The sequence below is a fragment of the Metopolophium dirhodum genome, chromosome 1 (assembly GCF_019925205.1).
Source record: "Metopolophium dirhodum isolate CAU chromosome 1, ASM1992520v1, whole genome shotgun sequence".
NCBI lineage: Eukaryota > Metazoa > Arthropoda > Insecta > Hemiptera > Aphididae > Metopolophium > Metopolophium dirhodum.
The window spans coordinates 8,382,055-8,454,143 of NC_083560.1; the positions used below are offsets into that span (position 1 = coordinate 8,382,055).

At 29.4% G+C, this 72,089-nt stretch overlaps 6 protein-coding genes across 6 annotated transcripts in view; 2 read left to right on the forward strand and 4 right to left on the reverse strand.

Annotated features, from left to right (window-relative positions):
- The window catches only part of LOC132936623 (uncharacterized protein K02A2.6-like), a 4,086-nt gene extending 1,343 nt beyond the window's left edge, over positions 1-2,743 (reverse strand). Inside the window, exon 1 of the mRNA XM_061003378.1 lies at positions 1-2,743. This exon is cut by the window's left edge and continues 1,343 nt beyond it. Coding sequence (XP_060859361.1) covers positions 1-2,609 — 2,609 coding nt within the window. The 5' untranslated portion in view covers positions 2,610-2,743.
- Positions 2,744-5,510: 2,767 nt separating this feature from the next.
- LOC132945514 (KRAB-A domain-containing protein 2-like) lies at positions 5,511-5,967 on the forward strand. The gene is made up of 2 exons (XM_061015318.1): positions 5,511-5,730; positions 5,801-5,967. The coding sequence occupies exons 1-2, from the start codon at positions 5,511-5,513 to the stop codon at positions 5,965-5,967; spliced, it is 387 nt and encodes a 128-aa protein (XP_060871301.1).
- Positions 5,968-11,614: 5,647 nt separating this feature from the next.
- On the reverse strand, positions 11,615-12,803 carry LOC132937505 (uncharacterized). The gene has a single exon (XM_061004326.1). It carries the CDS (start codon positions 12,738-12,740, stop codon positions 12,000-12,002), a length of 741 nt encoding a protein of 246 aa, XP_060860309.1. The 5' UTR covers positions 12,741-12,803; the 3' UTR covers positions 11,615-11,999.
- A 3,883-nt stretch (positions 12,804-16,686) lies between these two features.
- On the reverse strand, positions 16,687-18,870 carry LOC132945586 (uncharacterized). The gene is made up of 2 exons (XM_061015382.1): positions 16,948-18,870; positions 16,687-16,860 (listed from the first exon to the last, which is right to left on the reverse strand). The coding sequence occupies exons 1-2, from the start codon at positions 18,868-18,870 to the stop codon at positions 16,687-16,689; spliced, it is 2,097 nt and encodes a 698-aa protein (XP_060871365.1).
- LOC132936935 (uncharacterized) lies at positions 18,753-22,380 on the reverse strand. Its single transcript, XM_061003749.1, has 2 exons — positions 22,245-22,380; positions 18,753-20,234 (listed from the first exon to the last, which is right to left on the reverse strand). Exon 2 carries the CDS (start codon positions 20,225-20,227, stop codon positions 18,902-18,904), a length of 1,326 nt encoding a protein of 441 aa, XP_060859732.1. The 5' UTR covers positions 20,228-20,234; positions 22,245-22,380; the 3' UTR covers positions 18,753-18,901.
- Positions 22,273-23,686, forward strand: LOC132945668 (uncharacterized). Its single transcript, XM_061015454.1, has 3 exons — positions 22,273-23,060; positions 23,291-23,410; positions 23,507-23,686. The coding sequence occupies exons 1-3, from the start codon at positions 23,022-23,024 to the stop codon at positions 23,684-23,686; spliced, it is 339 nt and encodes a 112-aa protein (XP_060871437.1). The 5' UTR covers positions 22,273-23,021.
- The last annotated feature ends 48,403 nt before the right edge of the window (positions 23,687-72,089 follow it).

Sequence of the window (72,089 nt, forward strand, 5' to 3'; positions counted from 1 at the left end):
GTTACTAAAATAAATTTGCGTGCAAACAAGTATTTATGGAATTTTTTTACTGCGAAGATTATTGCTAACCCTTCACGCTCAATTTGTGCATAATTTTTTTCTGCCGCTGATAAGGTGCTAGACGCGAATAAAATTGGCTTCTCCTCCCCATCTATCAAATGACTAAGAACTGCACCGACACCATAGCTAGAACTGTCACACGTAACTACTAGAGGTAAATCTGGATTATACGTGACTAATAATTGACTTTTTATTAATACCTGTTTTATATTTTCAAACGCTGATCGACATTCGTCAGACCAATTCCAAGGTATTTTATTTTTTGTTAAATTGTACAAGGGAGCTAATATAGATGACGACATTGGAATAAAACGTTGATAATAGTTTATGAGACCGAGAAATGATTTTAATTGTACTACATCATTAGGGCACGGTGCGTTTCTTATCGCATCCATTTTATTTCCATCGGGATGTACGCCTTGACAATCTATTTTATGACCTAGAAATTGTACACTTGAACAATAAAACTGACATTTCTCAAAATTTACTTTAACTCTATACTCATTTAAACGTTCTAACACCGCATTAACATTTTCTTCACACTCTGACCTTGACGAGCCGCAGATTATTATGTCATCTAAATATACTTGTACTTTAGAAACACCTCGTAAAATATTTTCCATGACTGACTGAAATATACTTGGCGCTGACGCTACCCCATAACATAAACGATTAAAACAGTACAACCCTTTATGAGTATTAATTGTAAGAAACTTACGACTTTCAGGTGCAACCTGTAATTGTAAATACGCTTCTGCTAAATCCAAAACAGTGAATACACTTCCCCCGGATAACTCATTAAACACATCATCGACTCTTGGTAATGGGTGTTGTTCAATTTGTAATTTTGGATTTAAGGTAGTTTTTAAATCTACACATATTCTAATTTTATTATTTTTTTTTGGTACTACTACAATAGGCGATGCCCAGTCACTAATTGAAACCTTACTTATAACTCCTTCAACTTCTAATCTATTTAACTCAATTTCTACAGCAGACTTTAGTGCATATGGTACTTGATATGCTCTATGGAAAACTGGTACGCTATTTTCTTTTAAAGATAAATTGACCTCATGGTCTTTTATATAATCAGCTGGTTTATCATTTAATTTAACCACCCCGGGAAACTTGAGTTTAATATTGTTAATTACATCTATTTCACTTAAAACGCAATTATTATTTACAGAATTCATAATATTTTTCCCGATTTTGCAATCTACATTACTACTTATACAATTTAGACACATATTCGATCTCCAGTTTGAATATAACTTATCTAACCAAGATCGACCTACTAAAACTTTTTTTACAGAGTTTTCCGTTATAATTAAATATAGTTTAATATTTTTTTGATTTGACATCTCGACATTTACAAGTGTTTGACCTAAAACCTTGACTGGTTCACAATTTACAGAACTTAATTGAATATGTTTTTTTTCTAATTTACATGAATTATTAAAATACATATTAAAATATTTAATCGGCATAACTGAAACCGACGCTCCACTATCTACTTCAAACGGAATAAGCTTATTATTAACTTTGATTTTAATCACAAGTGGATTTCCCCCACTATTCTGAGACACATTATTTACTAAATCAATAGACTCTAAATTATTTTTAATTTTTGTCTTACACATTTTCGACGTATGACCTTTTAATTTACATGAAAAACATTCCCACTCTCTGGCTGGACACGTACGGACATCGTGCTTCCTTCCACATCTATAGCATTGACCAAACTTAAGACTTCGTGAACTTTGACTGCCGTGCTGAATTGACTGACCATTTTTTTGACCAGGTTTTGACGACTTCCCAGACCACGGTTTTCCACCAGAATTTCCGTTCCACTTGAGTTCCGACTTCGATGACGAATGTGTTTGACGAGACACATTTTTCCCATTAATGATAAAATTTACTTGTGATTTATTGTTCATTTGTTGTGTTTGATTACAAACCAACTCCGAATCCAAAGCAATTTTACATGCTTCTTCAAACGTTAGGGACTCTATACCAAGTAATTTTCGTTGACACGATTCATCACTTATCCCTACAATAAGCCGATCTCGCAGTGCATCGTTTAAAAACGAACCAAATACACAAAAACTTGATAATTTTTTTAATGCTGTTATGTACTCCCGAGTTGACTCACCCTGGTTCTGTGTACGTTGGTTAAAAATAAATCTTTCACTCACTACAAGACGACGTGGTGAATATATTTCTTCCAATTTGGACACTAACTCGTCGTATGACTTTAATTGTGGTTCCTCCGGCAAACAAGCATCTTTTAATTGACTATATGCTTCCGAACCAATGTATGCGATTAAATAGGACTTTTTATCAGCCTCTTTAACTTTTAAAACGGTCAACTGCGCGTTTAATCGATCTAAATAATTACTGAATGATTCCGAACCCGGTATGTATTGCGAAATATTCGACATTATAATCACAACAAGAAAATTAAATAATATTTTCACCGAATTTTCATCTTCGTCGCCAAATGTTACGTATTTTATATATAAGATAGGCGAAGGTACACACACGAGCATTGACAAAGTACGACTGCTTTATTTATCATTACGCACGACGGCGGACACACATAATAATCACATAATGTTGTATATATATATATTTATCGTTACAGATAACATATCGGAGTATCGGACACACCGTACAATGTACATACATAACAGTCATATATGGAAATTAAGCTATTACCTTCCTCCAGGTGTTCGGAGGGCTCTCGAGATCGTGTATTCGAGATCAAATACACCGTACAATGTAATTTTATGTAAAAAGCACATATTGTGTATTAACGCAATAAATATAAAATATTATATTAAATGCCTTACCTGATTCGCAGTTGTTCGTAGACAATATTGTAGGAGTTTTAGGTTTTAGATAAAATAAAGTACTACTTCAAATACACAAATTGAATTAACGAACGCACTGATTATTGATTGCATAAGAAGTCCAGTTGTCGCTCGTTGAAATCGGTTTTTTTGGTACTAGAGAGGTTGTTACTTTGGTGGTTGGTGCTCATGCACTGGTTCAAGGGACGACACGGATATGCCGACCAGAGAGAGGTAGGCGGTTTTTATCAAAGGTTTTTTGTACTCTCTCTGAAAAGAAGAAATCCTGACTGACTAGATTAGGTATTAAAAAAAAAATATCATAAAAATATAATTTATTTACAGTGTAATCAGTATTATGACTAATCACATTCTTGTTTTAACGTACCTATGTAGTGAAGTCAGAATTTCGAGGTCAGCCTTAGTTTTAAAGTTTTAGCTAATTGCAATATATAGTATTTTCATACACACCTGACAGTATATAGTTTTTTTAAAATTATTGAATTATAAAATGTATGAAAATGAAATATATACTTACAATCCCAACAATACCTATTTATGTCGGTTAGTAAAATGTATATACTAATTGATAAAAATAAATAGTATTAATACTTAAATTTAAAATAGATTAAAAAAAATTATTTTTTGAGGAATATTTTAAATACAATTTTTAAACAGTTTATTATATACCAGATATACTGTATAATAATAGGTTCTCAAATACTTTTTAATAATAATAATAATAAAATAATAGTGATAATAAAAGGGCGTTGGCCGCAGAAAGTAAACAATACAAGGTTTTAAGAACGAGAATATAAAACTATCTGAGGCAACAGGCCAAGGACAGATAATTTATATGACAAAAACACAAACAGAATAAATATAAAAAATACAATATGCATATCAGATCTGCTACTGGAAACGACAAGTGTGGTGATGGTGGGTCGTGTGGCACAAACGGGATTAGTGCTCACTGTGACACCCATGGATAATATTATAATACATTTCATTTTAATACATTTTATAATTCAATCATTTTTACAAATAATATAGATACTATAATATTTTATTCAACAGATTAACAGTCGGTGTGAGAATGTAATGTTACTGTTTAACTGCAGTAAAGACCAACATATTATTGTATAATTATAATATATATATATATGTTACGGGCAAAGTGGACTTTCGGGCAATGTTTACATTGCCCGGTCTATGTATACTTTGGCCGATGTTTTTGGGCAATGCATTAAATTACTATTTTGGCCGGGAAGGGTTACACTTCGATCGGTCCAAGTACACTTTGCCTATAGTAAATTGGACATGGTAACTTGAGCTTTTATTTTAATCTTTGCTAAGTGAATTTTTTTTTTTTCAGAAAGTAAACAATACAAGGTTTTAAGATCCATAATATGGAACTATCTGAGGCAACAGGCAGACCAGTGCTCGAAATGAAAAATTTTACGAACCGGAACGCTCAAAAAATTAATATGCGGATTATAATATTATTTTAATAATTTTAATTCGTGTTTACTTTACAATACAATAGATTTAGTAAAATAGATACAAATAATATGAGTAATTTCAAGATTAAAAAATGTGTGTAAGTGAATGTCGCTCTGCTGTACAGTAGGTTAATGTATGAGAAAAATGATTCTAAAAGAAAACTTTGAGTCAGTTTATGACATTAGTATATTACCAAGTATATTTAATGATATTATTACTTATCGGTTAATCGGTATAACCTTTTTGGTATTCTACAATAATTATTTTCTTAATCATTGAATCGTACAAAATGTGGGTTTTTAATACTATTTAGTATAGCGCAGTGGATAGTCGTGTCGTGTTGTAGTGTTAGTAGGTATAGTGTTCGGCGTTCGCTAAATTAATGTATGGTATTTAAATTAAATTTATTAAAATGGAAGAGCAATATTTAAAAAATCTAGAAAATGCATAAAAAAAAAAATGTTAATAGTACATATTAAACTAAAATTAAATATTATGAATTAATATCTGAGGTAAAACAACTTAAACTGAAATCAAGAGGCCATACACTTTTGAAAAAATATGACGTAATAACAGTATCTAATGTGGAAAAATTAATTGTTCCAGTGAGTGAAGGTAATGATTTTAAGTACGATGTTTTTAATGAAGAATTATTTAATATTATTAATGATACTCATTTAACTATCGGTCATGGTGGACGAAACCGTATGGAATATGAACTTAATAAAAAACATAATAATATTACGAGAGAATCGATTATGTTATATTTAAATGTATGTATTTCTTGTCAAAAGAAAGGCAGTACTGCAAAGAAAGGTCTAGTTGTAAAGCCAATAATCTAAAATGAATTTGAATTCTAGTTGTCAATTTGATCTTATAGATATGCAGGCACAACCTGACGGAAACTATAAATTTATTTTAGTGTATCAGGAGCATCTGACAAAATGTGTTTTGCTTCGCCCGTTAATGCATAAGCGTGCCGAAGAAGTAGCTTATGTACTTCTTGATATTTTTACAACATTTGGCGCACCAACGATTCTACAAAGCGACAATGTCCGAGAATTCGTGAATAAAATAATAAATAAATTATGTAATATGCGGGAAGATTTAAAAATTTTACACGAAAAACCGAGACATTCGCAAAGTCAAGGGTCCGTCAAAAGGGCCAATCAAGATGTGGAAAATATACTTGCCACTTGGTTACAAGACAACAAAACAAAAAAATGGAGTGAAGGAATAAAATTTGTTCAATTCATAAAAAATCGATCCTTACATCATGGAATAAAATGCAGCCAATATGAAGCAATGTTTGGATGTAGTGTAAAATTGGATTAAAATCATCGCTACTTCCAATATCAATAATTATAAATTGAAAACCGAAGAAGATTTAGAGGCAGCTATTACGTCAATGAATACTGGAGATCATAGTGAATTTGATGAAGCATTGATTGAAGAAATTAATGAAGAAAAAAAAATAGATAATAGAATAAATAAAATAACTACTGTAAGAACAGAGTGGGTTGAAACTTCAAAATTCAAGCGAATCGAATGAAAGAATAATCCGAAAAAAGATTTTGTGAAAGAAAAGTGGGTGAAACCGTCAAAATCAAAATACCTGATGTAGACAGAGCTCACAGCGACCTTCGTTGTATTCTTGGAGTTATCCTATCAGGTAAAACACGAATTTTACTATAAATTTAAGTATAATAAATATAATTTTAATATTTATATTTATTATTATAGTCCATGACGATAACTATAAGATAGGAACCACCGAAGGAAAGTTAAATGCAATGATAGATGTAATTGGCCTCAACAATATTTAAACAAAAAATGTAAATGTAAGGCATCAGGGGAAAAATGCAATTCAAAATGTCATTCTAATAATACTTGTGAAAATAAATAATTTAAGTCATGATATTTATGTATTGTTCAGTGTAATTGTGATCAAAAAGTAATAGTATTTAAAAAAATTAATATTAAGTCCGGGCAATGTAAACATTACCCTAAAGTCTACTTTGCCCGTAACATATATACTTATAATATACCAGTGGTTCTCATACTTTTAATATTCGCTTACCCACCTACACAGTATGAAAATTTTCATGTACCACTTGAACAAAGAACGTTTTTTTTTGCTTCTCAAAACGGTATACGTTATTTTATATGTATGAAATTTTATTGTATTAGCTTATGAGAATATTATAAGCATTTAATGCGTAAAAATAAAATTATTTAGGCACAATTATTATTATCAAATAAACCAAAAAATTTAATATTTAGAATATAAATGCTATACAACTTTTAAAAAATAAAAAGACAATGAGTATGAAATATGATGAACTTAATAATACATAGTGAAACAGTAATAATTATAACAGATAATAATAAAAATGCATTTCATCTTTTTTATGAAGGCGATTTTCTTAGTGTTCCACCAATGATCCTTCCGCGTTATGATGAAAAATTATATTACAATATAGTTAATTATATTAAAATGTATTAAAATGAAATAAAATTATATATAGGTAATAATATATTTTTCTGCCGTGTAGAATTGATTTTTTTTTTATTGTTCTGAAGCCTGAAGTCTGTATACCAAAGTTTACTCCGATGGAATAACAAATAAAAATGTGGTTTTCAGGGTTAAAGCACACACGAATAAATTATTGTTGTTTTATTAGTTTAAAAACACTCACCTTAAAGGCTTAAACTAAAAAATATTTGTAGCAAGAGTACTCTACCTATGAACCACACAATATGTTTTCAACAGCGTTTCGCTCGATTGGTCGACATTTTTTTTCAACGGTTCCGCTCGACTAGTCGACGCTTTTTCCACCGTCTTCACGGAACCACGCTCCACCGTCAACACGTTCTTGATAGAACAAGACATTTCCGTGTGCGTCACAAACACAACGCTTCACCGATCCGGCGTTTTGACATTTCACCGTTGTGGTTGAGGAACATTTTTGGACACCCACGTCACTCCACCATGATGAGCTAAGTCCACCCACGAGGGTCCGAAGGACGGGAAATGCTGATGCTGGCCGACGTCGGTCAACTACACTCATCTGTCGTAATATGATTAAATGCACGATCTTGTTAGGCGTCGCAAGACGGGGGACCACATATAATTTTTTTGTTCCCCTCAACTCGTGGTTCTGGCTGTAACAAGCCCGCACACCCAATCATCCCGGTAACCCTGTGAGGTCACACCATGAGTAATATGGTGTGTAGCCTCCAGTGGGCCGGGAAAAATGTACCCAAAATCTGTTTAATTTTTAAAACCTATTTTGCGTAAAAATTCCCGTTTTCCTTAATTTTTATGTTGTTTATCCTGTCATTTTTGAAAACTATTGAGGATTTTGAATTTTGATCTCCTCAATGCACCAACAATATTCACTTTCCCATCGAACAAGATACTGAAGTTAAAATAGAAGCATTATTTCAACTAGGTAAGTACTTATCGTGTATACAGACACAAAAAAAAAAAAATAAAAAAGTTGGTAAGAGGATGTCGCTATGCTTTTTGTCAATTGTGACCCACTGTATAATGGACGGTGATAAATTTAAATTTAAATTATATACTATCATTGTTTAAGAAAAACGATTATGAGAGAAAACGGTCAGTCAGTCTATGATATTACCAAGTATGTTTGATGATATTATTGTGAATAAAGTAATTTTTGTATAACAATATAGTATAAGCCTTGCATTACATTTTCACGCTTTTTTAACCAAAAATTAAAATTTTATTAATATTTATAGAAAAAAAAACTAAAAAAAAATGGAAACTGAAAATGTCCGTAAATAGCTCAAAACAATTCATATTATTTGGAAATTGTTACGGTGTATAGAAATGTTTAATATTAACGTTCAGTGAAATTTTCATTTACAGTCATTCGTTTTTTTATTACAACAAAATAAGAAAACCGTTACTAGAGAAATCAAGTGAATATCAAATGTTGTGAAAATATGAATTTCAAAAGCTCGTAAAAATGTAATTTGACTTTGAATTTAATTTGAATTTTTTTTGATAAGGGTATAAAAACTTGTGAGGAATATTGAAATACATTTTAAAATCTTAGATTAAACATACAAACATGTAAATTCTAAAATAATTATTTTCGCAAATGTTTTTGTACCATTATTGTTATTAACTCATTGAAATACATATAAATTTTAAAAAAAATAGTTGACAATAATATAAATTATACAAAATTAATTTTAAAATTATTAAAAATTTTGAATTTTGACCTCCTCAATGCATCAACAATACTCACTTTCCAATCGAACAAGATACTGAAGTTGAAAAGCAAAGCATTATTTCGACTACTTATCGTGTACACAGACACAAAAATAAAAAAAAAAAGACACACATCAGTGTAAAAAATACATTCATCGTTCCACTTAGAATCTAAAATATTAAAAAAACTAGTAGCTATAGTTAGTACCATGATATGTATCTTAGATTGTTAATTTGTGTTTATAACTAAACATAATAGTATTATATAATTGTATATTATATATTATATATGTATTCAATCACTCAATCGCAAAAACCCTACACACAAATAAAATTATTAAAATATAACACAAAACTAAAATCGTTCTTCATTAAAAAACAATTTTTAAGTTTGAATTAGTCAGGATTTGTTTTATATTATTCATATATTTAATTTTGACACATTTTATAATTCGATAATTAATAAAAATTATTATTTTACAATCCATTTTCATACATTTTATTCAATAATTTGTATTAAATAATTTTTAATTTGTTTTATATCACAGAATAGTGTTGTAATTATGAAAGTGTATAAGGGAGGAAATAGAAATTTATTTTAAACTCATAACACTTATTACTAAATAAATAAAATTCTACACAATTTAATACCCTTACAAAATATACAATGATGGCACCGATGTTGACATTAACCGGCCGCTAAGTTTGACGGCGAGAATAATAATAGAAATAAAGTAAAAACTTACAGTAGTATACATTTGTATGTTCACAGTCTACTTTTTGTGTCACCACGGTAATTTCACACCGTTCAAGGGAGGATGTCACCCTTGGACACAATAATTTTACCGTGTAAAAATTATGAAGAATTTGTACACTTTTTACACGGTAATTTCACACCGTTCAAGGGAGGATGTCCCCCTTGGACACAATAATTTTACCGTGTAAATATTATGAAGAATTTGTACACTTTTTACACGGTAATTTCACACCGTTCAAGGGAGGATGTCCCCCTTGGACACAATAATTTTACCGTGTAAAAATTATGAAGAGTTTGCACACTCAAAGTCAGTTTTGTCCAAATATTTACAGTGTACATGCTAAATGGTTTTTTTCTCAACAAACCTTATTACTAAAATGGAATAATTATTTAAAATACAGAACACAAGTTATGTAATAACAGATTTTTTATTATTGTAAATTAATTCTAAAATATATTTACACAAGTTTTCTTACTTCTCTAGTAAAAGGTACATATTCTACAATACGATCATGAATTAATAAACAATAAGCAGTTACACCTGTAAGCGAATCTGAAGCTTCGATTTCCAATTGAACATCCACTGCTGAGGCTGTGGTTGAATCGTTCTGTTTTGAAGTATCGATAACTATAATTGGTGCGTTTGCTACAAAAGTAGAAGGACTCAATATCGGGTTACGAATACTTTTTTCATAGTACGATTCTTGAAACGATGTATACATATTATACAATAAGGTGAAATTATTTTTCGAAAAATCTAAATTCAAATTATCGTATGGATAAGCTATTGAGTTCAGAAATACTTTAACGTTTGTTAGATTACAATGATCGAATATACTACAATCTTTTGATAACACATTTTTGCGTCCTTTCTGTAATCCAATTACGACGAATCGTGGTTTTTCTAATTTTGAAGCAGTTTTCAAATTCCACACAACTTTTTTAGTGGTCCCGAGTTCAGGATATTCAAAAGTTTCAAAAGATCTAAAAGGGATAAACAAACTTTTTTCTTTTTCTATAAGTTTCAATAATTTCAACCTTTCTTCATCATCGACCGTTATATGTGGGACCTTCCAGACTATTTTATTTAAGGTGACTTTACCTTCAGTGGCAGTTGCACCACTTTTAACTTGTAAAGCATTTAAATCACTATGACTTCGGGTTAATATTAATTCCAATCTAGAATTCACTAATATTCTTTTGTAGTCTTCAAACAATCCTAACCAATATTTTAATGGAATACAAGCGGTAAATTCACCTTTATCATTTTCTGATTGCGTTGCGTTTTTAAAATTCCAGCCAGCATTTTCATAGCAATTGTAGTTGTCTGGCGTACCGGATAAGTAACCTTTCAACGAGCTAGTGATTCCAAGAACACGCGTGCTATCTACTTCTATCCCATTGATTTCCAACCGTATTTGCTCAAAAAGGTAAGAGTAACCGTTATTAGTTAGTTTCACTTTGGTAGCATCAGTAATTATTCCTTCCAAAAAAATAAAGCTTTCGTGTAGATATGGATAGACATCCGTTTGCTGGATCGATATACGTATTTCATCATTATTATTAAATGATGTTGTATACGGTGCGTATGAATGATATTCAATTTTTGTAATTTTAGAATCCGTTTCGTACTGTGAAGTTATATCCAAAATATCACTTTCAGGCATTCTGCTTTAATTGATAACCCAAAGCTTGTAAAATTTTTTTATTCTTCACCGTCAATTTTTTTATTTGATTTGATGTTGCTGGTAGCACTTTAGTCTTATGACTAGTTGTACTGATCCGAAGTAGTGGGTTTATATTGAATTTTAAACCCATCTCAAGATCCGTAACGTTTAATATGCAACACAATTGTCAATGCCTCACCAAAATTATCAATCGGATTATGATCTTGATCAACTAACTGAACGGTTATCGAATCAATATTTGTTTTATTCAATTTGTAATATATTAAATTTGGTGGTGACTGAATTACTTTCAACCCTGTCCTTTCACTTGGGAAAAACTCATAAATCGAATGACTCTGAAGATGGTTGTTGAATGATCCTTGAGCTATATTACACATTACTTTTATAGAATTAATTGTGTTTAAATTTACAGCTTTTTCTGATCGAAGAATTTCATTGTATGGCTTATATACTCGTTTTTCAAAACCGAATACAGGTGCTATACTATACGGATGCTCAAAATGTAGTATCCCATTACATTTTATATACGATCTGAAATCGTTAGGATCAACTGTAATGTCGAATGTTAAATTGGTTAAGTTTTTACTATTATAGTCATCTATTTGCTTCTTAACTCGTTGCTTAATATCTTCAATTTCATAACAACCCTCTTCCAATGTAATAAAACATATCATAGGATCATTATTGTTTTCATTCTCAGCTACTTGTATAGAAAATTTATTATTATTATCATTAATATTTGGAAACGAATTAAATGACTGTAAACATAACAAAGCTATTTCTGAGTCCTCGTAAAGGTTTATAGGTGGAAAATAATTTACAGATAATATGGTAGCATTCCCAGTTAAACTTAAAGTAACTGACTCATACATTACAAAATCTAAGATATAAATTTAATGATGAGATCCGTGACGTTTAATATGCAGAACAACTGTTAACGTTTCGTTAAAATTGTCAATTGGATTATTGTTTTGGTCAACTAACTGAACAGTAATTGAATTAATATCTGTTTTGTTTAATCTGTAATATATAAGGTTTACCGGAGATTGAACAACCTTTGTTCCTCTTCTCCCACTTGGGAAAAACTCATATATCGAATGGTTTTGAAGTTGGTTGTTGAATGACCCATGTGCTATATTACACATTACTTTTATAGAATTAATTGTGTTTAAATTTGCAGCTTTATCCGATCGATGTTCTTCATGAAACGGTCCACAAACTTTCTTTCTATACCCAAAAACAGGTGCTATACTATACGGATGCTCAAAGTTTAGTATTCCATTACATTTTATATACGTTCTAAAATCGACAGGATCAATACGTACACTGAATGTCAGCTTTGTTCCGTAGACTTTATTAACTTGAGATAACTCTTCTACCATATATTTGTTAATATCTTCTATGTCACGGCATTCGGCTGGTACAAAAAATTGAATTTTTGCTATTCTATCTGGAGGAATTGATTTTATTCTCAGCCGGTTATTAGTTGGATTTATAATATTTGGAAATGAATTGCACGTTTGCAAAGATAACAAAGCTATTTCTGAATCCTCGTAAACGTTTAGAGATGGAAAATAATTTACCGACAATACAGTTGAATTTCCAGTTAGATTTAATGTAATAGATTCATGCATTGCAAGAATTCAAGACATAAATGACCACAGTTAAATGTATTGAAGTCTTGATAGTTGGAATAGTTGTATACTATTTTGAACTGTCTGAAATTATGTTGTAATTCAATTGGTGGTGGTAAATCACCAAAGCTATCAAAATATACAACTTTGTCCTTATTTTTATAAAACGCTACCCAATGGCTTCCGTCGCCTGAAGATGTATCCAAGTTTAATATACCACATTCAATCGTATGTGGTTTTTTAGGTAAGTTATCACGTGAAAAGACACCACGGAAATGATTGATTTTCAACTTTCCGATATATTTTATAATATCTTGAGACGAAAGCGGTCTATCAGGTAGCGTGATCATCAGTTTTTTTTCCTTAACCTATTCTTGTTTGATTTCAAACCACTGCCTTTTTTTCTTTTTGAATTTTGAACCGCATTATACACACTAGCACCTCCAGACATCAAACTACCAAGTGCTGACAATCCTGCAAATATAGGTATTAAGGGAATTGCACCTCCTGATTGTCTCGGTACTAAAATCAACCTTTTACCACCATTCTTTTTTTTTGAGATTCTTTTTTTTTTCGCTGCTAGTATACAATTTGTTTTTATAGCACGTTTCCGTTTGCAACCCATACCTATTTTTCTTTTAGCTTTCATTGCGTTTGTTACTGCGTACGCAACTAATTTCTCTTTTCTAGGTGTATCTTTTGCTTTAAATCTTTCCCAAGCTCGATTTTCTAACACTTTATCAGCTTTATGTCTATCGTCTAAATTTTTACTTGTTGCATACACAATATCGTGGTCACGACAAGCAGCATCCAATGGGTTTATTCCTTTATCACCACGATCTAGTCTCTTTTTTAATTTCGTACCAGGACCACAATACTGATATCCTGAAATATGAGCTTCGAACGGGAGACTATTTATAAGGGAGTTTACAAATCCTTTACCAGTCTTGTTTGAATTGTACTTACGAGTTGAACACGCCATCTATAACTGGTTATAAATTTAAAAAATCTAGAGTATTTATACGAAAATAATATGAATTTGATTGAACAGAAAGATAAATTAGATGTAATAAATGTAGATGTTCAGGTAGTAAAAAAACCATCAAGACATGGTTCGTTATTACCTGATACTATACGTGCTATACTAGTTGGTCCCAGTGGCTCAGGAAAAACAAATATAATGTATAATCTGATCACACATGCAAACGGGTTAAGATTTGAAAATATTTATTTATACTCGAAAACCTCTAATCAGGAAAAATATGTCTTACTGAAAAAAATAATAGATGATATAAAAGGTGCTAATTTTTTCATATTTACAAGCGCTGATAAGGTTATAAAACCAAACTTAACCAAAAAAAATTCAATTATCATTTTTGATGATGTGATATGTGGTCCACAATCCGTAATCAGAGAATACTTTAGCATGGGCAGACATTCAGGTGCTAGCTCTGTATTTTATTTAGCACAGACATATTCTAAAATATCAAAACAGCTAGTAAGAGATAACGCAAACTTCTTAATGATACTTAAACAAGATGATACAAATTTACGACATATATTCAACGATCATTCGTCTACAGATATGGATTTCTCAGAATTTCGTAAAATTTCTCATTTATGTTGGAATCATAGTGATTATGGGTTTATGGTCATCGATAAAACTCGGGAAATGAATGAAGGAAGGTATAGATGTGGGTTTCATACGTTCATTAAAATAAAATAATTTTATATATTTATACCTATATAAATATACCGTCACACAGTTATTATCTACATAGTGTTATCGACAGTCATACGATACAGGTATAGTACTTTTATTATTTACAATGAACAAACAAAAAGTTTTATTGGAAAATTTAATAACATCAAAAAAAAATATTAAACGAAAAATAATGGAAATGAAACGTGGTGTTATAGATTCTGAAAACTATTTCCGTGAGGCATTTAAACCAATAATTGAACCATTGAGTACACATGCAAAACAAAATGAAATATGTAACACACAGTCAACTGTACTAGAAAATAAATCAGAAACCTCATGCACTAGTGAAGATGATGATGATAACGAAATAAATTCACCATTTGAAAATTTTTTAAATAACCGTCCTAAATCAATACGTTATGATAAATCCTATGGTATGCATTATGATAAAAATAGTGATTCATATAAAATAGGAAAACATTCTGTAACTTTTAGTCACGGTAAATTACTGCTGCTTAATAAATATTATAAATTCACACCAGGTTTATGGTCTTTATTATGTGAGAAGGAACCAAAAAAAACAACTATAGAAGATATAGAATCTTATTACAATATTTTGAAAACTTCTGGAGTCCATTTAAAAGCAGATGGAAAACCTAGAACCTCAAGGTATCATAAATGGGTGACTGTTGTAAAACCGTTGTATGATCGAATGAAAATGGAGGAAAAACAGTTTAATGAAGAAATAGATAAAATTAATGAGAATACAACTCCACGAATTAACTTAAAATCATTTAACAATACTTTACCTTCTAGTCCTTTTGGCTTATTAAACGCTAAACGTAGAAAAATAACACAAGAAAATGATCCATTTGATTTTAATCAATCAGCAAGCAGTTTTTCACCTTCAGATCGTATGTCTACAGATATGATTAATTTTACTTCATCACCTGATCCTAAGACAGGTAGTGGTTTATATAAAGATGTCTTACCTCAAACCCAATTAGTTTATTATGACGATCCGAATGAGCTAGTAACTAGATTAAATCTTTTGACATCATCGCAAAGTGTTGGTAATACTGGTGTTAATAACGAAATCATATCTATTTTAGAAGAACTGCGTGAGAGAAATATTATAGCATAATGACGACCTTAGAGGGTATAGCTAATGAGCTACATCGACCAGCGAGAAAAATATTTCCTAGACGTAGTGTGGTTACACGGTTTATTGACGACCTATGGCAAGCTGATTTAATGGATATGCAATCTCATTCTAAAAAAAATTACGGTTTTAAATTTATATTAGTTGTTATAGATACATATAGCAAATATGTATTTGTGGAACCGCTGAAAAATAAATCAGCAAAAGAATGTACAAAAGGAATGGTTAATATATTGAAAAAAGCTAATCCGAAATTTTTACAGACAGATAATGGTACAGAATTTTATAATACTCAATTTCAAGATTTAATGAAAAAATATAAAATTAAACATTACAGTTCATACAGTGTTATTAAATGTTCAATCGCAGAACGTGTGATACAAACACTTAAAAATAATATATATAAACATTTCACTGCAACAGGTACATGGAATTGGTATAATACAATATCAAAAATTATAAATAACTATAATAATACAAAACATAGAACAATCAAATGCACACCTAATGAAGCTCGAATGGATACAAACAGAATTAAATTTAGTACATATAAAAATTTACAAACATTGTATAAACCAAAATTTAAAGTTAGCGATAAAGTACGAATATCTAAGTATAAACATATATTTAGTAAAGGATATACCCCGAATTGGACAACGGAAATATTTACAGTTTCAAAAGTTTTACAGACAAATCCAGTAACTTATCAACTAAAGGATGAATCAAACAATATAATCTTAGGTGGTTTTTATGAACAGGAAATTAAATTAACTAATTTTCCAAACACCTTTCTTATTGAACGTATTGTGAAAAAAGTTGGGAATAAAATGTTTGTTAAATGGTTGGGTTTTGATTCAAGTCAAAATTCGTGGATAACATCATCAGATATTTTTAAATAATAATTTTTTATGTATAACATGTAATACTTTTATAATAAATGCCAGAAAAAAGTTGAAATAATTATTTGTTTTCAGTTTGTAATTTTTTTAAAAACAAAAAAAAAAAAAAATTTACTTCACTACCGTTTGATAGCGCTTTCTGTTTATACCGATTGGAGATTTATCAAGTCTTTTTTTTCTTTAATTATATAATTTATCTAGTTTGTAGTGACCATAAGCCAAAGTATTTATCCCGTCGTCATTTATATAACGTTTATCGTCATTAGCGCTTAGAACAAGTTTGTTCATTGTTTTCGATTGAACAACATGTTTGTTTGATTGGATAAAATTCATGACCCTGTGAGTTAATTTATCCTTAACAGATAAATGGTTTATAAAAGCGTGTAGTATATCCTTATAATTTTCGAATTGCATATGTTTTTTAATAATATATTTCTTTACGCCTTTTGCTTTTTTTTCCTCAGTACCGTCTACAGTTTTGTACGCATATAATTTCGGTCTTAATGAAACGAATTCTTTAAGTATAATTCCTTTCAATTCATCCTTGAAAAAGCCTGGCTGACTTTTATGTAATTCGCTAAAACAATAATGGTCTTTGGGATAGTTAGATGTATCAAAATATGGTAATAAATCATTTTTTAAATCATTGAAAAAATTTGTAGTTTGAATAGCGTATATCAAGGAATCAGTATCCGAATATAAAGAACTAATTTTAGTACCATACCTTTTCTTCATGACATTATAGTGAAAATCGTACATAAATGTTTTCGAAACGTCTAAAATTGCAAATCCCACATAAATTGCCTTATCGAATTTAATAGTTTCCTTATGTTGGTGAATAGCCATGAGATTTTTAGAGTATATAGTTCTGTCTTTAAAACTAGTTTTTGTCATTAGTTTATTCGCTTTTTTTTCTGATGAAACCAGTTTTATAGAAGTTCTTGCTCGGACATTCTCCATACATTTACCAAAAACGCTATTAATTAACAACTTCCAGAAATTTTTTTCAAACTCATTTTTTGCTTCTGCTCTCATTTTTGTACAGAACTCAATGTATGATGCCATCCATTTTTTTTGTGAAAAGCGGATAGCTCGATGAATTTTTACTAATTTAAGACCGTGAGAAATCGCTTGTTTTAAATTTTTGTAATGTACAATATAGTTTTTTTTCGGTGATAGAGTAGTTAACAATTTCTCAACTTTCGAATTTGGTGGGCATTCGTTAAACGGTAAAAACGGAAAATCATTATGGGTTTTATGTAAATGTTTAGGGTACTCGATATCAACTTCTAATATATATCCTACTTCAGAATCTTCAGAAATTTTAGTTACATCTATGTCGAGATCATCAACCCATTCAAAATCTTTAAAAGGTAGTTCTGTCAACATAGACTTTCCATATAAATTTACACAGTCGAGATATGTAATCCAAGTAATCGGTTCATTCGAATTATAGTCCAATCCTTCAATATTTGGTATGTTTGCTTTAGCATATCTTTTAGTTGATTGACAAATACCGCCTCGGATTGATTTTTCGAAGTAGAGTAACATATTATAATCCTTTAACCTCTCTAATTTAACCTTTGTATACTTAAGCATACAATCAAAAGCAAATCCAGGGGCAGTCATATAATGAGCAGGATCTATTCTGAGAGTAGATAAACATATGTCTCTAAAATTTTCGAACACGTCAGCTAGTATGGTAACATCAGTTTTTAAATAAAGATCGCTATATTCACCCAAAGTCTTTACGTCAAATGTATTCCATACATTTTTTGCATGTCTATAATCTTCATCACTAATTTGTTCATCTGTTAACGAGTTATAAAATTCAAGCTTTGATGGTAAAAAAGCATTGTCTAATTTACTCCAACTATCGACATATTCGTAAGGGAAGACTCCTTTCCGTGTAACTAAATCTAATGATTTGATTGAAAATATTTTTAGGGTTTCTCTAAACCTCAACTTATCTTCAGATAAATTGGCTGCAAGTTTACTTAGCGACTCACTCATAAAACGGAATGTATCGACAAATTTAATACTAAATCTAGGTGCGATTTCCTTGCTAAAGGATATATATTTTTCCGATGAATTAGGAATAATATGAATATCTTTATCATCGCAACCTAGTTCCCGAATTATGAAGTGACTATCATAAGATAAATTATGAAAGAATATTGGAACGAACGATGGACTAGTTATTTCGAAATTACATTGAAGACAGAGACATTGCCTATATTTGCCAGTAAAATGACAGTGATCTCGAACTTTAACCAAATTATTGTTTTTAAAATGTTTTGAACATTTTTGACAGAACTTGGTTCTTTGAAAACGTTGTTCCTCTTTATCAGTTAATTTGTCCATCGGTGTATTAATTTGATAAATTTTATTAATTTCATTTCCAATATCGATCATATTTTTCATAAATTTTTTTTGCAGCTTTCTTACCTCTATAAATAATTACTTTCGTCGGAATTTCAAACTGTTTTACCAGCTCTTTCGATATAATACTATAGTCAACTTTTACATAAAACCCATAGCTCATAATTTCATGTAAATGTGTAACATGAGTTTTCTGATTTTTTTGTTTTTTACGTCTATTAATGAATTTATTAGGTTGTTTAGGAGTTAATATACATTCAAAATCTGCATAAATGACAAATGGAATCCTCTGCGTTTTTTTATAACCTTTGAAATAGATGAAATCATCATCCCCCTCTTCAAACATTATAGGCCTCCCCAACGGATTCTTTCCACAATTGCGTCGATGTTCATTTAATCCTTCTACACCCCAAAGCTTACTTTTGCACGGTTGAGTACCAAAAGTTGTGAAACATCTCTTACAAATAATTAGCTTCGAACAATTTTTCGTTTTCTGACTTCTGATTAATCTTGAAAAATTATGAATATAACAATAATGCGATGTTTCATCATTATTATACAAAAATAGGTCAAAATGATCATTTCTTTCGGTATTACATACATACAAGGGAAAAATAGTTTTTTTGTCATTCAAACTATAAATATTTATTGAAATATTGTTTATACGTTCAAATTTAGGTATCTGACTGATTGGTGTTGGAAAATCAACACATTTAAAATTTAAACTACTTTTTAACTCTAACATCTTAAAATATTTTTCATGAAAATTAGTTTTATTAGAGCGATTATCAAACTTGGATAATAATGCATATTTAAAACATTTATTATCACTATTTTTCACATTAATAATCGCTCTTTTATCTTTAATATGCTTAGGTAAATCAATATATGTTCCTCCTTTAAGAGGATTCACTATATTGATTCTCAACTGTAATGTTTCTATTACCTTAAGCGTCCATCCAGAACCTTTCTGTGTAAAATCTGTCTCTTCCCGCAACAATTTATTGAACATATCGTTTAGTATTTTTTTAAAATTAGATGAATTACATGCAAGAACATTAAAAGTTTTGAATGCAATATCCTGTACTTCTTGTGTAATAATTCTTTCGTAAACACTATCCACGACTAAATTAAATTTTATAGATGTATTTTTACACGATTCTTTTAACTTAAAAATTAATTTCTCTGAAATATAGTTAAAAAAAAGCGTGTAATCTATAAAATCCAATGTATTTTTTATGATAAAAGTTTTCGAGCATTTTTTAAATCGTTCAATTTCGAATAATTCTTTATCAGTAGAAATTGTCCGCTGGCATTTTCTCACCGTTTGTCTTTTCATGATGAAACTGTAATAGAATATATAAAAAAAAAAAAATATAATAATGTAGAAAGATCATTTTATTTAAAATATCATTCAAATAAATTAATACATTTAGAATATATTTACAAAACATAAAAATAAAAAAAGCTGTTTTGAGGTGAAAAAATAATGAATGAAAACAAGAAAATTATGAATTACTATTAACCATTGTTCATATAATTGTACTGTGCATATAATATAGATAATTCTTTTCGAATATTTTTTTCACGTTTCTTATCTGTATGTAGCAAATGTAAATAATCATTTGCAATCTTTTTTTTTTCATTCATTATTTTTTTTTGTTTTAAACCCGCTTTTTTTATTTTTATATCAATAATTTTAATTTTTTTTTTAAATTCTACTGCTGCTCATCCATTGCTTGATCAATTTGCTCGGCCTTTCGGATAACATCGTTAATTTCATCCATAATAAATGATTTTGATTCCATTTTTTATTTTTTATTTTTTTTTTTTTTATTCTGAAAATGTCATAGTTTTTTTTATACACTAACTGATAGTAATAAAAAAAATAAAATAGTGTATATTAATTAGTGAATAATAATTATAATAATAGACTAGCTTATGTATTCACACATATGTATAAATATTATCAACAAATTAAAATAAATTATGGTTATACATCATCTATAAACATTAGTTTGTGATTATTATGTTAAGTTTACTTCAATTAATAAATAAAACATTTTTTTTTGTATGGTTGGTATATTTAGCTTATTTACAATTAAATAATTGAACAAAAAACTTTTAATTTAGAATGTTTATTTATTTACATGTGTCTATCATCAAATTATTTTTTAAACATAAACATAATAAATACAATACTTTATATTAAAAAAATATAATCTTATTTTGTTTTTAACAGATTGTACCCAATTCCTGTAACTGATAATTAAGATTTTGTATCTGCATATTAAAATTATTTATACATTGCCAATAGTCGGTACATCTAGAACGATAAAATATAAGGATCTTTTCTTTCTCTTCTTTAAAAAAAAGCAATTTTTCTTTTAATACACATGTATGTATATAATATTCGTTAATATAAGTTACATTGAGAGAAGGAGAAGGACTTATTCTAGTTAAAAACAATTGATATTTTATATTTTTAATATTTTTTTTATTCTGTTTAAGTCTCCATCTTCTCATGAAATGGTCTTTTTCATCCGTTTCTGTATAACTTTCAATCATTTGTTTATAATAGTCTATTTCGTTTAAAATATCATTGTGAGAATTCATTATTTAAAATGGTTAAAAAAATGTTAGAACTAATATATATAAAGAAATATGTTAAAAAAAAAAAAAATCTGATAATTAGAAACTGGTTCCTATATCAACTAGCATTGCGTATAATTTAAAGTTAGCTGATAATTAAGTTTTATATCATGTTATTCAATAAATATAATCATTTACATACTGTATACGGAATACAAACTTGTTTTTAAACGTATCCCTACTTTTTAGCATTTTTTAATCATTAAATATACATTATGGTAGTTAAAATGACTATAATATATCAGTCAGCATAGTGAATAATTTAATGTAAGCTAATATGTCTATATTTTATATATTATAATAATCAAGTTTTTATATTATGTTATTCATATAATTATAATCATATACATACTGTATACACTTGTTTTTTTCAACTTATTTCAACTTTCTAACATTTTTTTAACCATTTAATATACAACATGATAAACATAGATATTTTAATTAATCAACCTTTTAAATTTAAAAAAAAAAATTAATTATAAAAACCTTGTACATTTAATATTAAAATTACTAATAAAACTATTGAATATCGGTTCATTATAACCACTTATAACCACTTCCCTAAACGCTTATGTTATGTTATGTTTTTTGCTATCGTGTATTATTTTTCGTTTAAAAACTAGTAAAGATGTGGAGTTTTAGATTCGATAAGATGATTTTTTTTTTTAAAAAATATATAAATAATGAAATAAATAGGTACTTACATTAAAGTATTTTCTAATGTTTAGAGACGAATGACTGTTGATGATGCCGGTGTTGGACTGGTAAACTATGTAGGTTTGAAGTATTTTCCAATGTTGAGTGATGAACCCTTATTGATGATGTCGATGCTGGACTGGTAAACTTGGTAGGATTGAAGTATTTTCAATATTCGATGGTGAATGACTGCCGCTTGTTGTTGCTGGTAGAGAACACAAGCTGGACTGATATCGTTTGACTATCAAATGCTGCGTTATATAGTCGAGAATCATCTCCTACTTTCCTAGTTATCGTTTAAAACTTACATTCTATTCGAAGAAATCGTATGACCTGTTCATGTAATATTAATTTTAAAAACAACTAAGTTATTTTGTAGTAATAGTAATTATAATATATAATGTATGTATTGGTGTTGACCGTAGTCCGGAATATTCATTTAAAAATAGCTAGGTCAAATTTTAGGGCGTTGTCCGAATAAAAACTAGTATCGATAGGAGGTCGTATAAGACCGTTGGCGGAATAAAACTGGGCGTTGTCCGAATAAAAACTAGTATCGATAGGAGGTCGTATAAGACCGTTGGCGGAATAAAACTGATATTAATAAGAGGACAAATTAAGGGCGTTGGCTGGTTTAATGAACATTGCTATGAATATTCCACATTTCAAAGTATCTATGGTAGTGGAAACATTACAGTATATAAGGCTAGCGTATTAACAGCAATATTACAGTCAACATTCAGCAACTAGAACTTCTTCATCATCTATAACAATTCAGCTTCAAGATGTCTTACAGAACTTCGATCATCGATTCCGGATCAGAGGTTAGTAATTGAATCACTTTAATAACTAAAGCAAATTGGAGGTCAGTCGTAAAACTACTCAACGCTATGGTTATAATAAATTCGTGGTTGATTATAACTTTATTTTAAACATAATATTAAAATTAAATAATAATTAGAGTGTGACTGTAACGTTGCTCAATATTGTTTTAGAGATCGGCTGTAAGCCACTCATACATTTATAGTTATTCACCTTAGTTTATGTTTTATAGAACGAATTTGAGTCCCTGGACACAAAAAAGCCTTCTACTTCAAAGCAGGTCAAAACATCGTTAAAAAGAGGGGCTGAAAAAACAGTAGACAAAAAAAACAAAAAAAAACAGATGAAAACAGTAAGATAAATAATAATTTATCATATTAATACTTTATCTAATATTCTAAGGTTATGAATTATGGCATGAATTTATTTATTTGTTTTTTTTTTTTAGAGTTCATCATACAGAGAAATTCTCGAAGAGAAATTGCGGGCGGAAGAATTTGATGAAGAGATTTTTAATTCTGTCACTTTTCGTCAGGGAGATGGTTTGGCTACCATCAAAAGCCAATTTAATCCAGACGAAAAGCCGACGGATTATTGGACGATAACACATTACAAGTGTGCGAATTAATTTGAATTAATTTGAGTGTCTGTAAACTCTATTGTGTCAGCAATTACATTTTCATAATTATTACATTCGTCTTCGAATATAATGTCTCTGCACACGGATATTTTATTTGTTTTCGAATACCATACACGATAACCTTTCGTGCTGTTCGAATAGCCAACAAATATTCCTTTTTCACTTTTTGGATCCCATTTCTGACGTTTTTGCAGTGGTATGTGTGTATATACCGCAGTACCAAAAACTCGTAAATGTTTAATATCTGGCACGACTTTATAATATAACTCGTAAGGTGGCTTACCATTCTGTGAACTCGTCCCGGTTAGATTAAGTGTATAAACGGCTGTGTTCACAGCTTCTGCCCATAATGATACGTCAAGATTTTTCGCACATATCATTGTCCTGGCAGCTTCTACGATTGTTCTGTTATCACGCTCGACTTTCCCGTTCTGTTCCGGCGTATATGCTACCGTAGTTTGGTGTCGTATGCCATATTTCTGTAGAATACCTGTAATATCCTTGTTTACAAATTCTAACCCATTATCAGTCCTTAATATTTTGACCTTAGATCCTGTTTCTGTTTTAACACTTTTTATAAATGTTTCCATAATATTTTTTACTTCATATTTATTTTTAATAAAATATACCGTTCTGTAACGTGAGTAGTCATCTCTAAATAATAAAAAATATTTTGACATACCGATAGAGTCCCTCTGCATCGGTCCACATAAATCTGCATGTATTAAATCGCCGACGTTAAAATATTCGGTCTCACTTTTACTGAACGATTGACGGTGTTGTTTCCCGATTATGCAGTCGCTGCATACAAATTGATCGTCCTTGGCTGAATAATCAATATTATGTTTTGCCAAACAATTCCTCACGTATTGAATATTCTGATGAGCTAAACGCTTATGCCATACTTCTAATCGTTTTTCTACTGCAATGTTCACATAACATTCAGCTTTCGACTTTGATCTGTAATTCAAACAACCTACCGCATCTTGTGCCTATGCATACAGGAATCCCATTTCTTTTGAACACACACGTTTTATTGTCTGACGTTAGTTCTAAACCTTTGTCTAACGCTGACCCGCACGAGAATAAATTAAATTTTAATCCCGGCACGTGCAATACATTTGCCAAGTAATTTTTATTCCAATTACCGTCCACGTATGATAATATATTAATATTACCTTTTCCTGTTGCGTACAGATTTGTTCCGTCACCTATTGTTACCTGTTGTGTATATTTCAATGGTTCATAACTTGTAAACCATTCTAGGTTCGCGCTCATATGATCCGACGCGCCTGAGTCTAAAACCCACGTATCTGTTGTAGTTTCATTTATCCTTGACTCGCTTACAAATGCATTTAAATTTGTACCTGTAGTACCGGTTTTCCCACCTTTCATACTACTTAGAAAATTCTTACAGTTTCTTTTATAATGACCAATTTTACCACAGTAATAACATTTAACATTACTTTTATTAGTAAATTGCTTTTTACCTTTACCATAACTGCCGTTTTTTCCATCGGATCTGTTTTGAAATTTGGCTGGAAATGCACTCGATTTCTCTTGTTCACCAACTTCACCTTTGATCTGGATAACCCGTGATTCTTCAATCAACAATCGACTAGTTAAATTATTTATATTTTTACTTCCCGTTGGGACTGAATCCCAAGCACTGTAAAAATGATTATATTCTTTTGGTAATGTCATTAGTATTTTTGTCATAACCATGTTATCCGTAACTGGTTCACCCGCTACTCTCAGTTTCCTTCCTAAATTGACCAATTTAGAAATATGCGTCGACAAGTCATCTGTCGACTCCTTTGAATAACTGAAAAATTGTTGTTGAAGCAAATGTATACTTGCCTCAGACTTCTGCTCGTAAATACTCAGAAGTTTCTCCCACATTTCCAATGCAGTCTCACAGTTAATCAAATATTGTAATGGACCATCGTCCACTGAGGTAACTATTATTTTCTGACATTTACCGTCCGCTTTTTGCCAAGCGTTTGCCTGCCTTTGCCAACGTGCTTTGGCATCTTCGTCGGTTTCTCCTGCCGACTTCTTTATAGGTAGACTTGGTTTCGTCCATTCACCTGAAACTATCTCACCTACTTCCAAGGCATTTAAAATGACCTTCATCTGGAACTTCCATAACGACCAGTTTTCCGCACATAATTTTGTTATCTTCACCGTGTCTTCCATGACCGATGATTTCCCGTATACTTTCCTGTATAACAATTTATAACAAAACTTTACCTATGTACACTGTTCCGCCGTTTTCCGAAATCCAGGATATCTCCGACTGGTTGTAGTTTTCTGCGTTAATACAGATATAAAAATACTTCGATCACGAATCCACTAGACTGTATGTCTTGGTTATTGACTGGGCTAATGTCCTGGGCTATTGTCCTGGGCTATTGTCCTGGGCTGTTGTCCTGGGCTATTGTCCTGGGCCCATAACCTGTTGAAAGTGGAGCTTGACGGACTAATGATGTTAGCATTAATATAATAAGTAATAACACGACAATATGATTATGTATAAGTATAATATATAATAACGTACAACTGGACAATTAAACTGTGACTATACACACACACCGCGTACACTCGGTATGACAGCGTCTGTGCAAGTGATTATTACATACATCAAAGGCCCTATTTATATGAACAATCGAGACCATCCCGTATCCGTATATAATATAGAAAGCGATAGTAAAGGTGTTACACAGCTATACCGTAGCTGCATAAGTATCTATTAGAAAACGACATTGTACACGCACGTGTGTTTACATAGTTTGAATACTAATATTAATTGTATATTTCAACAAAAATGATGTCACTCAGCTATACACTAGGTTACAAGTGGGTCGCTGTATAATGGACAGTGTTAAATTTGAATTTAATTATAATATAATATCATTGTATAAGAAAAACCATTCTGAGAGAAAACGGTCGGTCAGCATATGATATTACCAAGTATATTTTATGATATTATTGTGAATAAAGTAATTTATATATAACATATTTATGTGAAACCTTGTTTTAGAAATTAAGAGTTAAATTGCATATAAAAAAAATTGTGCCAATAACAAAAATCGATTTTTTGTAAATAATCCCATTTTTACTTAATTTTTAAAAACTGTGACTAAGGATTTTTAATATTTTTCAAATGCCATTGTAACAATATAGTATGAGCCTTATATTAAATGTTCAAGCTTTTTTACCCGACAAATAAAGTTTTATTGAAATTCATAGACCCAAAAAAAAAAGTTCTACAGACATTAGAAAAAAAGACTAAGACAATTGGAAAATGAAAATGTTCCTAAACAGTTCAAAACAAATCAATATATTTTTAAAATTTTATCGTGTATAAAAATGCGAATATAAACAATCAGTGAAAATCACATATATATATATGTTCATTTGTTTTAGAGTTACACTAAAATCTAAAATCGATTTTGTGGAAAACCTATTTTGCGTAAAAATTACCAATTTTCCTTAATTTTTTTTTTTGATTTACCCAGTGCTTATGAAAAATACTGCGAAATTTTTACTTTTGACCACCAAACCAAATTTAAGAGTACCGCCTAGATTTACTTCCCGATCAGAAAAGATGGTGCTGCAGAAAATCTTAACATTTTTACTATTCTAAAAGATGATGACAGACACAAATAAAATTTTTAAAAAATCACACATTATTTTAAAAACAAAACATTAAAATCAGAATCTAAAATTAATAAATTAGTCATAAATAATTAAACAATAATTGTCTATCATTAAGAACTAGTTGTACTTATTATGGTTTTCAAATTTATTTAGAGCTCACTGTAATTTATAGAACTGAATAGATAACTGGTAGTTACCTCATCATAATAATATAATATGCAATACTGAATACTACAATCAAGGTAAATACAACTATTTAAGCACTCAAGCTGCTTAAGTTAAGCCCCCTCCTAGCTACAGCGCTGCTTGACTACATACATACATTAGAACAAGATAGTCATAATACTGATTACGAGGTGTAAATAAACAAAATTTTGATTAAGCGAAAATGTGTTAATTTTTTTTTATTGTTCTAGTTTAATTTGTTGTAGAAATAAGATGGCTCTCTGAATGTTCAAATTGTTAATTCGCAATCATTAAAATCTCGTTAAATTACGCAAAAATCAAAATTCTCTATAAACGTGGCAGTAAAGTACTGTGTTGTGCTTGCGCGTATGCGTATAAACCTAAATTCACAAACTTATAAACAAACATACAAACATATAAATTCTAAAATAATTTTATCCTCAAATGTTTTTGTACCATTATTGTTGTTAACTCATTGAAATACGTGTTTAAAAAACAATTTTTAAGTTTGAATTAGTCAGGATTTGTTTTATATTATTCATATATTTAATTTTGACACATTTTATAATTCGATAATTAATAAAAATTATTATTTTACAATCCATTTTCATACATTTTATTCAATAATTTGTATTAAATAATTTTTAATTTGTTTTATATCACAGAATAGTGTTGTAATTATGAAAGTGTATAAGGGAGGAAATAGAAATTTATTTTAAACTCATAACACTTATTACTAAATAAATAAAATTCTACACAATTTAATACCCTTACAAAATATACAATGATGGCACCGATGTTGACATTAACCGGCCGCTAAGTTTGACGGCGAGAATAATAATAGAAATAAAGTAAAAACTTACGATTCTAGTAACTTTATATGTCTACTTCAAGCATAATTATAATAGATAATAATGTGCTACAATGCAACCGTGTGCACAATATAATGTGAACGCTTTATTAGCGGATACACATACAAAAAAACAGAATCGATTAGTAAGCGGATACAAAAATTAATAATTAGGGTCACTTTAATAATATTAATTTATATATAACCTATTTAAATGGAACCTTGTCTTAAATTTTCAATCCTTAGCTATACCTAAAAGTTGAATATTTTATAAATGTTTAACTACAAAATAATTATTACATTATTAAATTTGATAAATTTTGTCAAAATTCGAACTTTAAAAGCTTATAAAAAAAAACTGTGCCAATGTATTTTTAATATTTTTCAACTGCTATTATAACGATATATCATACTTTTAATATTCGCTGATCATCTACACAGTTTGAAAATTTTCGTTTTTGCTTATGTAAACGGTATTCGTTATTATACATGTATGAAATTTCATTTTCTTAGACTATGAGAATATTATAAGGATTTAATGCATGAAAATTAAATTATATAAGCACAATTATTAATAATATCAAATTAAGCATAAAACGTAATTTTTTATTAGAATATAAATGCCGAACAGCTATTAAAAAGACAATGAGTATGATATATGATGAACTTAATAATACATAGTAAAAAAGTAATAATTATAACAGATTATATTAATAATAATTAATTTAAGTAAATTATAAATTATAAATAATATTTAATGTTATAATAATAATGCATTCCATTTATTTGTATAAAGGTGATTTTCTTAGTGTTCCACCAACAATCCTTCCTCGTAATAATGAAAAATTGTATTAAAATTTATGAAAATGAAATATAATTATATATAGGTAATAATATATTTTTCTGCCGTGTAGAATTGATTTTTTTTTATTTTTCTGAAGCCTGACGTCTGTATACCTTAAATGTTAAAAATTTGAAATTTATCTGAAAATGTGTATTTAAGTACTATCTGTCATTCGGTGAAAATCGCATTTCAATATAAGATCATAAAACTGAAATATTGAGTGCTACCTCTTAGCGTGAACACTCTGTATATTTGTAATTAAATATTAACAGTGTGCTCATAATTACACTATAGTTAGCTTTTAAAAAACATATTTTGATCAATCAATTGCATATGATTGTAATGGGCGATTGTAAAATCGGTCTCTGTTTTTTTTATATAAAAATTATTTAGTTGAAAACTCGGCCCGGGTTTTTTTTTTTAAAGTAAAAATGATTAAAGTGTACCTATACTCGGCCCGAATAAAATATACATATGATATATTTGAGAACTATTCAGCATTACCCAGAGGACACCATGGGCGGGCGATTTTCATTAACCACAAAAAAAGAATTTAATTTTCGTATTATTATTCATAGTATGAAATTCGTTATATAAATGTAAAATTGTGTAAAAATGTAAGTAATATGTTCGGTGTTAAGAATTAAAAGTAAAATATATTTGCAGATTAAATTATGTCGTGCTTAACTATTATATTTTATTGGGCAACATTTTTGGGTCTAGTTTAAAACCGACCTTTATTTTTAGGTATGTTTAATTTCCGGGCCTAGTTAACGTTTTCTCGATAGTAGGTAAGCTATTTTGTATTAAGGACATCATTTTTTCTAGAATCCGTGATTTTTTTCAGAGGATTTTTATTTCGCAATTCGCTATCTGTATATTATAGTTCAGTGCATTTTCTGTAAAACTATGTATAATAAATAATAATCGTACCAATATACCGACATAAATCATTTTGTTTTAATGTAGTCCGTACTCTATGGATAATGGAAAATAGAAATTAACTTTATGATTATGTGTATGGATCAAAATATACACTTGGGCGGGAGCCCACCATGATAACTCCCAGTATATTTTTGAATGTTATCTGAATATTATTTTTCATAACAATTTTAAGTACCTACATTAAAATAAGACGAACTATTCACAAATATCCTAAAAATTGCTCAAATATGCACTTTTCCTAGAATATGCAAAAATATGCTAATTCAAACTTTGTATGAATAAAACATTGAATTAAAAAAATTCTAAGAATCAGAATTTGAATAAATTTAATAATAAAGCAAAAGTGATCATTCTTAAAAAATCACACTGTATATTAAATAACTTTCTAAATTAATTACATTTTATCAACAATCTACAGATTTATTAAGATCTAGTACATCGGCTTCTTCTTTTTCAGTTGCAATAACCATTAAATCACATAACCAGCTGTTATTTCTCATAGTTAAACGTAGGTAATTTGTCACACTTCTCAATGTCGAAAAAAAGCGTTCATTGGAAACTATACTAACAGGCAATGTAAAATTTATCATTTAAGATGGAATTTTAGATAGAATTGCTGCTACAATTATTTTTTAGTTTTTGTACAAGTGAATTACAACAACGTGTCAATGTTTTTGTGCTAATAAAAGAACAGTAATTTATTCATTTGTTTTTGTGTGATTTAACCCTGAACACTACATTCTATTTGTTACGCCGTCTGTGTATACATAGATATACCTACGAGATCGATTTTTTTGGTAAACAACGGTAGTTTTTGAGTAGGTACCTAGGTATATTTTGGCTTAAGGAAAAGACAGTGTTTTCGCAAGTGAGATTACCATAATATAGGTTGAATGCATTATTATTGACATTAAATATTATTTCGTTTATTTGATATTAATAAGAATATAAATTATAATCCTGCATTAATAATTTTATTTGTTTATTTTATAATATTGTTTATTAAAAATACAATCAAAAAGTATTTGAGTAGCTACCTAGTATTTAATAAGCTGATAAAAAAAAGTATTTCAAATATTCCCCAAAAATAATTTAATGAAAATATTATGAATATATTATGAAGGCTAATTAATCTACTATAACTATATAATATCATAAGATTTAGGTGCAAATAAATAATATTTTGATTAAGTCAAAAATGTGTTAATTTTTTTTTTTTAATGTCCAAGTTTAATTTGTTGTATAAATAATATGACTCTCTGAATGTGATTTCGCTATCATTATTAACTCGTTAAAATACGTAAAGAAATCTAATTTATTTATAAGCGTGGCAGTAAAGTTCAATGTTGTGCGTTTACGTATAAACATAAAATGGAAACTTCGGAATGATTTAAATTCCAAAATAATTATTTCCGAAAATATATTTTGCACCATTGTTCTTAACCTGTTGAAATACATATGTTTCAAAAAAAATAATGATGGGTTATAAGTTATAACTTATAAAGTGAATTTATTCAAAATATTAAATTTATTTTGTTTGTATCATAATATAATGAAGGTAGCTGCTATAAAAGAAAGTATTATTTTCTTGTACAAAAATGTTATTAAGGTTCTGGGGGAATCTATTAACCCTCATCCACCTTTCATTTCACCCCTGCCACAGATAAACGGTCGGAGTAAGTATGTAAGGTTACTGTTCGATTAGTGTAGAAACTAAGCACAGATAGCATTATTTCGATGTATGCTTTGAAAGGCGGATTGGTGCGGATGTTTGATAATAAAAAAAAACTCATAATTCGGTTATTAAAATCTAAGTACCTACTAATAGTGAAAATAAATAGTATTTAAAACTTAAATAGGAAATACGTAAGAAAAATTATTTTTTGGAGAATATTTTTAATAGTTTATTAATAATAGGCAGATACCAACTCAAATACTTTTTAAAAGTATTTAATACAACACTTGGTAAGCAAACAAATTGTACTAGTGCTCTCTAGGTAATACAAATAATACATTTCATTTTCATACATTTTATAATTCAATAATTTTTAATAAAAATATTATTTTATTTATTCCACAGATTAACAGTCAGTGTAAGAATGTAATGTTTACTGTTCGACTGGTGTATAAACTAACATATTATTATATTATATATATATAAACTATCTACCAGCGGTTCTCATCCTTTTAAAATAATTAAATTTGGTGAGATTATTTACGACAGATTATTTATTTATTTTAGGTACATTTTTAAGATAGAATGAAAATAAAAATTATGATATATTTTAAGTAATAAATTAAATGTTTAAAATGTTTTCAATTTCATTTCTTTTTACAATTTGTTGGACTATTTTTGATTTTCACTGAATGACAGATAGTACTCAAATACACATTTTCAGATAAATTTCAAATTTTTAACATTTTAGGTATACAGACTTCAGGCTTCAGAACAATAAAAAAAAATCAATTCTACACGGCAGAAAAATATATTATTACCTATTTATAATTATATTTCAATTTTCATAAATGTTAATATAATTTTTCATCATTACGCTGAAGGATCATCGGTGGAACACTAAGGAAATCACCTTTATAAAAAAAATGGAATGCATTATTATGAACATAAAATATCATTTATAATTTACTTAAATTATTAATTATTATTTTATCTGTTATAATTATTACTGTTTCAATATGTATTCTTCAGTTCATCATATAACATACTCAATATATTTTTAATAGCTGTTTGGCATTTAGTAGTATATATTTGCCAATCCTCGGGCAACTCGTCGTCTTTTGCTTGTCTTTTGCTCGTCTTTTGCTCGTCCTATTGTGTTCGTCGTCGTTTCTCGTCGTCTACGTGGCGGGCAGGTGAAACGACGACGAACACAACTCGTCTTCGTCTTTTGCTCGTCCTATTGTGTTTATCGTCGTTTCTCGTCGGCTACGTGGCGGGCAGCCGGGCAGGTGAACCGACGAGTGCATGCGCGTATGTAAATAAAATACATCGTCTACGTACCCGACTAGAAACGACGATGAACACAAGAGGTCGAGCAAAAGACGAGCAATAGACGAGGACGAGGTGTCCCAGGATTGGCAAATATATGGACAAATAGTATTAATAATATTCAACCACTGTACGAAAGGGCAATACAACTAATGTAGGTAATATGAATACGGGACACGGGCACCACCTATTTAAAGGTTATAAAATAATATATTAATATTATATATAATAGGGGCGTTATATAGGTAAGCTTGAAACTATTATGCAATAGGCATGCAGATAAGCTCTTACTCTATTACCTCAAATATTTTTCCATGAAAACTTTGACCTATTACGATAAATTCATGTTTGGTACATACATACACAATTTCAATTATTTTATATCATATTTTATAATATAATAATTTATTATTTTACACATTTTTTTTTTGTAATGATTTTGGTTTTAACTACAAGCCTAAGAAGGGGCTAAAAAGTAAAACCTCATAGGGGTGCTAAGCCCCCCCCCCCTAGTTACGCTGATGACTTCGGGTATCCCCTTCTTAGAGCGATAACAAATACCATGTGTTTGCTTAAAAAGAGTGACACGTTATTGTATAAAAATACTTTTAAATATTATTTAAGTACTTATTATACAGTATACATTGTATTTAATAAACTGTTAAAAATAAGTATGTAAATATTCCTCAAAAAATAATTTTTCTAATATATTTGAAATTTCAGTATCAAACACTATTTATTTATATCAATTAGTATCTACATTTTACTAACGGACATATATTATGCCATTATGGGTATTGTAAGCATATATTTCATTTTCATACATTTTATAATTCAATAATTTAATAAAAATTATATACTGCCAGGCGTGTATGAAAATACTATATATTTCAATTAGTAAAAAAATTAAGTCTGACATCTAAATTCTGACTTCGTCATTGTATTTTTATGCTTCACTACATAAGTACGGTAAAACAAGAATGTCGTTAGTCATAATACTGATAGCACTGTGTCAATAGATAATATTTTGATAACTATACTAAATACTAAATGAATATAATAAATACAAAATTTTATAGGAAAGTATTGAGTGGTAGCCGTGAATATAGGTAGGTACTGTCTTATCAAAAATCCTAATGACTATTAGATTTTGATTTAAAATTATACACAATTTAGTACCTATACAAAATATACAATATTATAATATATTTGGCATAAATGCACTTTATGTTACCCACCTAACTAGCATTTTTTTAGATTTTTTTGAATCATACATACTTCAACGAGTTAAGACTTAAGAACAATTGTGCAAAAAACAATTTTACTGAAATCATTATTTTGAAAGTTATTTCCTTCGAAAGTTGGCGAATTTGCGTATTTTAACTAGTTAAGAATGATAGGAAAATGAGAAATAGCAAATTTTTTTGTAAAAATTAATGACCTATAAAATGTATGAAAATGAAATGTTTTATGTGTATTATAGTGACCACTAATACTTTTTAAAAATACTTTCAAAAAGTATTTGAGTAGCTACCTAGTAATAAACTGTCAAATAATAATATTTAAAATGTTTCCCAAAAAATAATTTTTCTTATGTATTTTAAATTCAAGTATTTAATACTATTAGTTTTATTTAATATTTACAATATTTACCATGCCGAAATAACTCCCCAATCCACCCCTGAAAGCATGCATTTAATACTATTTGCATAGTTTCCACACTAATCGAACAGTAATCTTACATTCTTACACATAACGTTTATCTGTAGCAGGGGCATAATTAAGAGTGCGTTAGGGTGGATAGATTCCCTCGCCCAGAGCCTTAGGGCTGCCTAGAGACAGGATACAGGCATATCAGCAAATCTGTTTTCAGAATTCTCATCACTTTATTAGATTAATTGATATATTTGGCAAAGAATCCGTCAAAAATCCTATGTCGCACGTGTGTTAGACAAAAACAGAACATCACGGTATGGAATCCCCTTAAGACAAAAACAGTTGTAGACAGGATACAGGCATTTTGAGAGTTCATGTGTCCAACAAAAGTGTCCTACCCACTTGTCATTTTTCTTTAGTAATTGCAACTTATGTGTAATAAAAAAATGTCCAACTGAACTTGATTATAATATTCAAATAATATATCATTATAATATTATATCTTAAATATTTGATTTAACAATAGTAAATAGTTTTTACAAAATTTATTTATTAATAATGAAGCATTTATTACATTTATAAATGGCATACATATTTTGATCTTAGGAATTAAATATTTAAATCAATCAGTAAATTCCATGACAGATAAAGATGGTGAAATTGAAAGTAGATACAAATGAATATATCCTTAAAGTACATTCAAATAGGAAAAACCATTGTACAATAAGACAAAGGTGGACAAGTGTGTAATGATATGCTCACACACCATTTTAATAAACTAAAATTTTACAGAATAATAAACAACGACCAGACTGTTGTTTGTAGAAATCGGTCGCATCAAATAAAACCATGAACAACGACAATTAAGATATCGGCACGCACTTATAAAGGTATTACGTAGGATGTGTGGGACTTTATTTTATGCTGACGCCAAAGAATAATCTAGTTCCCAGGCTCACGCTAACTTTTTGATAAAACCGCCTACCACTCTCTGGTCAGCATCCTCGCGTCGTCCCTTAAACCAGTGCATGATCACCAACCACCAGAGTAACAACATCTCAAGTCCCAAAAAACCGATTTCAACGAGCGACAACTGGACTCCTTATGTGAGCAATAATCAGTGCATTCTTCAATTCAATTTGTGTATTTGCAGTATAACTTTGTTTTATCTAAAACCAAAAACTCCTACAATATTATCTACAAGCAACTGCGAATCAGGCAAGGCATATAATATAATAGTTTATGTTGATTGAAGTTAATACATTCAATGTGCTTTTTTCCATACAATTATATTGTACGGTGAATATGATCTAATTCTCGAATACACAATCTCGAGAGCCCTCCGAACACCTGGAGGAATGTTATAGCGTAATTTAACTATTTTAATATAACTATCGACAGGAGTCATATTTATATTTATCTTATTTCTACGTTATTAGAAGTGGATGTCACTCTGCACTACATAAGATAACAAATGGGCGACTATAAAAGCTGCTGTTAAATTTGAATTCAATGTTATTGTTGAAAGTGACTTTTTTTTTATACCAGCGGTTCTCATACTTTTAATATTCGCTTACCACCTACACAGTTTGAAAAATTTCATGTACCACTTGAACAAATAACGTTTTTTCTTTTGCTTTTTAAAACTGTATACGTTATTTTAGATGTATGAAATTATATTGTATTAGCTTATGAGAATATTATAAGCATTTAATGCGTAAAAATAAAATTATATAGGCACAATTATTATTAATATCAAATAAAACAAAAATTTTAATATTTAGAATATAAACGCCATACAGCTTATCCGAATAGAGTTTTTTTTTTTAACAATTTATGTATAAAAAGTTTTTTTCTTGATACAAAATTGGCATATGAAATTTAATATTTACAAGAAATTGTTTCGACAAAATCTAAACTAAATGCAACTTAAGTTAACAATTGTTGAAACTTAGTAATATCCAGTATTGTTAAATATCTGTTTGCTCACGGATATAATAGTAAAAAGGTGGTAAAAATTTTCACCCTTTTTTACACAACAAATAAAATATTATTGATTTATGTGGAAAAAAAAACTAAAAAAATTGAAAACTGACAATGTCCGTAAACAGCCCAAATTGAGTCAACATATATTCAAAATTTCATGGTGTATAGAAAATACTGCGAATTGTTTTTGAACAAGTGAAGTACGACAATCTGTGGTCTTTTTGTACTAATAAAAGAACAATAATTAATTCGTGTGTTTTTATGTGATTTAACCCTGACATCTACATTTTTATTTGTTGTGCTGTCTGAGTAAACTTAGGTATACGAGTAAGATTTTTTTTGTTAAACAACGGTAGTTATTTAGTACCTACCTAGGTAAATTTTTGTCTAACAGACGAAAGTACGAGACAGTGCTTTCGCAAATGTGAGTACCCTGTAGGTAATAAAAAAAAAAAACAATACACATATTAACATGTATAAATGCAAAAGCGGGCCACAATAAATTAAATTCAATTCGGTCAATTCCCTACCATCCTAGTACCATACTATCATAGTAGTATCATAGTACCACCCTTCAGCTAATGGGCTCAGTTGCTGGGCGTAAGACCAATACAATTTAAAAATAATAATATTCTACACGGCAGAAAAATATATTATTACCTATATATAATTATATTTCAGTTTCAAAAATGTAAATATAAATTTTCATCATTACGCGGAAGGTTCATGATATGGCTCATTGAAAAGCAAAAAAAACGTTATTTGTTCAAGTGTTACATGAAAATGTTCAAACTGTGTAGGTGGTAAGCAAATATTAAAAGTATGAAAACCGCTGGTATATTATATAGTAAAATATAATATGCTAGTTTTTACACCATTCGAACAGTAACATTACATTCTCGCACCGACCGTTAATCTGTTAATCCGTTAATCTGTGGAATAAAATTATAGTATCTATATTATTAGTAAAAATTATTGAACTATAAAATTTATTAAAATGAAATGTATTATATTATTATCTATGTGTATTACAGTGAGGAATAATACAATGTGTTTGCTTATTATTAGTCAAACATTATTGTATAAAAATACTTTTAAAAAGTATTTGAGTACCTATTATACAGTAAACCTAAATTTAATAAACTGTTAAAAATTAGTATTAAAAATATTCTTTAAAAAATAATATTTTGATTTATTTTAAATTTACGAATTAAATATTATTTGTTTTTATCAATTAGTACGTACATTTTACTAACCGACATATATCATGTGCATTGTTGCATATATTGCATTTTTATACATTGTATAGATCAATGGTTTTAAAAAAATATTATGCTTCCAGGTGCAAGGGCGTCAGCAGGAATTTGTCAAGGGGAGGGCAAAACATATTCCTTTTTACATTTTTTGTCTCACTATCCTATTAGTTATAAAGTATTATTGTGACATATTTTCTTTCATATAGACAAGGAATGTAAAAATATTTATGAATTAAACGTACATAGTTAGTTAAAACTTAATCTTACAGCATTCATATTAATTAAATTATTTTAAATAATCAAATACATTATTTTTAATAGATAAAATGATACGGTTGGTTTTATAATTTTAGGTAATTTATAAAATTAAATATTTCTAGCCCATTTAGTCATTGACTTAAAAAAGTTGTAGCTATTGTAGGTATGCCGTCTATGAACATTTAATTTTTTTATAAAAAAAATAAAAAAACATTGTTGACACATCTGTATTGACTTGGTCCCATCACTACATCTCATAATCTATAATATCAACCTTCTTAGTTTTGACTCTGAATCAAGTGTAATAAAAATCACTCTGTAAAAAAAAAAAAATGTTTTTGTTTTTAATTTAAAAAAAGTTTATTTTGCGATATTTTATTTATATTTATATTTATATTTACGGGTCTAGCCCTTTTGAAAAACAAAGTTTGATATATACAGATTTACAATAAAATTAATAAAGATATACATAGGTATGGTATAAGCATTAACAGAGGCGGGAGGCGTCAACATTGGCAAGAGACATTAATCTTGTGATAGGTTCATTTGCTAAATAATTTGAGGTGTAAGAAGGAATGTAGAAAGGAGCATTATTTCGAGAAATACGTTGAGGTACTCTAAAATTGATTAGGCTTAAAAGGTAAGGCGAATCTATGTTACCTGATATCAATCCATTTAGAAACTTAAACCCTAGAGTAATTCTCCGATTAGAAAGGGTGTCAATATTGAGGAATTCGGAAACAGGGACGTAATCGTGAGGCTGATGATGTATATTTAGAATAAACCCAGCGAAACTAAGGAATTTTCTTTGTACCATTTCAAGTTGTCGAGAGTTGTCTGTGGTATGTGGATTCCAAAGAACAGCACCATACTCTAAAATTGGACGGACAAGTGAACAAAAAAGAATTTTTAAGGATAGTCCTAGCTTAAAGTCGTGAGCCAATCTCTTTAAGAACCCAAGCATTTTGTAAGCTTTACAGCATATCATAGTGATATGCGGTCCCGGATCAAGAGAACGGTTGAACTTAAAACCTAAGTCAACTATCATTTCAACACGGGAGATTACCGAATTATTAAGACTGTAGGACCAATTAATTACAACATGTTTTCTAGTGAATGACATAATATGACACTTATCAAGATTCAGAGTTAAACCTAGTTCTTGAGACCATTTGTGAAAATTGTTTAAATCAGCTTGAAGTTTAAGGCAATCATCAGGAGAATTTATTTGCATAAATAGCTTCATATCATCAGCAAAACAGAGTAGCTTACAATGATTTAAAACTTTGTTAGCACTATTTACAAATACAGAGAAGAGAATTGGGGACAGATGACCACCTTGCGGAACCCCTGAAGAAGCTTTCAATACCTTAGAAGTAGTACCAAATACTTTTACTACAAAATATCTATCAGAGAGATAAGAAGAGAACCAAGTTATGAGAGGTTCACCAAATCCTGAATCTCTAAGCACACGAATTAATAGTTCATGACTCACTGAATCAAATGCTTTTTTAAAGTCAGTATAAATGACATCAACCTGACTATGGTTTTTAAATGCATCATAAATTAATGAGGTAAAAACAAGATTACATGTAAGAGTAGAACGACCGGGGCGGAAACCATGTTGCTCTTCCATCAAAATTCCATTAACCTTTGGTTGAATGTATTTTAAAGTTATAGATTCAAATAGTTTTGAGATATGTGACTGAATTGAAATTGGTCTATAATTCAAAGCACAAGATAAATTACCTGATTTCGGAATCGGTGTAACATTACTCATCTTCAATATTGAGGGAAAAATACCTTCATCCAGTGAACGCCGAAAAAGAGAGAATAGTGGAAATGCAATTATTGACCTTATTTGATATAAAAATTCACCACAAATTCCATCAGGACCCACTGACCAATTACCTTTGAGAGCTGACAGACCATTAAGAACATCATCCAAAGAAAAATAAACATTATTGGGCAAGTCAAATTCTGAAATATTTGGTAGATCGTTCGTAGTATTAATATTATTCGTTGTGTACACCGAAGAAAACATATCAGCAAACATATCAGCAATTTCAGTTTTATTAGACGAAATATAACCATTGTGAGAAATTTCCATAGGCGTACCATTACTTGCACGATTTTTTTTAACATATTTCCAAAAGTCACTAGGGTTATTTGTTAATGAAGATTCTACATGTTTGTTATATTCATTAAAACACTTTTTAGACATATATTTGAAACGAGCACGTAGCAACGAAAAATTAGTATAGTTTTGACCATTAGGATTAGATTTATACTCAACATGTGCTTTTTTCTTTTGTATGTTGATACGTTTTAATTTTGAATTAAACCATGGTGGGTAGGTGGTACTCCAGAAGTTACTTTTTGGTACAAAATTTAATATACTTAAATGTAAGGCATCGAATAAGGTATTGAAAGCTGTCTCAAGATCGAGGGTAGATAGAGTAGTATTCCAATCATAACTTCCAATAAACGAGGTTACGTTAGAGTAATTAGTTTTACGAAAATTATAAAAAGAGTGACGGTTATCTAAAGAGTTTGTATGATCAGAATAAGGAAGAGTTAAGTTCAACGGAGGGTGGAATGGATCAATAGGGACTACTGGTTCCAGGGATTTATCAACTAAGAAAGGAATATTACAAAAAATTAGATCTAGGATTGATCCATGACTATTCAAATTTTTATTATTTTGGAAAAAACCATTAGAAGCAAACGTTCCGGGTATACAAGCTGCACGACTACTAGAAGTGAATGAGTAATTAAGACCACAATCATCATTGTCCCATAGAATTTCAGGTGAATTATAATCACCGCAAATGATGAACTTATAAAAAGGGTAATTTTGAACCAGAGATTCAATGGACTGGGAATGGATGTGATAAATATTAGAAAGAGAATTAGGAGGTATATATACACCTCCAATCACAAAAGAATTCAGACCAATTGTGCAACGTACATAAATTTGTTCAACACTCATGTTAGAAATACTTATAATACTAGATCGTATGTCTTTTCGTATACCAATAAGGACACCACCACCTCTGGTACATAAACTAGTTAAGTTACAGCGATCATATCTATATACATTATAATTAAGTAATCCAAGTTCACAATTAAAAAAATTTTCAGACAACCAAGTTTCAGTAAGGACAATGAAAGAATAATTTAAAGCAGATACATTACGTTTGAAAGTAGAAAGTTTAGTTCTCAGTCCGCGGCAATTTTGATAGAATCCAGTTAATGGACAGGAAGTTGAGGAGGATGAAGTTCGTTTTTTGACCGGATAGTCCCCACCTTTGGCGATCCATTTTCGAAGTAGATGCGTAGATTCAATTCTCCCCTTGCAGCACGCGCCGCCATTTCTTCGTGACAAGAGCGCAATTGTTGTCTTTCAAGTTGAGTCTTATCCTTGACAAGATTGAAACCATTTTGAAATTGAGTACCTGACCGCTTAAGTTCATTGTACTGGTATAGCAAGGATTTTGCTTCCTCTTTGCTAGCACAAACTAGCTTCAACGGGCGAGTACTATTTGGACGTGGTTTTCCAATCCTTATGAACTTGAGATTCAACGGAAGAAAGTCTCCAAGTGGCAGTAAAATATTAGAAATAGTAGATTTATCATATGCAGTTCGTTCGGCTACCAAAGAAGATGTGGACTCTGACACACCATGAGCAATCACGTTGGAGGAACAGCGGTCACGTTCAAAAAGTTCTTGTAAAACCAGGTTAGAAATTGCAGATGGATTAGTTGAGGGGCTTTTTTCTTCAAGGCTATTCATTTTCAACTTTAACGTACCAATTTCCTCTTTTAATATTGCATTTTCATTTTTGAGTGAACTCATCTGCTCAGAGATTTTCAAAACATCTGCTTTGAGACTATTAAATTGCGATGATAGTGAGCTAGAAAGTGCTTTATTTGAGGCGAGAACTTCAGACTTGAATGACAGAATAATATTCAACAAATCCTCATTTGAAGTAGAAGCTTTGGACCTTGTAACACGGTCAGTGGAACTAGTGGAAGCTTTGGAACTAGCGTTGGGTAACCTCGGCGTAGACATTTCAGAAAATGATACAGTAATACACAAGAGAAGATTATGGCTGGGTATTACAAAAGCAACTAGCGTTAAAGTCTCCAAAAAGACCCACCAAATATCTGCCAAAGAGTAGTGGTAAAGAGAACTGAATAATGTTTTTGCCGGGCGTTAAAGTCACTAAGAAACAGCTGACGATGTGAATGATGTTGATATCGTCGGTAATTGATTATGATAACAGTGTTTACGAATTCAATAAACTAACAAACGAATACACAAACAACTACTTAATATTTGTTTAATACTTGCTTAATACGGAGAGACAAAGAACCCCACGACGTACAATTGGTCAACGATTAGCACTTGATACTACCACAACAAATTATATAAAAAAAACTTGCTTGAAAACATTTAAATCATAAAAAATCTGAGGACTGTATATATCAGTTTACTGTAATCACTCTCGAATTGTGTAAATGAAATGAAATGTAATTTTATATTACAACTATAATAATTGAGTTTGAGATTATAATGCGTACATAAAACTTTTTGAAGATTTTGAATTTAACGTCATTTTTCCATTTAATGATTTTAAGAACATTTTGAAGTATTTCTAAATTTAAATTTTAAATTGTATTTTTAAATTTACACTTGTTTTTATATGATTTTTATAATAAATATATGACCTTAACTCTAAAGCTATAGGTACAGAAATAAAATAGTTAATTTTCAGATTAAATAATTAGTCTAAATGATAATTTCTGTCTGTAAAACGTTTCTACAATCATATAAAAGTTTAAAATGTACATAAGAATTTATATCTTTGATATTTAAGATAAAAATAATTTAGTGCACTATTTAGAATTGTTAGGGCAAATTTTAGTTTTTAGAACATTAAAATCATCAATAATAATATATGATAATCAACCCAGAAAAATCCAATAGAGAGGCAACTGCCAAACAACTCCCCAAACAACGAAATCAATTCTCCAGTTTTGGAAATTTACCTCGTTAAATGAAAATCTAGCAAAAAAAAACTTTTTTTATCTGTGAAAAATTAAATAATTTTTAAAAAAAAAATTTTAATTTCATGTTTAATATCTACTTGATAATCCATTTTTAATGAGTTATCAACTAACTTTATAGCTATCATAGTTTAGAAGAAAAGTTAAAAAATAAAAATGTTGGGACTGTTCACGCCGACGTTTTTATGGATTTAAGTAATTATACCGCTTGTGAGTGATATTAAATCTCTCTCATTAATATTTTATATTAAAACTAGCTAAATTACCCACCTACTCATCAATACTGATATACATTTTTAGTATTTTCCTATATAACCCAAATTCTAGAAGTTTTCAAAATACAGACTTTTTTCATTTCAATTCCCATACTTACTTGATAAAAAATCAGAAAAGTAAAAATATTATTTTACGTTCCATTTTCATACATTCTATAATTCAATAATTTTTACAATAGTTTTATATCACAGAATAGTGCCGTAATTATGAATTTGTATAAGGGAGTGGATAGACATTTTTTTAAACACAAAATACTAAAAACTAAATAAATATAATAAATACAAAATATTATAATATAAATGGCTTTATATTACCCAGCTACCTAGCATTTTTTTTAAATTATTTTGAAAGATTCATATTTCAACAAATTAAGACTTAAGAACAATTTTGCAAAACGCAATTTGCTGAAATCATTATTTCGAAAGTTATTTCCTTAAAAGTTGGCGAATTTACGTATTTTTTTAAGTTAAGAATTCATTCAAAGTGGAAGGATGTTATTGATTTTAATATTGTCCGAGCGAGTGACCACGCAGGGTGTGTATGAAAACACAATATACTTCAATTAACTAAAACTTTAAAAGTTTAAAACTAAGTCTGACCTCCAAATTCTGACTTCACTGACGTATTTTCATGCTTAACTGTTATAGTGCCGTAGCCAGGATTTTTTTCGGGGAGGGGGGCTCAAATATTTGCTAGAGCTACTTCCGGAGTTTTACAATATAGTAAGTTCGATAAGACAATACCTCTCCAAAACTTTATTCCTTTTATTTTTAGTTTACTCATATAGATAAGAACTAGGTATAGGTATAAACTACTATAAGTTACTTAGTATGTAATCCCGTACAATTTTAAACATAAAATAACTATAAAATAAAACTGTCTATTATATTTTTAGATTTTTTGGTTATAAAATAACCTACTTACGTTGTAGCCTGTTTTAATTTTTCAATCTTTAGCTATAAAAATTTAACATTTTATAAACTTTTAGTTAAAAAATAATATTGTAATAATTATAATAATAATAATAGTAATATATTATTATAATTAATTGTTACAAAAAAAAAAAAATGTTTAACATGAGAAATTAATAAGAAAATATTATATTATTAAATATGATATAAAATAATTGAAATTGTGTATGTACGAATTTATCGTAATTGGTCAAGGTTTTTGCGGAATAAATGTGTTTATGTGTTTAAGGTAATAGAGTAATAGCTTATCTGCTTATTGCATATTAGCTTCAAGCTTACCAATATAACGCTATTATGGTATATTATAATATTAATATATTATTTTATTACCTTTAAATAGCTGGTTCCTGTGTCCCGTATTCGTATTCGTATTACCTATATTACTTGTATCGCCCTTTCGTACATTGGTTGAATACTATTATATAATCATTTTATTTTCCAATTCTCAGTTCTCAATTACTGTGCATCTGTAACACTCTCTGTGCAGACGGCAAAGTAGGTAGGTACTATTACAGACTGTTCCAGCCGCGAGCCGTTATTTTTATTTTTATGTACGTATACGTTTTGCATAAATACGTTCGATTTTTATACAATTATCAAAATGTTCAGTATATTCAAATTAAAAAAATAAAATACCTAGTGCTAAGAACGAAGATGACTTAAAAAATTATGGTGTATAATAAATTTTGGTTTTAGCGGACTTTTTGTAACAACTAAATTACAGTGAATCTTATAAGGATGATGTGGGACCACTTTCCCCCACTCCCCCCATGAGTATTTTACACTTTGATTTTTGTAGGACTCTAGCCCCTGTAACTATTCAATCCTAGTTACGCCCATGCCCGTAGGGACACTCAGTGATGCCCGAGAACGATTTATGTTTCTGACTATGTCACCACTAACCCATAATATTGCACTAGAAAGGCAATCATATTATGTGCCCTCGCCTGATGCTTGACTGGTAGGCAATTCTATCGTAACAGCGAGGATAGGAAAGACCTACCGAAGGAATGATGATGGTGCAGGCTAGTTATGGGGAGGGGGTCTCTGTGGTTGACTCGGTTTGGTGCAAGTACCACAGAGCTCACAAAAACATGGGATAATACTTAAACTATCTTAACACTTCTGACGTCTTGATATGTGGTGGAGTGACGCTGTAGGTAGAAGTCGACCTGGAAGACCTGGGCGGCCTCTCAAACCACGTATGTACCTACGTTGCTGGTGGACTTACGCGGCAACTACTAATGGTACCGACGTTGACATTAACCGACAGCCAAGTTTGACGGCAAGAATATTAATAGAAATAAAGTAAAGACATAAGATTTCAGTGTACTTCAAGCAAAATAATAACAGATAATAATGTGCTATAATGCAAGCGGATACAAAAATTAATAATTAGGGTCGCTTTAATAACGGACCAACGAAAAAAAGTGCAAAAACAGGCAACTGATTTGTTGATGCTGGTAGACAATACACAGCCAATAATAATAAAAATAATAGTTATAATAAAAGTGCGTTGGCCGCAGAAAGTAAGCAATACAAGGTTTTAAGATCGAGAATATAAAACTATCTGAGGCAACAGGCCGACCAGTGCTCGAAATGGAAAATTTTACGAACCGGAACGCTCAAAAAATTAATATGCGGATTATTATATTATTTTAATAATTTTAATTCGTGTTTACTTTACAATACAATAGAATTAGTTAAGTAGATACAAATAATATGAGTAATTTCAAGATTAAAAAAAGGTGGGTAAGTGGATGTCGCTCTGCTGTACAGTAGGTTACAAGTGGGTCACTGTAATGGATTGTGTTAAATTTGAATTGAATGATAAAATATTATTGTATATTAAGAAAATATGACTCTAAAAGAAAACGTTGAGTAAGCTTATGACATTAGTATATTACCGGTACGGACACGGCATCCGGCAAAAGAAAACCGTACCACTCATAAAAGGTCGCGTCGCGGCGGCATAAACAACCGCCCCGACGCCGATGCTAGTGGGAAAAGAGTCGTTGTGGGTACTCTGGATAACGGATCCTTAAATCCCATCTCGCGGGCGACGAGGAAAAGCCCCACTGAAAACCCGACTTAGCTAACGCCCGAACGGTAACAGTGCCCGTCGAGCTGTGTAGCGCGCGTCCGGCCGACGTGCGCGTGTACCTCGCGTGCTCGCGCTCGCCGGCCGCGCGTCCGCGACATATGTGGATGGCCTCGCGAGGGCTGTCGGGAGTAGCGCTTTAGTAGAAGGGGAGTTATTTGCCTGGGTCGAATCCAGCGCTCGCCGACGCGGTTATACGAAACCCACCGATCTATCTTGTACGAGAGTAGCCGGCGGGGGACCGTCAGCCTGGCGCCAGGGCGCTCTGACGTAACCCGTCGGAGGGATGTTTCCGCGTCACCCAAAGGCGTGAAGGAGCCGCCCTCGAGACATATGGCTAAAGGTGTAAAAACCCCAGAGGTGCTGGTCTTATAACTCCCCGTCACACGGTGGTTAGTAATTAGTATATTACCAAGTATATTTAATGATATTATTGTGAATAAAGTAGTTTATATATAACCTATTTAAATGGAACCTTGTCTTAAATTTCCAATCCTTAGCTATAAAAGTTGAACATTTTATACATTTTTAACAACAAAATAATTATTACTTTATTAAATTTGATAAATTTTGTCAAAATTCGAACCTTAAATGCTTATAAAAAAAAATTGTGGCAATGTATTTTTAATATTTTTTAACTGCTATGGTAACGATATACGAGTATCAGGAGCTTTTTCATTCCACCAATGATCCTTCCACGTAATGATGATATTACATTTTACGAAAATTAAATATATTTATAAATAGGTAATAATTTATTTTTCTGCCGCGTAGAATTGATTTTTTTTTTATTGGTCTGAAGCCTGGAGTCTGTACACCTATGTTTAATTATACGGCACAACTAATAAAAATGTAGTTTTCAGGGTTAAATCACACAAAAATAAATTATTATTGTTTTATAAGCAATAAAACACTCACATAAAAAAAAAAGTAATGTTGGGTAATAACTCATAAAGTGAATTTATTAAAAATTTTAATTATTAGTTATGAAAACTACAGCAACATTTTTACTTTTGACTCTCAACCTCAATTTAAGAGTAACAACTAGATTCACTTCCCTATCAGAAATGATGGTGTTGAAGAAAATCTTAACATTTTTACTGTCTTAAAAGGTGATGCAAAACACAAATAACCATTTAAAAAAAAACATATTATCTTAAAAACAAAATATTAAACTCAGAATCTAAAATTAATAAATAAATACTAAATAATTAAACAATAATTGTCTATCATAAGGAACTAGTTGTACCTGTTATATCACTGTTATCAAATTTATATAGCACTTTCAGCTGTAATTTATAGAACTGAGTTTTGTGGTTATGTACAGTGTTGTGCGAATGCGTATAAACTTAATATCGCAACTTTAGAATGATATAAATTCCAAAATAATTATTCCCGGAAATATATTTTACACCATTGTTCTTAACTAGTTGAAATACATATGTTTCAAAATCATAATGCTGGGTAATAAGTTATAAAGTGATTTTATAAAAAATATTAAATTAATTTTGTTTGTATTATAATATTATGAAGGTAAATACTTACATGGTTTATAAAAGAAAGTCTAATTTTGTTGTACACACATTTTATAAAGGTTTTGGGTGAAATCCCCTGCCACAGAGAAACGGTCGGTGTAAGCAAAGGTGGTTGAAAAGTTAAAGTTAAGTTAAAAAGTTAATTTTATTTTTAATTTTTAATTTAAATAGTTACTTTTGGCTTTTTATTAACTTAACTGTTAACTTACTACATTTCTTTCTTAATCAACGTTAATTTAACGAGTTCATTTTTCTTTTTAAGAAGTAAGTTAAGTTAATTTATTTTAAACAATTTAGTGCTAAAACAAATTATACAATATAAGCGGTTTACGGACATTTTCAGTTTCCAATTTTTTTAGTTTTTTAGTTTTTTTGTTCTATACTTAAATATCAAAAAAATTTTTTGGGTAAAAAAGTTTAAAAATTTAATAGAAGGCTCATAATATATTGTTTTAAAGACAGATGAAAAATATTAAAAATCCATTATTTCTATTTAAATCTAAAATTTAAAAGCGTAATATTGTATTGTACTCATCAGTTTTTTTTAACTTAATAAAAAAAAAAAATGTCTGCAAGCAAATCAAATAAAATTTTTATGATCGTTTTAAGTTCATATTTTTACAGATTGGATATTCACTCGATTTCTCATGTAGTTTTGTAATTTAATTGTAATAAAACGAATTTCTGTAGTTTCACTGAATGTTCATATTTTGATTTTGTATACACCATAAAATGTTGACTCTTTTTGAGCTGTTTACGGACATTGTCAGTTTTAATTTTTTTTTAGTATTGTTTTCATTAATTGTTAATAAAATTTTATTTATTTGGTATAAATGCGTGAAAATGTAATACAAGGCTCCTGAAATTGTTAAAATAGGACTTGAAAAATATTAAAAATACATAGGCACAATTTTTTTATAAGTATTTATGGTTTAAATTTTAAGATAGTTTTTTCGCAAGCGTGAGTACCATGTAGGTAAATGGTTGTAAAAACATATACCACACGTATATTTACACGTATAAATGCAAAATCGAGCAACAATAAATAAAATTCTACACGGCAGATAAATATATTATTAAATATAATTATATTTCATTTTCATACATTTTAATATAATTTTTCATAATTTAGTGGTACGCTATAAGTAAGTCTCCTTTTAAATTAAATGCATTATGATTGACATTAAATATTATTTGGTTTATTTGATATTAATAAGAATATAAATAATAATCGTTTATTTATAATATTTTATGAGTATATTTTATAATATTGCTTATTAAAAATACAATCAAAAAGTATTTGAGTACCTACCTAGTATTTAATAAACTAATAAAAATAGTATTTAAAATATTCCCCAAAAAATAATTTTATAAAAATACTATGAACAAACCTAAAAATTTAACCTAACCTAGCCTAACAAAATATATTATGAAAGTTAAGTAATCTTCTATAACCATATAATATCAAAAGATTTAGAACAAGATAGTCATAATACTATATAATAATATAATATAGTATTATAATATAATGAATGTACTTACACGGTTTATAAAAGAAAGTACCTAACGACCTCGGTTGTGCATATATATAGAGCCTTTGAAGTATGTAGTACTCATTTGTACAGACGCCGTCGTATAGTGCGTATACGGTGTGTGTCTACTGTCACAGTTAAATAGTCCAGTTGTACGTTATTATATATTATACTTATACATAATCATATTGTATTATTGTCGTGTTATTATTCATTTATACTAATACTGAAGTCATTAGTCCGTCCAGCGTCACTTTCAACAATAACATTGAATTCAAATTTAACATCAGCTTTTATAGTCACCCATTTGTTATCTAATGTACAGCAGAGTGACATCCACTTGTAATAACGTAGAAATAAGATAAATATAAATACGACTCTTGTCGAAAGTTATATTAAAATAGTAAAATTACGTTATTACCTTCCTCCAGGTGTTCGGAGGGCTCTCGAGATCGTGTATTCGAGAATTAGATCAAATACACCGTACGATATAATTGTATGGAAAGAAGCACATAGAATGTATTAACTTCAACCAACGTAAAATATTATATTATATGCCTTACCTGATTCGCAGTTGTTTGTAGATAATATTGTAGGAGTTTTTGGTTTTAGATAAAACAAAGTAATACTTCAAATACACAAATTGAATTAAAGAACGCACTGATTATGGCTCGCATAAGGAGTCCAGTTGTCGCTTGTTCAAATCGGTTTTTTAGGACTTGAGAGGTTGTTACTCTGGTGGTTGGTGCTCATGCACTGGTTTAAGGGACGACGCGAGGATGCTGACCAGAGAGTGGTAGGCTGCTTTATCAAAAAGTTATCGTGTGCCTAGGAACTAGATTATTCTTTGGCGTCAGCATAAAATAAAGTCACACACATCCTACGTAATACCTTTATAAGTGCGTGCCTGTATCTTAATTGTAGTTGTTAATGGTTTTATTTGATGCGACCAATTTTTACAAACAACAGTCTGGTGGTTGTTTATTATTCTGTAAAATTTTAGTTTATAGTCTTAAGGGGATTCCATACCGTGATGTTCTGTTTTTGTCTAACACACGTGCGACATAGTATTTTAGACGTGTTTTTTGCCAAACATATCAATTATTGATCTATTGAAATGACGAGCATTCGGAAAAAAGATTTGAATTCGTCGTCAAGTCTACTTGAAATCGATTTTCAAACAATTTTAATTTTTTGATTTTAGCTTCTCCAAAAATTGAAATACAAAAATGTTTAAATACTCTTTTTTAATATGACGTTTTCTGAAATTTGGGGGATAATATCAAAAATGTGAGAAAGTCGATTTCAACGATGAATTCAAATCAGTTTACAGAATTCTTATCGCTTCAATAGATCAATTGGTATGTTTGGCAAAAAACACGTCTAAAATACTATGTCGCGCGTGTGTTAGACAAAAACAGAAAATCACGGTATTGCACCCCCTTAAGTACTTATAAGAAGAAATCCATAATAATTTCAGGGGGGCGAGCATTTTATACATCAATGTGAGCAAAAGTCTTGGTTACCACATGCACACACAGCCAGAATAACTGTACTTGGTGGCTAAGCCAAACCAAAATGGCCTCTATGATATTTTTGAACCGGGGCCTTAAAATTGTAATTGCAGCACTGTATAAAATTAAACCGTCTATTATATTTTTAGATTTGTTGGTTATAAAATAACCTACTTACGTTATAGCCTGTTTTAAATTTTCAATCTTTAGGTATAAAAATGTAACATTTTATAGAACTGAGTTTGGTAGTTAAGAACAGTGTTGTGCATACGCATATAAACTTAGATTTGCAAACTTTGGATTGATATAAATTCCAAAATAATGATTTCCACTAATTTATTTTGCATAATTTTTCTAAACTCATTGAAATACGTATGCTTCAACACAAATAAATGCTGGGTAGTTATAAATTGAATTTGTTCAAAATATTAAATTAATTTTGTTTGTAATAAAATATAATATAGACACTAGTACGTACGTACGTGGTTTTTTTTGTATGGTTTATAAAAGAAACTATACTTTTCTTGTATAAACGAATGTTATAAAAGCTCTGGGTGAGGGGATCTATCCACCCTAATGCACTCTTAATTACGCCCCTGCTACAGATAAACGGTAGGTGTAAGAATGTAAGATTACTGTTCGATTGTGTGGAAACTATGCAAATAGCATTGAATGTATGCTTTCGGGGGTGGATTGGGGAATTATTTTGACATGGTAATTATTGTCAATATATTGGCACACAGTCGTACAGATGATTTATGATTAATATTTTTTAAATACTAATATATAAATAATTTAAATTCCACTGTCAAAATCCTCAAACAAAGCTTTATTGATATTAAAAAGAAGAAATGTTTGATAAAAAAAAAACCAATAATATGTCGGACAATAAAATGTAGGAACTAATAATTTGTTAAAAACAAACAGTATTAAATACTTAAATTTAAAATACATAAGAAAAATTATATTTTGGGGAATATTTTAAATATTATTTTTAAACAGTTTATTAAATACTAAGTAGCTACTCAAATACTTTTTGAAAGTATTTTTAATAAAATTGTGTTAGTGCTCACTGTAATACACATTAAACATTTCATTTTCATAAATTTTATAGTTCAATAATTTTTACAAAAAAATGTGCTATTAGTACCGCTCATTTGCTGACGCGATGCGACCTTTTTTGAGTGGTACGGTTTTTTTTTTGCCGGGTGCCATGTCCGTACCGAATGCTCGGGTTTGAGTGCTTGACGGTAGGTGTCCCCCCGCCGGACTTCCACCTTGCACGTGTTCGCACACGAGTTGGTCAGGCCCGTGTGCTCTCAGTCAGGTTCGTGCTAGAAGCACCAGCGCGCTGACGGAGGTCCGCGTATGCTTCCCTCGTCATGCTCTGGCGCTTCTCGCCCAAGCCCACTGGTTTGTCGCAGGTGGTATAATTCCCCCCCTTGGGTAGATGGTTCCCGTGCGGAAAAGTAAGGTGTAGTGTTTGAAACAACAGAAAATAGTTTAAATAGTAATTGTGAAACATGTTGAACCTCTGCAAGTACCTAAGTAATTAATCCTGTAAATATTAGTAACTACTACCTAGGTTCCTAACTTGTAATAATTTTAATTATTTTTATTGAAAACTGTCACAAATCAACCTATTTGACCATGCATTGTACAAATTATAGCAGCAAACTATCTTTCTCAGCATAACAATGCGTAAAAACTCGATTGTATACCTAAGTTTACTCAGACGGCACAACAAGCAAAAATAATGTTTTCAGGGGTAAATCACACACGAATAAATAATTATGTTTTATTAGTACAAAAACACTCACATACAACTAAAGAAGTACAAGGCGACAACAAGTGATAAGGACATGAATAAAAATTGTCCACTCAAATATAACCCACGTCCACTTAATGATAAGAGAACCGAGACCAACCTGCGAAATCTGAAACAATTCCATTATATTCATAAAACACGTTCTCCTAGAATGCCCAATTCTAACTGAAGAAAGAAAAATTATTCCATATATAACATAAAGATATTTTAAGTATAGAACATTTTAACTGTTTCATCATATTCCTTAAAATAACCAATCTATACAATAGAATTTAAATAGTTACTAAAAATATGTTTTATTATTACTTAAACTGTAAAAAGAAATGAGATTGCAAACATTTTAAATGTTTAATTTATTACTTAAAATATATCATTATTTTCATTTTAATTCTGTCTCTAATCAGTCGTAAATAATCTCACCAAATTTAAATATATTAAAATGATGAGAACCATTGGTATATAGTATATATAATATAATATTATGTTAGTTTATACACCAGTCGAACAGTAAATATTACATTCTTACACAGACTGTTAATCTGTGGAATAAAATTATATATTTTTAATAAACTATGAAAAATATTCTCCAAAAATAATTTTTCTTATGTATTTCAAATTTAAGTTTTAAATACTATTTATTTTTACGACTAGTAGGTACCTAGATTTTAATAACTGTTATATTATGGGTTTTTTTTACTATCGAAAATCCACCCCAAATCCGCCTAAAACATACACCGACCGTTTATCTTTGGCACGGGTGAAATTAAGGGTGGGTGAGGGTGAATAGATCCCACCAGAACCTTTATAACATTTGTTGAGAGTAACACTGGACGGTCGGACGGACTAATGACTTCAGTATTAGTATAAATGAATAATAACACGACAATATGATTATGTATAAGTATAATATATAATAACGTACAGCTGGACTATTTAACTGTGACAGTAGACACACACCGTATACGCACTATACGACGGTGTCTGTACAAATGAGTACTACATACTTCAAAGGTTCTATATATATGCACAACCGAGGTCGTGTTACATCCGTAAAGACTACTAATGTTAATTGTATTTTTCAACAACATTTGTATACAAGAAAATTAGACTTTCTTTTATAAACCGTGTAGGTACCTACATTCATTATATTATAATACTATATTATATTATTATATAGTATTATGACTATCTTGTTCTAAATCTTTTGATATTATATGGTTATAGTAGATTACTTAACCTTCATAATATATTTTGTTAGGCTAGGTTAGGTTAAATTTTTAGGTTTGTTCATAGTATTTTTATAATATTATTTTTTGGGGAATATTTTAAATACTATTTTTTATTAGTTTATTAAATACTAGGTAGGTACTCAAATACTTTTTGATTGTATTTTTAATAAGCAATATTATAAAATATACTCATAAAATATTATAAATAAACGATTATTATTTATATTCTTATTAATATCAAATAAACCAAATAATATTTAATGTCAATAATCATTCATTAAATTTAAAAGGAGACTTACTTATAGCGTACCACCAAATAATGAAAAATTATATTGAAATGTATGAAAATGAAATATAATTATATATAACAATATATTTATCTGCCGTGTAGAATTTTATTTATTGTTGCTCAATTTTGCATTTATACGTGTAAATATACGTGTGGTATATTATGTTTATACAACCATTTACCTACATGGTACTCACACTTGCGAAAAAACTATCTTGTCCTTAAGCCAAAATATACCTAGGTACCTACTTAATAACTACAATTCTTTACCAAAAAATCGATCTCTTGGTATATCGATGTATACTCAGACAACGCAACAAATAGAATGTAGGGTTTCAGGGTTAAATCACTGTATCACACAAGAATTCATGAATAAATTACTGTTCTTTTATTAGCAAAAAATCATTGACAGGTTGTCGTAATTCACTTGTGCAAAAACTTAAAAATAATTAGAGCAACGAACACTAACATCAATTCTATCTAATATTCCGACTGCTTTTGATCTTAATAAATCTGTAGATTGTAGATAGTTTTGCTAGATTAATTAAAATCTAGAAGATTTTCGTTATTGTGATATATATTTCTTACAATTTACTAATTTTAATGCAAAATGTAATTAATTTATAAAGTTATACAATATACAGTGGGATTTTTTTATTATGATTACTTTTCCTGTTTCTTAGAATTTTTAATATTCAAAGTTCTAATAGATAAAACTTCAAAACTCTGACCGATCGCCAAAGTCTGACTTCATCATCGTTTTTAGCATGCTTACATATATAAGTTTTGATAAAAACGGTGTCCGTTAAAACAGAAATATAGGTAAGTACCGCTCATTTCCCTAAAATGTAATAAATAGTATTAAATACTTAAATTTCAAATACATAAGAAAAATTATTTATAATTTACTTTATTCACAATAATATCATCGAATATACTTAGTAATATTATATGCTGATTAAGCAAGTCTTCGCTCAAAATCGTTTTACTTATACAATGATATTATAACATTGAATTCAAATTTAACAGCATTTTTTATAGTCATCCACTAGTTTTCAAAAGTGACGTGAAATAAAAAAGAAAAATTAAGGAAAAACGGTTACTACGTTACCGATTATAAACGACGATGAACACAATAAGACGAGCAAAAGACAAGCAAAAGACGATGACGAGGACGAGCTTTAAAGCGATCCAAATTATTAATTTTTGTATCCGCAAACTAAATGATTGTTTTTTTTGTATATGTATCAACTAATAAAGCGATCAAATTATATTGCCACTTTTATTATGCATACTATTGCTTTATAGCATATTATTATTTTTTATTGTTGTGCTCGAAGTACACAAATAAAGTCACTGGAATCGTAAGTCTTTACTTTATTTCTATTATTATTCTCGCCGTCAAACTTGGCGTCCGGTTAATTTCAACGTCGGTGCCATCAGTAGTTGCCACGTAAGTCCGCCAGCGACGTAGGTACATACGTTGTGTGAGAGGCCGCCCGGGTCTTCCAGGTCGACTTCTGCCTATAGCGTGATTTCACCACATCTCAAGACGTCAGTAGTGTTAAGTTAGCTTAAGTATAATCCCATGTTTTTGTGAGCTCTGTGGTCATTGCACCAAACCGATTCGACCACAGAGACCTCCTCCCCATAACTAGCCAGCACCATCAGCATTCCTTCGATATGTCTTTCCTATCCTCGCTGTTGTCGTCGTCGTGCGTAGAGTTGCCTACCAGTCAAGGGGCGAGTCATCAGGCGAGGGCACATATGGTTGCCTGTCCAGTCCATTATTAGACGTTAGTGGTGAAATAGGCCATAGTCAAAAACATAAATCGTTCTCGGGCATCACCGACTACCGAGTGACCCTTCGTGACCCTATCTATTTAGGGCGATAACAAATACAATGTGTTTGCTTATTAAAAGTGACACGTTATTGTATAAAAATACTTTTAAAAAGTATTTGAGAACCTATAATTATACAGTATATCTAGTATATAATAAACTGTTTAAAAATTGTATTTAAAATATTCCTCAAAAAAATAATTTTTCCTAATGTATTTTAAATTTAAGTATTAATGCTATTTATTTTTATCAATTAGTATATACATTTTACTAACCGACATATATAGATATTATGGGGATTGTAAGCATATAGTTAATTTTCATATATTTTATAATTAAATAATTTTAAAAAAAACTATATACTGCCAGGTGTGTATGAAAATACTATATATTGCAATTAGCTAAAACTTTAAAACTAAGTCTGACCTCCAAATTCTGACTTCACTACTTAGGTACGTTAAAACAAGAATGTCATTAGTCATAATACTGATTACACTGTAAATAAATTATATTTTGATGATATTTTTTTTTTTTTTAATACCTATTCTAGTCAGTTAGGTTTTTTTGTTTTATATTATTCATATATTTCATTTTAATACGTTTTATGATTCAATAATGTGAACAATAGTTTTATATCATAGAATGTAGGCGTAATTATGAATTTGTATAAGGGAGTGGAGAGACATTTTTTTAAACACATAATACTATATACTAAATAAATTAAATAAATATAATAAATACAAAATTTAAAAGTACAGTGAATAATGGTAGCTGTGAATATAGGTAGGTACTATCTTATCAAAAATCCCAAAACCTAATAGATTTTGCTTTAAAATTGTACACAATTTAGTACCTTTACAAAATATGCAATATTATAATATACCCTAATACTAACCTACCTACATTTTTTTTAGATTTTTTTTGAAACATACATATTTCAACGATTTAAGACTTAAATCATTATTTTGAAAGTTATTTCCTTTATAAGTTGGCGAATTTACGTATTTTATAGAGTCTATAAAATTTATGAAAATGAAATGCTGTGAGCACTTTTACAATTTATTTGCTTATTAAAATTACTGTCAAAAAGTATTTGAGTACCATGCTAGTATTTAATAAATTGTTAAAAAATAATATTTAAAATATTCACCAAAAAATAATTTTTCTTATGTATTTTAAATTCAAGTATTTAATAATATTTATTTTTATCCATTTTTTCCTACATTTTATTAACCGACATATTATGGGTTTTTTTTTTTATAAAACATTTCCTCTTCTTAATATCAGTCAAGGATTGTTTGAGGATTTTGGCAGTGGAATTTAAATTATTTATTTAATAGTATTTAAAAAATATTAATCATAAATCATATGTACTTTATTACTACCCAACCTTTTTTTTTATTGAAACATACGTATTTCAACAAGTTTAGAAAAATGGTGCAAAATAAATTTGCGGAAATCATTATTTTGGAATTTATATCAATCCAAAGTTTACAAATCTAAGTTTATACGCATACGCACAACACTGTACTTAACTACAAAACTCAGTTCCATAAATTACAGCTGCAAGCGCTGTATAAATTTGATAACCGTGATATACCAGGCGGCAGTGGCACCAAAATATTTATTAACCTATGACAATTGTCATAGGTGATTTTAGTAGGTGAGGGATTACCTTTGTCATTCTATATTTATTTTATGAAAATTTGTTGAATAGACAACATAAAAACTATACTTGGTGTATGGTAAGGAATAGGTGGGTGTTAAAATTTTATGTGGAGGTGTCTAGGTAAAAATTTTTTTTATAAAGGTGATTTCCTTAGTGTTTCACCAATGATCCTTCTGCGTAATGATGAAAAATTATTTTAAAATTAATAAAAATTGAAATATAATTAATTATACATAGGTAATAATATATTTTTCTGCCGTGTAGATTTGTTTTTTTTTTTTTTGTTTACAAGCCTGAAGTCTGTATACCTAAGTTTATCGAGACAGGCGAGACCGTTTTCGACCAAAAACGTACCCTTCCCTTTTCGGCCGATTCACTTTTCGACCAAATTTAAAAAACGTCGATTCCCTTTTCGACCAAAATCGTACCCTTCCCTTTTCGGCCGATTCACTTTTCGACCAAAACAAAAAGTTTTGTAATATGATATGTAGAATAAATAATTGATATATAATTTTTGTTAAATAGAATACCAATATATTAACATTTTTTTTTTTTATTACGATTATTACGATTTATTATATACGATCGGTGATCGTCGACTGTGATTGTTACTATCATAATATATAGTTATATCAGTATAATATGTAGTATGTACCTGCAAGACTGATTGTTATACGTATTGTAGAGAGTCACTATCTTTCTTAATATTATATTATACACATTACTATTAGACTTAATATTATTGATAAAAATTGTATATTATTATGTTATTGTTTTTATAAAATATTATGCACAGTGTGACATATTAACACAAAACTAATGTTAATAATATATAGGTATTCTTATATTTTATTTTACAACATTTTATGTAACTTAAACTTTAAATAATTTTTAAAATTATTATTGCCACAATTTTACAAAAATTATATACCAATTATTTTATTTATTTTACATATCCTATTACAAAACTTTTTGTTCTGGTCGAAAAGTGAATCGGCCGAAGAGGGAAGGGTACGTTTTTGGTCGAAAACAGCTATGCACATCGAGACGGCACAATAAATAAAAATATAGTTTTCAGTGTTAAAACACACACGAATAAATTATTGTTGTTTTATTAATACAAAAACACTCACATAAAACTAAAAAATATTTGTGGCAAGAGTACTCTTGTACTCTACCTATGAACCTCACGTTATAAAATTGTCTCAGACTATTGCTGAATAGCCCGAATAGCCCAACAAATTGTAAAAATAAATGAAATTTCAAACATTTTAAAAATTAAATTTATTAGTTAAAATATATCATCATTTTTATTTTTATTCTGTCTTAAAAATGTACCAAAAAATAAATTAATAATCTCACCAAATTTAAATATATTAAAAGGATGAGAACCACTGGTTAGGTTAGGTACATAATATATATTATATGTAATATAATAATATGTTAGTTTATACACCAGTCTAACAGTAAATATTTCATACACTGACCGTTAATCTGTGGAATAAATAAAATAATATTGTTTGTAAAAATTATTGAATTATAAAATATATGAAAATGAAATGTATTATTTGTATTACAGAGAGCACTTATACAATTTGTTTGCTTATTAACAGTGTTGTATAACATACTTTTAAAAAGTATTTGAGTACCTGCCTAGTATTTAATAAACTATTAACAATATTCTCCAAAAAATAATTTTTCTTACGTTTTTCCTATTTAAGTTTTAAACATTATTTATTTTCACTATTAGTAAGTATATAGATTTTAATAACTGAATTATAGGTTTTTTTATTATCAAAGATCCGCACCAATCCACCTTTGAAATCATGCATCAAATGCTATTTGTGCTTAGTTTCTACACTAATCGAACAGTTACTTTACATACTTACTCCGACCGTTTATCTGTGGCAGGGGTGAAATTAAAGGTGGGTGAGAGTTTGATAGATTTCCCCAGAACCTTAATAACATCGTATACAAGAAAATAAGGCTTTCTTTTATAAACCGTGTAAGTAGCTACCTTCATTATACTATGATACGAACAAAATAAATTTAATATTTTGAATAAATTCACTTTATAAGTTATAACTTATTACCCAGCATTATTTTTTTTTTGAAACATATGTATTTCAACAAGTTAAGAACAATGGTGTAAAATTTATTTCCGGAAATTATTATTTTGGAATTCAAATCATTTCAAAGTTGCGATATTAAGTTTATACGCAAATGCACAACACTGAACTTTACTGCCACACTTATAGAGAAATTTGATTTCTTTACGTATTTTAACAAGTTAATAATGATAGTGAAATCACAATTTGCACATTCAGAGAGTCAAATTATTTCTATAACAAATTAAACTTTGACATTAAAAAAAAAAAAATTAACACATTTTTGACTTAATCAAAATATTATTTATTTGCACCTCATAAACAGTATTATGACTATCTTGTTCTAAATCTTATGATATTATATAGTTATAGTAGGTTTGATCATAATATTTTTATTAAATTATTTTTGGGGAATATTTTAAATACTATTTTTTATCAGCTTATTATATACTAGGTAGGTACTAAAATACTTTTTGATAGTATTTTTAATAAGCAAACAAATTGTATTAGTGCTCACTGTATTGACGTATAACTTTTAATTTTCATAAAATGTGTAGTTCAATAATTTTTACAAATAATATAGATGCTATAATTTTTATTCCACAGATCGGTCGGTGTAAGAAAGTATGATTATTGATCGGCCTATTCGATCTTTGTAAAAACTAACATATTATATAATATATTATATATCATCCTTTTAATATTTGCGTACCACCTGCACTGTTTGAAAATTGTTATGTAGGTATCACTAAATTTAAATTAATTCTATCACTAAACTTGAATTTAGAGTGAACTTGGGTTGAATTTTTATTTATTAGTAGCTACGAAATTATGATATTGTATTAGCATTTAATGCATACCAATAAATTATATAAATTATATATGCACGATTATTATTTATATTATTAAAAATATCAAATAAACAAAATAATATTTAGTCAATAATAATGCATTCAATTTAAAAGGAGACTTACTTATAGTGTACCACCATATGATTAAAAATTATATTAAAGCGTATGAAAATGAAATATAATTATATACAATAATACATTTTTCTGCTGTGTAGAATTTTATTTATTGTTGCTCGCTTTTGCGTTTATACGTGTAAATATGCGTGTGGACAATGTTTATACAACCATATACCATTTACAGTGTAAATAAATAAAATGTTGATGAAGTCAAAATTGTGTTTTTTTTTTTTTCAATACCTTATCTAGTTTAATGCCTTGTAGAAATAAGATGACTCGCTGATTGTGCACATTTTGATCATTATTTACTCGTTGAAATACTTATAGAAATAAAAAATTAAAACTCTCTATAAGCGTTGCAGTAAAGTAGAGTGTTATGCTTGTGCGTATACGTTAAAAATTAAAATCACAAACTTAATAATTATTTTATTAATAAATAATTATTTACACAAATGGTTTTGTACCATAATTGTTATGAACTCATTGAAATACATGTTTAAAATAAAAATTGTAATTGCATATCTGGAGCATTAGAGGAACCCCTATTCCAAATTTCAAGTCGCTATATATACCTACTATAATAGCTTACGCTGGGTAAACAACGGTAGTTATTGAGTAGGTACCTAGGTATATTTTGGTTTCAGGACAAGATAGTTTTTTCGCAAGTGTGAGTACCATGTAGGTAAATAGTTGTATAAACATATACCACACGTAAATTTACACGTATAAACGCAAAATTGAGCAACAATAAATACAATTCTACATGGCAGATAAATATATTATTATATATAATAATATTTCATTTTCATACATCTTAATATAATTTTTCATCATTTGGTGGTACGCTATAAGTAAGTCTCCTTTTAAATTTAATGAATGATTATTGACATTAAATATTATTTGGTTTATTTGATATTGTGGTATCACCCGTATTAGACAATACGCGGTAAACCAACTATCGCCCTAATCTAGCCCTTAGATTATCTACGGTTCCTACGCTTTTTAATTGTTTAGATTTGCATAGTTCAATAAGTTCTGATTTTTTATGTGAATAAATATCTGTTAATTTAGTAATTTTCGAACCTCAGGCTATAAGCTCTTCGTCATTCATATCATATTAAGATTTAATTGAATTAAAGAAAAATTTTGTAATGAAAGAAGTTGATTTTTATTAATTTTATACTTAACAATAACTACTTAATTTTTGAATAATTTAAGAATTAAAATTAAAATATATTTTTTTTTTTGAAATAAGCTAAATACAATTTTGAAGGGCGAACGAAAATTAAACTAATAAAAAATTATTTAAATTATTAAAAAAATAATCTATAATCCTAATATTAATATGTAAGTATATTACAAAACGTTGCTCACCTTGGCGTATATGTGTAGACGCACGGTTAGCAAAATTGTTTCCACGCGGCACAAACGTTGTCTTGTCGGTAAGACAAAAATCGAACGCGTATTTGTTAGTAAATCGGTATACACGCACACAATTGCGTTCTGGGTTTCTACTGTACCCAAAACTCTTATAACTGTTATTTTAACTTGTAAAGCACTAAAAATTTGCTCCCGGTTACACTACCAGAAATGTACAATTAGTCGCACTTCACTTGTACAAAAAACAACAAAAATTATATATTGGTGTACTCACGAGGTACAAGCGTTGCTTTTTCCGTAAGAAAAATTTATCGAACGCGTATGTGTTACTCACTCGGTATACACACGCACAAAATTGCGTTCTGGGTTACTACTGCACCCCAAATACACACAAAAACTATATTTTACTTTAACAGGTAAAAACACTAAACTTGCTCCGGGTTTTACTACCCAAAACGTATACAACTGTCGTACTTCACTTGTACAAAAAAAATTGGTGTGCCAAGGGAATTTTTCTCAGACCACACGTAAAAACTGTTGTACTTCTCGTACATAAACACTTCGAAAAATTAAACGTGCCAAGGTTGAGGTACCAGGGCACACGCACAAAAAAAATAAAAATGTCTCCGCCCGTGAATAAGAACCCCGTTGGGCGCCACTCTGTGGTATCACCCGTATTAGACAATACGCGGTAAACCAACTATCGCCTTACCCTCGTATTCTCTAGTTAATGACACTCTCTAAAGTTAATTAGAATGGCACTGTTAACTCGTTGAGGTGCTTGTCAATTCTTAGTTCGTTCCTATCTAGTTGGAATGACTCAAAGATTACATATACCTTGGCACTATTCAGTTTAATAAAACTTCATTGACACATAGTACGTATATCCCGGCGCTGTTGCTATAAAAGGTAAGAACGTAAGAATGACTAAAATAATGTTTAACTCGGGTTTTCAGGTCGGAAACACTTTTATTGTATTTAAAACAAACATAAATAAAACACTTAGCAAATTCAGATCGCCTAGCCCGTACTACGATCGGCGTTTCACACGCACGTCGTAGCTACGTTCTCGTCGAATCACTCAGCGACAACGGGGGGGGGGGGGGGTCTTGCCTGCGCGTACGGCGGTGTTATATAGAAAATATTATTGTCGCCTCAGCACATATTGCTTCGCTGGCCTGACCTATGTCAATAATTTACAATTTGAAATATTCCCACCTATATTACATATATATTAAATAATATTATTTTGACGACTGTCTGCAATATACGACAGTACCCGTTGTTTTTTGGAAAAAATGCCCTCATTTTTTAATGCTATTGCTACATAAAAATGTTTAGACCCACTATCTTTACGGATGTAACACGACCTGTGTTGTGCATATATATAGAGCCTTTGAAGTATGTAATACTCACTTGTACAGGCGCCGTCGTACAGTGCGTATACGGTGTGTGTGTACTGTCACAGTTAAATAGTCCAGTTGTACGTTATTATATACCTATTATACTTATACATAATCATATTGTATTATTACTATTATTGTCGTGTTATAATTCATTTATACTAATACTGAAGTCATTAGTCCGTCCAGCGTCACTTTCAACAATACCATTGAATTCAAATTTAACAGCCGCTTTTATAGTCACCTATTTGTTATCTAATGTACAGCAGAGTGACATCCACTTGTAATAACGTAGAAATAAGATAAATATAAATACGACTCCTGTCGATAGTTATATTAAAATAGTAAAATTACGTTATTACCTTCCTCCAGGTGTTCGGAGGGCTCTCGAGATCGTGTATTCGAGAATTAGATCAAATACACCGTACAATATGATTGTATGGAAAGAAGCACATAGAATGTTGTAATAACGTAATATATGATAAAATAGAAATAAAATATATAAATACGACTCCTGTCGATAGTTATATTAAAATAGTAAAAGTTAGAGTAGTAAAATTACGCTATTACCTTCCTCCAGGTGTTCGGAGGGCTCTCGAGATCGTGTATTCGAGAATTATATCAAATACACCGTACAATATGATTTTATGAAAAAAAGCGCATAGAACGCATTGACTGCAATCAACATAAAATATTATATCATATGTCTTACCTGATTCGCAGTTGTTCGTAGACAATATTGTAAGAGTTTTAGGTTTTAGATAAAATAAAGTACTACTTCAGATACACAAATTGAATTAACGAACGCACTGATTATTGCTTGCATAAGAAGTCCAGTTGTCGCTCGTTGAAATCGGTTTCTTTGGTACTTGAGAGGTTGTTACTTCGGTGGTTGGTGCTCATGCACTGGTTTAAGGGACGGACGCGAGGATGCTGACCAGAGAGTGGTGGGTGGCTTTTTTACTAAATTATCGTGGGCCTGGGAACTAAATTATTCTTTGGCGTCAGCATAAAATAAAGTCACACACATCCTACGTAATATTGTTATGAGTGCGTGTCAATATCTTAGTTGTCGTTATCAATGGTTTTATTTGATGCGACCAATTTCTACAAGCGACAGTCTGGCTGTTGTTTATTAATCTGTACAATTTTAGTTTATTATAATGGTGTGTGAGCATATCATTACAATGTATTAACTTCAATCAACGTAAAATATTATATTATATGCCTTACCTGATTCGCAGTTGTTTGTAGATAATATTGTAGGAGTTTTAGGTTTTAGATAATACAAAGTAATACTTCAAATACACAAATTGAATTAAAGAACGCACTGATTATTGCTCGCATAAGGAGTCCAGTTGTCGCTCGTTGAAATCGGTTTTTATGGGACTTGAGAGATTGTTACTCTAGTGGTTGGTGCTCATGCACTGGTTTAAGGGACGACGCGAGGATGCTGACCAGAGAGTGGTAGGCGGTTTTTTTAAAAAGTTAGAGTGAGCCTGGGAACTAGATTATTCTTTGGTGTCAGCATAAAATAAAGTCACACACATCCTACGTAATACCTTTATAAGTGCGTGCCTATATCTTAATTGTCGTTGTTAATGGTTTTATTTGATGCGACCAATTTCTACAAACAACAGTATGGTCGTTGTTTATTATTCTGTAAAATTTTAGTTTATTAAAATTTTGTGTGAGCATATCATTACACACTTGTCCACCCTTTTCTAAGTGTACAGTGGGTTTTCATATTTGAATGTACTTTAAGGATTCATTCATTTGTATCTATTTTCAATTTTACCATCTTTATCTGTCATGGAATTTACTGATTAATTTAAATATTTAATTCCTAAGATCAAAATATGTATGCCATTTATAAATGTAATAAATGTATCTTTATTAAATAAATACATTTTGTTATTAGTATATACTATTTTTTAATCAAATATTTAAGATGTAATATTATAATGATATAAATATTATTTGAATATTATAGTTAAGTGCAGTTGGACATTTTTTTATTACACATAAGTTGAAATTGCTAACGATAAGGACAAATGACAAGTGGGTAGGACACTTTTGTTTGATAGATGAACACTCAAAATGCCTGTATCCTGTCTACAACTGTTTTTGTCTTAAGGGATTTCCATACCGTGATGTTTTGTTTTTGTCTAACACACGTGCGACATAGTATTTTAGACGGATTCTTTGCCAAATATATCAATTAATCTAATAAAGTGATGAGAATTCTGAAAACAGATTTGAATTCGTCCTCAAGTCTACTTGAAATCGATTTTCAAACAATTTTGATTTTTTGATTTTAGTTTCTCCAAAAATTGAAATACAAAAATGTTTAAATACTCTTTTTTAATATGACGTTTTCTGAAATTTGGGGGGGAAATATCAAAAATGTGAGAAAGTCGATTTCAACGATGAATTCAAATCAGTTTACAGAATTCTTATCGCTTCAATAGATCAATTATTGGTATGTTTGGCAAAAAAACACGTCTAAAATACTATGTCGCGCGTGTGTTAGACAAAAACAAAAAATCACGGTATCGAACCCCCTTAAGTACTTATAAGAAGAAATCCAAAAAAAATGTCAGGGGGGGCAAGCATTTTATACATCAATGTGAGCAAAAGTATTGGTTACCACATGCACACACAGCCAGAATAACTGTATATATATTTAATTTTTTTTTGAAGGGGGGCTTTTGGTATACTTGATGGCTAAGCAAAACTAAAATGGCCTCTAAGATATTTTTGAACCGGGGCCTTAAAATTTTAATTGCAGCACTGTATAAAATTAAACTGTCTATTATATTTTTAGATTTGTTGGTTACACAATAACTTACTTACGTTGTAGCCTGTTTTAAATTTTCAATCTTTAAAATCTATAAAAATGTAACATTTTATAAACTTTTCACTACAAAACCATTTTTAAATGTTCAATTTGATAGGTAAATGTTGTCAAAAATCGAACTTTTAAGTTTAATTGCATATAAAAAAATTGTGCCAAAAATAAAAATCAATTTTGCGATATTCACGTTTTTTTTTTAATTTTACATCGTTTTTTCCCGGTGCTTTTGAAAAATACTGGGAAATTTTTACTTTTGACCACCAATTCCCACTCCTAGAGCACCAACTAGATTCACTTCCCTATCAGAAAAGATGGTGTTGAAGAAAATCCTTACATTTTTACCGTCCTAAAAGGTTAGATATAAATTTTAAAAAAAAACATAATTTTTAAAACAAAATATGAAACTCAGAATCTAAAATTAACGAATAAATAAATAAATACTTAATAATTAAACAATAATTGTCTATCATTAATAACTATTTGTACCTGTTATATCAAAGTTATCAAATTTATATAGCGCTTGCATCTGTAATTTATAGAACTGAGTTTGGTAGTTAAGAGCAGTGTTGTGCATACGCATATAAACTTAGATTTGCAAACTTTGGATTGATATAAATTCCAAAATAATGATTTCCACTAATTTATTTTGCATAATTTTTCTAAACTCATTGAAATACGTAGGTTTCAACACAAATAAATTCAGGGTGGTTATAAAGTGAAATTATTCAAAATATTAAATTAATTTTGTTTGTAATAAAATATAATACAGACACTGGGTACTTACATGGTTTTTTTTGTATGGTTTATAAAAGAAACTATACTTTTCTTGTATAAATGAATGTTATAAAAGCTCTGGGTGAGGGGATCTATCCACCCTAATGCACTCTTAATTACGCCCCTGCTACAGATAAACGGTAGGTGTAAGATCGCAAGGCTGGGCATTAACGAGTTAAACATTTAAAGTTAAGTTAAAAAGTTAATTTTATTTTAACTTTTTAACTTAACTAGTTACTTTTGGCATTTCATTAACTTAACTGTTAACTTACTAAATTTCTTTCTTAATTAACGTGAAATAAACGAGCTAATTTTTCATTTTAAGAAGTAAGTTAAGTTAATTTATTTTGTTTTTAATTTTATAATATTTCACTATTTCAGATTATTCCTTTTTCATATCAAAAGATATATGTTGTTAAATGTTCAAAGTTTAAAATGTATGTCATTCGAATCTAACTTATATGGAAATACTGTATGAAGTATTAACACTATATCCTATAATTTAGTTTTGGGTTGGAAAAAAAATCAAGGACGCTAGCGTTGTATAAACAAATTAACATTTTTTTAACTTAATAAAAAGTTAACAAAAAGTTTGTATTAACTTAACTGAGTTAACCTATAGTTAAATTAACTTTTAACTTTTAACTTTTGGTTGTTGATGCATATTACCTTAACTTAACTGAGTTAAAAAAAATCGTTAACTTGCCCAGCCTTGTAAGAATGTAAGATTACTGTTCGATTAGTGTGGAAACTATGCAAATAGCATTGAATGTATGCTTTCGGGGGTGGATTGGGGAATTATTTCGACATAGTAATTATTGTCAATATATTGGCACACAGTCGTACAGATGATTTATGATTAATATTTTTTAAATACTAATATATAAATAATTTAAATTACACTGTCAAAATCCTCAAACAAAGCTTTATTGATATTAAAAAGAGGAAATGTTTGATAAAAAAAAAAACCAATAATATGTCGGCCAATAAAATGTAGGAACTAATAATTGATAAAAACAAACAGTATTAAATACTTAAATTAAAAATACATAAGAAAAATTATATTTTGGGGAATATTTTAAATATTATTTTTAAACAATTTATCAAATACTAGGATGGTTTTCAAATACTTTTTGACATTAATTTTAATAAGCAAACAAATTGTAAAAGTGCTCACAGTAATTCACATAAATATTTAATTTTCATACATTTCATAGTTACAAAAAAATGTGCTATTGGTACCGCTCATTTCCCTATCATTCTTAACTCTTTAAAATACGTAAATTCGGCAACTTTTGAAGGAAATAACTTTCAAAATAATGATTTAAGTCTTAAATCGTTGAAATATATCGTATTCGCCGCCGTATCGATCACTTCGTCTGTAGTTTCAGTTGGATTGCTATGCTGGTGGTCTTCGGGTCTTCGGGTCTTCGTTTCTTCGTTCTGTGCTAGGTATTAAAGGTATGAAGAGATGTTGAAGACTGTTACTTGGGGCCTAGTTATTGTCCCTAACGTTAGTTTGTGTGGCTTGTGCTAGCATACTGTCCGCTGATTGGTGGTCCTGAAAAGGACCGTTTTTATGTGGTCACGGCTACTCCGTTACAGTATATTATAAAACTATTGTACACATTATTGAATCATAAAATGTATTAAAATGAAATATATGAATAATATAAAAGAAGAAATCCTGACTGACTAGATTAGGTATTAAAAAAAAAATATCATAAAAATATAATTTATTTACAGTGTAATCAGTATTATGACTAATCACATTCTTGTTTTAACGTACCTATGTAGTGAAGTCAGAATTTCGAGGTCAGCCTTAGTTTTAAAGTTTTAGCTAATTGCAATATATAGTATTTTCATACACACCTGACAGTATATAGTTTTTTTAAAATTATTGAATTATAAAATGTATGAAAATGAAATATATACTTACAATCCCAACAATACCTATTTATGTCGGTTAGTAAAATGTATATACTAATTGATAAAAATAAATAGTATTAATACTTAAATTTAAAATAGATTAAAAAAAATTATTTTTTGAGGAATATTTTAAATACAATTTTTAAACAGTTTATTATATACCAGATATACTGTATAATAATAGGTTCTCAAATACTTTTTAATAATAATAATAATAAAATAATAGTGATAATAAAAGGGCGTTGGCCGCAGAAAGTAAACAATACAAGGTTTTAAGAACGAGAATATAAAACTATCTGAGGCAACAGGCCAAGGACAGATAATTTATATGACAAAAACACAAACAGAATAAATATAAAAAATACAATATGCATATCAGATCTGCTACTGGAAACGACAAGTGTGGTGATGGTGGGTCGTGTGGCACAAACGGGATTAGTGCTCACTGTGACACCCATGGATAATATTATAATACATTTCATTTTAATACATTTTATAATTCAATCATTTTTACAAATAATATAGATACTATAATATTTTATTCAACAGATTAACAGTCGGTGTGAGAATGTAATGTTACTGTTTAACTGCAGTAAAGACCAACATATTATTGTATAATTATAATATAATTATATATGTTACGGGCAAAGTGGACTTTGTATACTTTGGCCGATGTTTTTGGGCAATGCATTAAATTACTATTTTGGCCGGGCAGGATTACACTTCGATCGGTCCAAGTACATTTTGCCTATAGTAAATTGGACATGGTAACTTGAGCTTTTATTTTAATCTTTGCTAAGTGAATTTTTTTTTTTTATTGTGTTAAGCTAACGGCTTATCGGTTAATCGGTATAACCTTTTTGGTATTCTACAATAATTATTTTCTTAATCATTGAATCGTACAAAATGTGGGTTTTTAATACTATTTAGTATAGCGCAGTGGATAGTCGTGTCGTGTTGTAGTGTTAGTAGGTATAGTGTTCGGCGTTCGCTAAATTAATGTATGGTATTTAAATTAAATTTATTAAAATGGAAGAGCAATATTTAAGGGTACAGCTATAGCATTTGACGTTTTTTTAAGAATATAATTAGATATCGAGTTTTCAGAAAAGGAATTGAAACTTTTAATACTATTTAATAGGTTAAGGACTTCAAGTGTTTCAATTGGTTTTAAAAATATAGTTTCAGAAATATAACAGTTTTTGTTTAGTGTATCAAAACTTATAGGTTGGAAATTGCTAATCTTAATATTATTAGAAATTACGCTGCCGACTTTAGAGAAGAAACTATTAAACTCGTGTGCTATGTTTTGCTTTCCAGTTATTTTTTCACCATCGTTATTTCTTAGATTGCTAACATTTGATTTTTTTGATTTATTAGTGTATGATACATCTTTAATTAAATTCCATATTTTTTAAGAATCTGAGCCCGCAAGATTTATAAGATTTTGATAGTAAAGGTTCCTGGCTAGCTTAATTGTATTATTTAACATGTTCCTATATTTAAAGTATTTACATTTAAGTAACGTATTGAATGGTTGTTTGAGTAATTTCTTATATAATTTTTCTCGATTTCTTATTGACGTAATTAACCCTTTAGTAATCCATTGTTTAATTTTTTTATTTTAAATTTACAATGCTTAATATTGGTTGAGAATGAATTAATAAACGAATTTAGCACCTGATTAAATTTTTCAAGCATATTATCTACACAATTATAATGATTTAGCCAATCCCAATTCTCGGTACTAATTAGCATATTAAGATGGTCAAAGTTAATAAGGATCCGTTCAGTATAATTAATACTATTGTTTTTTATCGATGAGAGGTGGTATCTCGTTAATAATAATAGTGCTAAAGTGATCAGTTATATTACATTTAAGGATATATGCAGTAAATGTACTACCATTTATGATAGCGTGATCAGCTATAGTCTTAGATTGTTTTACAAAAATATGGTCAATACATGTTTTAGAATTACTATTAACTCTAGTGAAATCGTTAAAGCTAACGGCTTATCGGTTAATCGGTATAACCTTTTTGGTATTCTACAATAATTATTTTCTTAATCATTGAATCGTACAAAATGTGAGTTTTTAATACTATTTAGTATAGCGCAGTGGATAGTCGTGTCGTGTTGTAGTGTTAGTAGGTATAGTGTTCAGCGTTCGCTAAATTAATGTATGGTATTTAAATTAAATTTATTAAAATGGAAGAACAATATTTAAAAAATCTAGAAAAACCGAGACATTCGCAGTCAAGTCAAGGGTCCGTCAAAAGGACCAATCAAGATGTGGAAAATATACTTGCCACTTGGTTACAAGACAACAAAACAAAAAAATGGAGTGAAGGACTAAAATTTGTTCAATTCATAAAAAATCGAACCTTACATCATGGAATAAAATGCAGCCAATATGAAGCAATGTTTGGATGTAGTGCTAAAATTGGATTAAAATCATCGCTA

What these genes read in the sequence shown, in the direction of transcription:
- LOC132936935 (XM_061003749.1), bottom strand. Translation starts at nt 20,227, where the DNA reads ATGAAAAGACAAACGGTGAGAAAATGCCAGCGGACAATTTCTACTGAT.
- LOC132937505 (XM_061004326.1), bottom strand. Translation starts at nt 12,740, where the DNA reads ATGCATGAATCTATTACATTAAATCTAACTGGAAATTCAACTGTATTG.
- LOC132945514 (XM_061015318.1), top strand. Translation starts at nt 5,511, where the DNA reads ATGCGGGAAGATTTAAAAATTTTACACGAAAAACCGAGACATTCGCAA. An exon ending in ATATGAAGCAATGTTTGGAT is followed by an intron (nt 5,731 to 5,800) that starts GTAGTGTAAAAT and finishes AAACCGAAGAAG; the next exon opens with ATTTAGAGGCAGCTATTACG.
- LOC132945668 (XM_061015454.1), top strand. Translation starts at nt 23,022, where the DNA reads ATGTCTTACAGAACTTCGATCATCGATTCCGGATCAGAG. An exon ending in TCATCGATTCCGGATCAGAG is followed by an intron (nt 23,061 to 23,290) that starts GTTAGTAATTGA and finishes TATGTTTTATAG; the next exon opens with AACGAATTTGAGTCCCTGGA. An exon ending in AAAAAAAACAGATGAAAACA is followed by an intron (nt 23,411 to 23,506) that starts GTAAGATAAATA and finishes TTTTTTTTTTAG; the next exon opens with AGTTCATCATACAGAGAAAT.
- LOC132945586 (XM_061015382.1), bottom strand. Translation starts at nt 18,870, where the DNA reads ATGGACAAATTAACTGATAAAGAGGAACAACGTTTTCAAAGAACCAAG. An exon ending in AGGAAAAAAAAGCAAAAGGC is followed by an intron (nt 16,861 to 16,947) that starts GTAAAGAAATAT and finishes TTATCTGTTAAG; the next exon opens with GATAAATTAACTCACAGGGT.